Genomic DNA, 72,089 nt, shown 5'->3' on the forward strand with positions numbered 1-72,089 from the left:
TCTGCAGTATCAGACACACCACCTGCCAATGACACTCCTGCATCAAACCAATCCGCTGCAAAAGATCATGAGCTGAAACCTATGATGGAGAGTCAAAACTCTGAGAGTAAAAAGCCAGTTGAACCCCACAGTGCGATTGGAGCAATAGAAGGCGTATCTGAGATTCAGACGTTAGAAGAGCAGAAAGAGAATAAAAAGACTTCTTGGTCGTCGTCAGTTGCTCACGTGGATAATGCACCACATGGAGGAAAAAGGAATGAGGAGATTATTGCCAAGGTAACTAACTGGAGCACTGAAAAACAACATATGCCTTTGAAAGCCCTTTTGGGAGAAGCCACTGCTAGAAGTAGAGCAGAATCACCAATTCACACTCTCCAAAGTGATGAAACCTCAGTAGCAAACAATGGTAATTCAAAGTCAGAAAATGTGATTCTTAGTTCAGACAACCCCACTTCGGAGGCTTCCAAGGAAGAGATGGGAAAGGAATGGAATTCTCCAGCAAGGTATCCGGTGAACATCAAGACAGAGAAGAGGAAAGGCAAGAGCAAACCATACTGGGCGCCTTTTCTTTGCTGTTCATCCGTCAATGCTAGGTAGTAGTATAGCTGTTAAATGAAACAGAACGACTTGAAACACATTTGAGGAACAATTGAAGACTGGTTAGCTAAAGTTTATTTGATAATTAGAATGCTTGTTTAATGTGCACATGTTTAGGGGTTGTAAAAGATGTCTATATGTTGGACTTTAAAGCCTAAATACTCTTGGTTGGGGTATTTAGTTCAGAACTTCAGACCATTGTTACATAGTGAGGATTTGCAGAGCAGAATATTTGTTGTTTTGGCTGTGTTAAGAAACTGGAGCATTTGATGTATTTTCACCAGATTTGCAGAGCAGAACTCGTGAACTTTTAGTGTATTTCTACCAGATTTTCTCTAAATACCTTTCCCTATTACCTGTGCTGGTACAAACTAGTAACCAATGTTATAAAGTGTGCAGTTGGTTTAGGCATTCGAAGACGCTGCAAATGGAATCATATAACACTTGTTTTAAAATAGAGATACATTAATTTTAGCCTCCAGGAAATCCTTTATTAGAAGGTTTTGTGTACAATGGTGAACCATCTGTACCTGTGTCGTACTCAATAGCACATCTTTTCATCGAAATCACGCCTATAACACTGTACAATCCTAACACTTATAAAGCTTCATACTTGCATTACTATTCACACAATAGTGATATTACATATATGCCCTCAATTTTAGTGTATTTTTGTTTTTTTGTCTTATTCTTAATAATAGTGTGTATCTATTTTTACCCTTACTCCTCTCCTTGGCATGTGTTCATCAACTATGGACTTTTATCCTCACCTTTTTTTTTGCAGAAGGTCAGGGGTTCGAGCTCTAAGTCATGCATTTTTGCTTTTCTATAATTCTTTACAAGTATTCTTTGTGGAATTATTTTTGGAAAAATAAACTTTTCTTTTTAGGGAACTTATAAAAATTACGGAGTATCTATTTTAAAACCGTTTTTTATTTTCTTTATTATTTTTAGTTATATTATTTACGATTTACAAAAACGAATTAAATTGTTCGGCCCCCGTCAAGATGGGTTCCTGGCTTCGTCCCTGCCCGTCGCAAAACTCTTTTGCGACGGGGCTAACAACCAAACAAAGACGGGAACAACCGTCGCAAATGTCTTTTACAATGGGTTAATGATAGAATTTTTCATTAATGACGGCCCCCTTTTATGACGGGTTCACAACAAGAAATCCCGTCATTAATCAACGATTATTGACCTTAAGTGACGGAATTTCTCGTCGTTAATGGTACAATTTCTTGTAGTGATAATTGTAGTCTTATACTCCTACATACACCGTAAAATACATAATATTATAATCGTTGTACTTACTACTTTATGGAGTATGTAGACTTGTAGAGTGCATAGTATTGTAAAGAAAGAAAAAATTACAAAAGTTTACGTGAAGAAGTTGCATTATTTTCATGATAATTACTTTTGTGCAGTACTATCAATGAAAAAAATTCGATCCATCCTTAAAAGTAAATGTCATTATAACCCGTTGACCAATAATTTATTTTGGATAGGAGTACACTAAATTTAATTATTTTCTTTCCCTCAAAATAGTTATTCCATAAATATGAATAAATATATATTTCAACAAAATATTTATTGAATTTAACTTGTTTGACCACAAACGTCGAAATATATATAAAAAATCAACCAATTCAAAATGAATTTCCAAAGGAATATATATATATATATGCTTTTTCTAACAACCATTTTTCTGCTCATCTGAAATTCTAGATTAGCCTTGATGTGGCTGAGTTGGTTGTTCATGACTCCGTAGAAGATTGGGGAGATGGGGGAATTATGAATTGTCTAAAGGTAGAGATGAGCTCTCGTCCAGAATGCATACCTAGTTTTTTGGAGCTCCTGAAGATTCGGCCCGAGGTATACATATCCACATTGTTTATGTTTCCTCTTGTTGAGTTGTTGACTTGGGCTTCGTTCTTTCACTAGAAGACTTTCTTGTGATGATTTTACGGGGAACGGGAAGAATCAACATTAGTGATTGTAAAGGGGGAGCCTTCGGTTACAGATTAGGGGTATAAATGGGTCGAGTCGAGTATTATCATGTTCATGTTTAAGCCTATTCAATTTAGTTGTGTGTACAAGGCTTTAAGCCTGAGTTTGAGTTTCAGATTGATCTCTAAATCTCGCTTATCATGAGTGATTATAGGGGGGGGGGGGGGGGGGGGGGGAGGCTAGGTGTGTAAGCAAGTTGAGTCGAGTATATTATGTTCATGCGTAAACTTTTCTAGCGTGGTTATGTTTTTAAGTCTTTAAGCTCGAGATTGAGTTCCAAATCTTGCTGAAACTTAGCTCATTTTTTTATTTAGAATATTCCAGCTCAGTGTGTTTATCACTTGTATAACTTTACATATTAAAATGTTTTTATAGGTTGTAGGTTGGCATGAACGTGCATGATCTGTGCTCGTTTTGGTTTGTTATATTTGCATGATGTCCTATAGAAAATTTGCATATTACATTGTTGTAATATCAATTTTTTAATTGTTAATGATTTGCCGGTTCTCTAGTAAAGAATGCTTGCAGTTCAGGTGTTCACCTATTGGGTGTCATTCAGTAAAGCTCTATTATTGTAGTCCTGCATTTTTTAGAACTCTCTGATAATTACCTTTACTAATCAAGAGCCTTCATTTGAGCTATTTCCAAATGATCAGGTTGTGTATGTTTCTTATGTACTATTTTGATTCGTTTGGGTAAACGTGTTCAAATCCGGTAGGAATTTGGTATTGTAGCCTTGTAGTAGGTGTTTTTTTTAGCGATACAACCTTTAGCTAATATTTTTTTGGGGAGAGGTTCCATTTTCAATAATCCTGAAGCTAGGTTGCACCTAATTCCTAGGAATTTTTTATAACAATTAAAGACGATAATCCTGATTTTCCATTAAACTCTTCCTGTTTTATTTTGAAAATTAATCATGGAATGCTTTTATCTGTATATAATATATGATTAGTTTTTGTGCACTTCAATAGTATTTTGATTTGTGTTTTAGGGATCTGGAGTTTTTTTTAATTCAATTTAAGGATTTGTTTGTTTCTTTCTTTGTGTTTTAGGGAGCTTGAGTTTTTGTATTTAATTTAAGGATTTTTTTTTGTTTTCTTCCGACCTTAGTTGCTGCCATGCGCCTACAAATCCCAGTAGTAGTAGCTTGGTCACGAGATTCAACAACATCCAGATACATTCAAGTACTCTTCTTCGGGTTTAAGATTGAAGGACATTACCTTCTTTCCTCTAAGTATTCGAATAAGAAGACCCGTAGTGCCTTTATTGCTGCGATTTTTGCTATGTGAAGATATTATGCTCATTCTGCTGGCCACGGTCATGTCAGAGTGTCACGGTAGAGACACTTTACTAGACTTGAGTACTTATTGTGCTTCTGTCAGGATAAGGATTGTATCTTGTATTCCTATACTAGATTAGCTCCCGTACGATGCACGGTTTTAACCAAAATTCTTTGTTAAGATTTGTATAAGAAGATATATCATCTACATGCATCGTTAATTGTTAGTTGTTGATATTCTTATTGAAGTTAGATTAATCGAATGTTATAAATCCTCGATAAAAAAAATGTTTGGCATGATCTCTGTGATTATTTTATTTATTTAACCTATATGCTAATCTAACTTAAAGAAGAATAGTAGCAATTTATAAAACATATACTTCTTAGATGATAAAATGAAATTTGAATTAAGACATCATGTATGTGATCATTATTTGATCACAAATTTGAAACAAAGCTTTTGTCTAAAAATGCGAGTAACAAAAGTTATATTGTTAGAGTGGTAGTTAGAGAACGTATTACCTTATTGACACAAAGATCATAGGTACAAATTGATCTTAGCAATCATTAATTTTATCGTGTTCCTTAATATCGTTATCATTAGTTCATTACAATTAGACCATAAGACACAATGTTTATCTTGTTTCATCGGGCTAATTAACTTCAAAATTATAATTTTTACTGGGTTAAGTTGCACCCTCACATTAACCAAATTTGTACCAAGGCATTAGAAAATAGCCAAAAAAATCCTGTCATAAAATTTAGAGGCAGTCCAAGCTAAAGATTACAAAAGAAGAAAGGTCATAATGTCTCGTTATCGCTGTCAACATTATAACTATTCTTATCAAGATTTTTAAAGTCCAGCAACTCCATATCACCCTCAGAAAACCAAAAATTAAAAAGAAAATCCTAGCCGACAAAAATAACAAATTGAGAATTTGAGATAGAAATCTATAAATAATTCCCAAGAAAACTAAAAAAAACAGAAGTAAAAATTGAAATTAAGTAAAAGTTAAAACGAAACTCATTATTTTTTATAGGAACAAAACATCTTCTGTGTATTTCAAAACTAATACATTTAAATTAGAAAAAAAAATAGAGGAAATTTTCTCACAAAACCCAATCTTTTCCTAGAAAAATTATAGTCAAGAAATAATTGACCTTCAAGGATCCACGACCTGCGATATTCACCAAATTGAAGTTTAAACAAAATTTAGCAAAAATAATACCAAGAAACTGAAAAAAGGAAAAAAATATTCAAATAAGATCGTTGGAACTGTAGTCTCCGACGTAGCGAGATTGTGCCTGATCTATCCAGATGAAAAAAATCTCTGTTCATTCCCTAAATTGGATATTGTGCTTGAATTTGCAAAATAATTTGTAAAGTATTTAATTAAAAAATTAGAAAAGTTTGATGTGGTAAGATATGATACTATACTATAACTTGAATTTTCATGAGATATTTGAGGAAAAGGAAGCGAAAAGAATGGACATGGAGAATTGCAGAGGGAGAAGGGGAATGAGCGGTCACTTCAATTCCGAAAAGAAAGAAAGAAACAGATGTGTTATACTCCTTGAATATTGTCCAGTGAGAGCCAAATACTCCACAATCCATATAACACACGAAAAAGAAAAAAAAGAAGAAAACTCGGTAAAGATTAAGTTTAGGCGGGAAAATATTAAAGGAGAGAGTGACATGTGTACAGTTTGGAGGGAAGGATAATGTCAGCGGTATTTCTTTTAGTAATAGTTATAGATGCTGCAATCTTTTGGAGACAAAATGAAGCACTGGCAAACGCATGTTCAAATGCCTATAAATGTGGATTCGAATCCTAGGTTGGCTATCCAGAATGGGAAAAACCAAAAAAACAATGTAATCCGGTTTTTTTGTTTTAAGAATTACAATAAGATTTTATTGGATAATGTAATGTAAGTAGTACAAGGCATAATAGCATGAGTACACATGTAATCATTCCTATTATCAACTACGTGCAAATAAAACATCAGCATTGTTTTTAAAGAATTTATCATAAATTTGTAATGCTCGTTTATTACATAATACCTTTACAAAATAATTTTTTTATACCTTGGGGGATCGTGCGCGCTAGCGCACGATCCAACAACTAGTAGCATAAAAGTTATAAGGTTAATCCGTACATTACAATATATTCATAGCAAACTGGGGTTGCGTGAATGGTTAAGAGCCTTTTGCAGCTTGCTCCTTGTCTGTCGAGGTACCCGTGTAAACTCCACGCGAGAGATTACTCGTCGAAAGCAGTGGTCCTTGTAGTAGAAACAAAAAAAATAGCAAACTCAATATGGGCTGATTTGGAATAATTATATAATGAAGGTACCACCATACCAAACGGTCAAATTTAGAATCGAGCGTCGCACCAACTATTTGTTACTCCCTCTGTTTCTTTTTGTTTGTTACGTATTCCTTTTAGGGTGTTTCACAATGTTTGTTACGTGGGAGAATCTTTCCTTTTATAAACTTATTATACTATCATTTTTTGTGTCAGCTTTTAATTTTAATTTGTCCAATTTTTTCAACTCATTAAATTTCTTTACAATTTCCCAAGTAGGTTAAGTTAGCAATCTTTGTGTTTTTCCATTATTGGTTCATTTTGATAAATAAAACAATCTTATTGGTTGTTGTAATGATTAGTGGATTGAGGTTTTACTTGAGTTTATTTTTTTTAACAAAAAAGAAAAAGAATCTTTATTATATGTTAATAAACGTGTAAAAATCCAAACGTAACAAACAAAAAGAAACGGATGGAGTATTTATTTAAAATCCGTTTGACCATAAAAGAAAAAAAAAAGAAAAAAAAAGAAAAAATAATAATAATTCAAACACCACACTTGACACTCCTGCTTAAGATTGACCATGTGTTGTACTCCCTCCATTCCTTTTTTATCTTCGTGTTTCTATAAATGTCGTTCCTATTTGATCTCCCTGTTTCTATTTTCGGACATTACTTTTTACCATAAATTTCCCCACCATCCCTTATTTAATTCATTCACATTTCCCCATTCACCCACCCAATCCCACTTTTATGATTTTTTATTACTTTAAACAAAATATCTTCTCTCTCCTTCTTTTCTTTATTACTTTTCTTCATTTATTTATTATTTTCTCTTAGGGCCCGCCTGGAATGCCAACAATCATTAAGGGGTTGAATTTTAATGGGTTAGATTCTACTAGAGTATTAATTTAGAGAGTAAACTTTCATTTTCTAAGGTTTGGCAATACTCTAGGGGTACAACACAAACCCCCTTTCTCTCGTCTTCAACCTTTGTAGCAAGACTACAACTTTGCAGCCATCGACGACATCCACCATGACGATGGTGAAAATTGATACCACCATGAGCATCGCCTCACTTGAAGAATCAAAAGCCCTAAAGTTTTATTCAAGTGTCTTCTCAATTGATGGCTCAAATTCGAGATCTAGGGTTTTCAAAGGTAAATCACTTACTGACAAATAGGCCTGAATTGGTGGTGCTTCTGAACTCTGTCGACGGAAAGGGATGCTTTATGGGCGGCTTTAATGTGGCTTACTGGATTACTGCTTATGTTGGGCAGATATCTATGAAGGTATTGAAAAATCAGAGGAGAGAGATGAGAGAGTTTGGAAGAGGAGAGGGTTGTTTTACGAGAGTAATTATTACTCTAGGGGGGAGGTGGGTAACAATTAACCCCCATTTTAGGGGAATAGGTTACCCCACTAACTAATTATCCTAAATCCAAACTTAAAAAAAAAATCACAATTATTACTGCTTTATTTTTCCCCCAACCATTACTCCCATACCAGGCGGGCCCTTACATCCAATCATTACTCTTACACCCAATCATTACAAGATTCCATTTTCTTATTTTCCACCCCAAACACCAAACAGGAAGATAAAAAAGGAATGGAGGGAGTATAATTTAATACTAGCTGTATCATTTGTAGTGGGATCACTGTGATGAAGTTCTCTAAAGTGTTAATCCTCTACTTAAGATTGACCATGTGTTGTATTAATTTAAAGTTGGAATACCAGTGTGGTATACTAATTTAATGTTGGAATTTCTTTCCAGAATCTAGAAGATACAGAGCTGCAATAATTCGAATTCACAACCATGGAGGTGATGCTCTTGCTTCAGATCTGTAAGTGTATCCGATCCCTACATATATTTGAATGCAAACTGATATTTAAATTCACTTTGATCTTGCTATTTGGGTTCTTAGTTACCCCTAAGTATCACATCAGAAAACAGGGTGTGGTAACTGCAATTTCTAGTGAATGCATGCATAGTTGGTCTCATGGACGCAACTAGCTTTGCCTAAATCAAACTAAGTCGCAACTAACTTTGTCTAAATCAAACTAAATACCTAAACTAACCCCTAAAACAAGTAGAGTGGTAGGTGAGGGTCGATATCCACGAGGACTTGCTGGTTTTGTAGCTAATAATGCTTAACATAAACTAGTTTGAAGGAGGGTTGATTGTAGAAAAAAGGAGTGTAAAAACTAAATGACTAAAACGAGATGCAAAGATTTAAGGCACTAGGAAATTCGGTTCACCAAGGGGTACATGTAATAGGGGATTAAGGAATTACGAATAAATTAGACCTACAAAGACAAGATGAAAAGGGAATCGGTCTCTTAAACTACTCACAAGGCAATAAATCAATCATGCTCCCGCATCAATTCAAAGCTAGAGAGATAACGTACGCACATGGACTCACAATTCCTTGCCAATTCAATGCATTGCATTCCATTGACTAAGCAAGGTTACGTCTAACCGAGCAAACAACGGATAAAACCCCTAATTTATACATTTAATTGCAAGGGCTAGAAATTCTACCTTAAACCCCAAATCATGAAACTCCTAGGCTACACCCAAACCCCTAGATAAGGAACTACTCATACATATAGTTGGCTACAAATTTCAACATGATCGATGTAATCAATAGAAGCATGCATCTCCAAATAATCAAAGCAAACATCCCAAACCATATAGTCTAGACTAACTTCACCATAGTAATCAAATCTATGAACAAAACCATCACCAATAATACAATCAATATCACTAAATCTTGAGAGATTAGCCAAATAACTAATAAATCTAATCATAAAAGACTAAGAAGAATCTAAGTAAACAGGAAAAATGGAAATATAAAAATGCCTATTTTTAGGGTTTTTGGTTAATGAGAAAACATAGAGAACAATTCAAAGAAAATCAGAAATTAATGACAATAAATAAAAAGTAAGAGTTGAGAATTTTACAATGAAGCTTCAAAATCCAAGATAGGGAGAATACCAAGCATAAATGAACAATCAATGAAGTTTCTTACTTTTTCTCTCTAAAATAAATTCACACTATTTTTGTTCAAAACTAAGGTAAACTAAAAATTCCCTAAAAAGCTTCAAATAGCCCCGCAAAAAGAAGCCAGCGTTAGCAGCATGTTCGGCCAAACAAGGAAAGAGTTCAGCCGAACAACAAGTATAGGTTCGGCCGAACAAATGGCAGGTTCGGTCGAACACAACAAGGATCAGAATCACTTCAACACTTCAGTTCGCCCAAACCGGAGGGAATGTTCGCCCGGCAACAGGGTAGGTTCGACAGAACCAGTGGTAGGTTCAACCGAACACAACAGGGATCAGGAGTCCTCCGAAATTGAAGTTCGGCCGAACTATTAGGTGGGTTCGGCCGAACACGATGAACTTCTTAGTTTCAAGACTTTTTCTTTGCTTCGACTCTTTCTTGGGATGATGTTAGACTTCCGTTGACTTTCCCTTCCGCTTTACCTATTTTCCTACACGTTAACACACCATGAAAAGCAAAAGTTTGCCAAAAATGAGGAAAAAAACAAGGAAAGGGACGTTAAATGGGAGTAACCGATTCAACCAAACAAGGAAAAACGAGGAAGACTAAAACAAGCATAAAGGGTAAAAAAAAAAATGAAAACAAGAAGAAAAAGAAGCAAAATACTACCTTATAAGTGACATAAATGTCACTCATCAAACTCCCCCAACCTAGGCTTTTGCTTGCCCTCAAGCAAAACAAAGAGAAAGACGGGAGAGAGAATGAGGTCGTATTTAAACAAAACAAAAATAAAGAAAATCAAGGATGAGACCCCTTTTTGCTTCCCTCTACTTAAGACACGAACGATTACAAGCTAAGCGTGGGAGGCATCTACAATTTGACCTCTTATTGAAATTTTATTTGCTTTTCAATTCTCTCTCCCCTAGATATGATTGACCACCTTACACCACCGCTCCTAGACATGATTGACCATCTTACACCACCGCCTCAGGGCCCGATGTAGATGGTCAATATAATTTCAATCCGACCCGTCCGGTTATACTAGTTCATATGATCCCTCGGGCATCTATTATCCTTACCAACCTCCTTCACAAGCGGATGATGAGGACGATATGGATGATGCTTGAGCCCCTTTCCCCCATATTTATGCTTTGATTAGACTATGTTGCTCGGGGACGAGCAAAGGGTTAGCTTGGGGGAAGCTTTTAGCTCGCTTGGGGGAAGGTTGATTTGGGTGCATGTGGTGAGGTGGAAGGGGTAGCCGTTGTTGGTGTTGCTTGTTGTTGGTGCCTTATTGCCCATGTTGGTTGTTCGTGTTGCTTGTTGTTTCCGCTTGTTGTTTGGTTGTTGTGACTATGGTTGATGCATGCTTGTTGTGGTTGGTATTTGATTGATTATTATCCTTGGGTGATCGCTCCCGATTCTAAAAATCCAAATTGACTAACAAATTTCACCATTAGCTTCATTTTCTTAGTTTTTACTCTTATTTTTCTTACTTTTCCCTTTTTTTTATTTATTTTCCTTTTTCAAAAAAAAAATTAAAAATTACAAAAAGATTTTGTTTATTATTTTTGTTTATTTCTTTGTCTTTATTTAACTTTCGCACTTTTCATTTTCTAATTTTTTTTAAAAAAGTCTTTCATTATTGAATAAACGGTTAAATTGCCCATGACGCCCAATGATGAAATCTAATATAGTTTCCTTTCTAGACCTTGTGGGAAATAGTAGGAGTCTTACTCGGAAAAATGTATACTAGAGTTAAAGTGCTTTAGTAGTTGCTTAATCTCTATTGCTTCTTGTTCCACTAAAGTTAGCTTTCAAAAGTGCAATTGCTATCTAGCCTAAAAATTGTCTAATTCTCTCATAGTTGGATAAGAGTAATTCGATTTGTGGTCCCTTGTGCCCCTAAGTGTACTCATCATTCCCCCAAAGTGAAACTCTACAAGAGGCTTAAGTTCTATCTATGTTTCGTTCAATAAGTGGCACCATAAGCCATAAGTGCACTTTTCTTGTTCTTTGTTCAAATGAAGTTTCTTCTTGTAAAAGAGAAAGATTCTCATAATAAGGGAAAAAGAAAAGGCCAAAAACATTTAAAAAAGGCGTGAAGAAAAAGAAGAGAGAAAGATGAAAACCAAAAAGAATTTCAAAAACAGGTCAAATTGTAGATGTCTCTGATATTTTCATATTTTATAGTGTTTTTACCCCCCGTCCCTTAGTACTTTTTGATCTCAAATGAGCTATTCGGAGCGATTTTTAGTACTAATGTGCTCCTTGTAGTGTCTTTGTAGTTTCAGGTTCATCATTGTAGGAATTAGCATATTTTTGTGCATTTCCTACTCATTTGAATCAATACAAGAGATTTTGTACTTTCGAGAGCACAAACATTAAGTTGGAAGAGTTTTGAAGCAAAGCGAATAACGAAAGAAGTAGAAAAATGACTATAATCCACTATTTTAATCATAACTCAAGTTCTACAACTCCAAATGAAGTCATTCTAATTGAGTTGAATTTTAGGCTTCAATATCTTTCCAACAAGTGGTCACTCGCCTAATTCCGACGAATAACGAAGGAGATATGACGTTTTGAAGATAGAGAATCGTGCAGTTTCAACGCGCGCCCGATCAGGCGGGCTTCGCCCAATCCGGATCGGGCGGCCATTCTGGAAGTTATATGGAGCTTTTCTCATCCGCCCGATCGGGCCGAATTCCACCCGATCGGACGGAATTTCGCCGATCGACCTGTTTGTCGAGCAGAATGCCCGGTCAGGGGACGTCAACCTGATGCGGTTTTTCGCGTGCTTTGTTTCCGGTTTTGGGCTATATTTTGGGCAAACTATAAATACTAGCCCCTTTTATTTTTAGTGATATCTATTATTCTAGTATTGAACCCTTAGTTTATTTTCCTTAGTTTAGTTTTCTCTCTAAATTTGTTCTAAACACTTAGTTTTAATTGCAATCGAAATTCAAGCTTTGATATTTCATTGTTCTTCATTTAGGTATTGCTTCTTACTTCAATTTATTATTTGCTTTAATCATGTTTTCAATCATATTAAGTTGTTTTGTTCATTGGTAATTGTAGACACCTACTTTTGTCCCCATTCCCGAAAGGGAAGGTTCGATGATGAAAACATAAATCTCCACTTGACAACGCATCTCCTATAAAATAACGAATCTCAATCACCCTTTTCATTTCACCCAAAACCTGCTATTTATAGAAACCTGCTATTTATGGAAACCTTCTAAAAATAGTAACTTCCGTAATGGGTAGTTGTTAAAAGTGGCAAGTCATAAAAGATAGAAACCTGTCAGAATTAGGTGTTGCACTCCAACATAAATCCTAAATGAGATAGAAGTTGCGAGAGAATCCTATTCCTAATACGATTCGAAAACAAGAGTTACGTATTAAATTAAAATCCTAACGAGCCTAGAGTTCGTAACGGGCCCAGACGCATCCCGTCATAAAATTAATACGCCACTAAAAGACTCGATTAAGTCTCATACACTCCGGATTCTAAGAGTCCGAATCTGACAAAGAAACGACCCAGACCCTATTTTCAACGCCTGGCTCTGGGCGCCGAAAGCTTCGGCGCCCAGCCCTGGGCGCTGAAATTACCTGGGACGTGTTCTTTCCTAATTCTTCGTGGATTAGAGTTCTACAATTCTATCTTTCCACGAACTATTTTCTATAAATATAGCCCCAAGTTCGACGTGAAAGAAACACACAATTCATATTCTGAGTATTGACTCCAACCCCTAAGCCTAAGCCTCACGCTGCGAAATTGATCACGCGTTCTGTCGCAATCGATCCAAAAATCGAACAGAACGTATCCTGTACCGTAGTTTGAGATTCGTTAAATAAAAGGAGAAATAGCAAAGTCAAAGTGGTTAGTTTTCTGAGAACCGTGACGCACCTCTCAAGGGTGCGTCGTAATGTGCCCCTTCGCGTGATTTAATTGCTTTCCTCACCATTTATGAACTGTTAAACTAATTAAATCTGATTGTTCTATCACGCCTAATAAAGATAATATTTTGGGAAATTGGATTATCATGCTAGGTCCCTTGAAACAATCTAAATCAGATAATCGCGACCGATCTAGTATTATATGTTACATATTGTTAAAATCAACTCAGATTAGTTTAATAGTTAACGCATGTCCCTTCAATTATTTATGCTGAGCTAGTAAGGATATCCTGCCTCTGGAGTTATCGAAGAGCGAGTACTCCTCTCGGTAGTTACAGTCCCCCGAACCCTCATTCTCTACCTTGCGGGTGTATGTTGAGAGATCCCCACACCAGGGATCACAAGGGAACCTACGGCCGTCGTGGTCAAACAAAATTGCACTCCCTTTATGTCACGATAACCGGGTTTTGTCAGTTTTTCTCATTGTCGTTAAAAACTGAATGGCGACTCCTATATTACTAGTCAATTGGGTGTAAACTCACAGGAAATCCAATTACACTTGATTTGACAAAAAGAAACGTCACACCCACGAGGAACGAGGTCACGCATTAGCCTCGCGCTTTTTCGACCCCCTCACAGCGGCGACTCCACTGGGGATAGTGAAGGAAATACTCGTGCTTGTAGGTAATCAAAATAGCCGAAGGGTGAAACGATCCTACCCCGCGTTTATTTCCCCATCAAGTTGGGACGACCTGAAAATCAGCATATTAATGTGAACGGGCAGAACCGCATAACGAATCTTGGCTCCCTCAGGGAGTTGGGACTAAGGATACCCATCGCCAACCGGGGGGTGCATACGCTTCGAATGTTGTTCACTCGGCACTTTCGCTAGTAGTACACCCGTTCCAAACCCAATCGCTCGCCCATTAGGTCCCTCTCATTGGTGCATGCCCCCTTGGCTTACATCGTGATTGGCCTCTTGGGCGAAATTCGTCTGTTGAAGGCACTACCTCGACCGGGGCATGTGTTGGATCTGCGATAGAAGCGGTACCAAGCCAGGCGCAAATGCTACCCATAGAAGCCTATCATAAAACTACATGACATGTTATTATTGCCTCATGATGTAATGTTAGTTATGCATGTGTAGCGAAATATTTGATTGTGTGACAAACCATGCTAGAAAACCAACGACCTTAAAAAAATTGCCCAAACATTCATAAACCAATTGGCCAAAGAGTTATACCAAAATACGTGTTCCGCAAACCCGAACGATCGCCACAAAAATAAGCGACGCTCGGGATGGCCTGTAACGAATCTCACAAACGTTGCACAACGCGTAAAGGACGTTATATGGCAAGCACGCAAAATTAAAGTCGCAAAAACAAAAGTAGACGAAAACTGAAAACGAGAACCAGCCAGGGACGCATTTTCAACGCCCCTGGCTGGGCGCCAAAATTTCTCACGCCCTACGCTGGGCGCTGAAGTTGCTGCCTGGCCTTTTGGTCAGGCACAGCAGCCTCGGTGCCCGCGCATAAAAAAAATACGTAGCAAAAAAAACTTTTCGTGAAAATTGCTGCGAGGGCGTATGAAAAAGCACTCGATTCTAAAAGCGACTTATAAAAAAATAAATAACTCTTTGTGTCGTTGTTAGGCCTCCTATGACGACAATGTTCGGCACCAAAACCGAGCATGCTAATTTAAAAAACTTTGAATGTCACATGGGCAAAGTATTCAAAAATAATGTTCAAATGAAGTTTTCAAGGAAAAATAATGTTCGAATAAAAAAAAATATCCGAGTCTAGACTAGGCTATGCCGAAGTACAATCTAAATCCTAAGTCTTAGTTGTCTTATCCATAGAATCGGTCCTAATGCTTAGTATCGTTCTGCAAGTTAAAAGGTTAAATCATATTGAGTCTCCCTTCCTAACACTTAAATCAATAAGCACCCATATGTAATTGTCATCCCTTGCTAAGAATCTACGGCCTCAATACTCTCTCTCACCAATAAAAATAATATATTATAGTATTTGCAAAATGGAAACAGTCACATTTTGAAAATCATTCCCCCATAGTCGCACAACCCCCAAAGTGAACCTAAGGTATCAATACCATTGGAAAAAAAATTATTAATGGCCTCAAGGCTTATGATCACATTGGGTCACGACTATCATAGTCCTCTCGAGCCACTCGCTCCTTGAAATACTACTAAGTGCGGACTAAAAGATTTTTCATGAATGCAACATGACCAACCATGAAAATACCCAAATCGGCATACCATAAGGCTACCATTGGGGTAAAGCAATACACACTAAGAGAGAAGCCGCACTAATGATTCTAGTCTTGTAAAAATGAAATTCGATCTCCCCAATTAACTACCTTGCCAACATTAAGCAAAATGGCGCGTGACAAATGAACACCCAAGGGTTAAAATCTAAAGTGTCAACCAACGAAAGTTATGGTCCAATTAGCCTAAGTCTGAAAGTTACCTGGTCAAGTATTATAGGCTTACGCCACGTCGTTATTTTGAGTCTAGGCTACCTCCTTGTATTCATACACGGGTTATAATCAGAAAGATTAATGAAAGTTCGAGCCTAAATCACAACTTCCAATTAAATCCCAGAAATTGGAGTCTGAAAAGAAACAAAAAAAAAATTATTTTCGATGTAATTCTTTCGTTAAATTTCAATAAAGTAAAAACAACATTTTGAATCTACGCTATTTGCACATTTTAAGAAACGACTAAATACGCTTGCAAAGTAAGACAATTTAAAGGTCCACCCTAGACCTACTAAAGCTAACGGTCCACCCTAGGCCTACTAAAGTTAAAGGTCCACTATAGGCCTACCAAACGAGGCTCACACAGTCTCGCCTCGTGACTCAAAGACCACAACCATCTACCTTTTAGCCCAAATAAAAAAAAAATTGAAAGATTTATGTTGGGGAGAAATCCCAAGCAAAAAGAAAAAAGAGAAAGAGAAAAGGGAGAGCGAAAAGAGCCATGAAATACTTAAAGAGAAAGAGAAAAGGGAGAGCGAAAAGAGCGAGCCATGGAATACTTATCCCGTACCTCCAAAAGCGCGAAATTTACCCAAGTAATCGAAGGAAAAGAATTGAGTCAACCGATCCAAGTCATGCCACAAAAAACTACATAAAGTTCTACGATGTCCACCCTTTCCTGTCCTTATGTTCTTAGACGCCTTCGCTCTGGGGCCCCTGTTCAGCTCATTTAACCCATCCATGTTCTCATTGCCATAACCCAAGAAACCATTACCTCGACCCTTGTTCTTGAACTTGTTATCAACTGCAAAACACGTACGGCCATTGACACGTGCGTCATGCCCATTATTTCCAAAACCTGCTCTTACACCACCATTAGCATAATGACCATATAACTTGTTTGGATACATCTTGTTGATATACCCTTGAGCCGTCCCCATGCTACTCATTGACCTTGGCTGATGTAAACTCATGACACTAGCTTGAGGCTGCAAATTGTGAGTCCTAGCAGATATAATCCTCATGCTTGACCAATACCTATACAAATTATCCTATCTCATTCAACCCATCTTTCAAACCGTCTTGAGTCACGAATAAAAAAGGAAGACAAATGAAAAGTACAAAAAAATAATAAATAATAAAAAAGCAAACTTTGCAAAGCGCCTTTAAAAGTTCGTCTAAAAAGAAAAAGAAGCATTTAGCGCACCAAAAAAGATCCGCCCAGGAATCATTTTCAGCGCCCAAGGCTGGGCGCCGAAATCTTTAACGCCCCAGCCTGGACGCTGATTCTCTCTGCTTGCCAAATTTTGTCCAGAAGTGCTCGTCATTTTATCCGCACATGCACGGAAAAATAACGAACACTTGGAGGGGTACAACACGTATTCAGATATACGTACCAAAAAACACATGAAAAGATTTTTGTGCAAATACATGTACTTAAAAAACAAAACAAAATTTTGTCTTACGGCAAAGCGGCAGATTAAAATAATAATAAACTTCACTTATTTCACCATATTTCAAACATTACAATTACACTCGAACGTACTTGTTTAAAATCGGCATTCTAAGAAACCATTTTCTGGCTAAGAACTACGCAAGACCTGATTCCAAATCAAATCTATTTAAGGCGGATACGTAGGCAATCCATGATTCGGTCCAACCAATTTGCAAAGATGTTAGAGCCTATAGAATAACAAGAATAAGAAATAGAGTCCCTTATTGAAATTTAATTACTTGCAATCCAAGTCGAAAGAAAAAACTTAAGTCAAAAGAAGAATCCAAGTCATCAAGATGCCAAAACGAGCACACATCGAAAAATAATAAGGGCACGTACCCTTGCCAGAAGGAGCACTCACACTCCTAGGCACTTAGCCAAGACTCAAAAGATCGCTTTGCCTCAATTGAAAGGGGGCTAGCGCGAGCATTCATGACCTCTAAAAGTACTGGAGGTCATATGTGCCTCCCCCCCATGCTAGTTGGTATTGGAAGCAACTATGCAAGGTGAAAGACATGCTCAGAGATGGATACAGCAATGGCCAGTTGAACTGCAATAGGAAGAAATACACAGCTGCAGGTGGCTATGCTTGGCTGAGAGGGGAAAAACAAAGAGTACACTGGGCTGAGTGGGTTTGGAATAGGTTTAACATACCTAAATTCAGATTTATTGCTTGGCTTGCAGCTTGGAAAAGGCTCCAGTCAAGGGATAGGCTAAAGAAGTTTGGTGTGGTGGATGATGACCAGTGCCAGCTCTGCAGTGGAGGAGTGGAAAGCAATGATCATTTATTTTTCAGATGCCCTTATGCTAGGACATGTCTGGAAATGCTGGCAAGTCAGTTTCAGCTTGCATTAGGAGCTGTAGATCTGCATAATGTGGTTAGGGAGCTTTGTAATCAGGGCAGGAACAGGTTCAGAGCTAAGGTGATTCAGAGTTGCTTGGTTGGGTTGATATATGGAATTTGGAAGCAAAGGAATGATGCAGTATGGAATAGAGTTGTACTGCACCCAAAGGCCTTGATGAAACATGTATTTAGAACCTGTTATCTTAGAATTGTTAATGTAATCCCTAAGAAATGTAGTAATAATGATAAAGCATGGTTGGATAGACACTTAGGGGGCAGTTTTGTTTAGTTTAGATATGCTGCAAATGATTTCTTCTTCCCTCCTTGAACCCTTCCTAGAAGGTGGCAAGTTGGGAAGATCATGATGCTTTTGCATATCTAATTAGGATGTGTTAGATAGTTTGTTTCTTTGTTGCCTTTTGGCTGTTTGTTGTGTCTACCTATTTGGGTATTAATATAATCTTTTATTACTTTCTCAAAAAAAAAAGTACTCGACTTGACCCTCCCTAAAAAGCAAAGTAACTCACTTAAAGACCTTCTTTCACCACTAGACACAGTCATAATCGCCAACAAGTAGTAAAGGCAGTAAGCTTGCAATAAAGAGGATTGTTCTACGGCATCGCCCCATCGTTCCTTCGAACTTAGGGCACCCGTTCATGGTAATTCAAATGCTTGCGAATCTCCTTTGAAAAAAAAAATCAGACATTGTCAATAGGACTTGGCACTTAACCAAGGCCCACCCTACTCAGACATATGACACGGGCATCTAAAATCGAAATCTGAAAGCATCATTAATGGGAAGACATAATAGCAACTGGGGGCTAAAAAATTGAAATGAAAGAGCTAGGGAAAGAACTAAGTATACCTTGACCTTTTGTGCAGACATACACCAAGTAAATCTAAGTCAATTTGAAAACGGTTTATATTCCTGCAATTCTGGAAAAGATGGCCCTAAAAGCCCAAAGCATGTGCCACACGGGCACAAGTAAAATCTTGACGCCTGCACCCTGGCTTCCAGCCAATCCTTAGACAGCATTCCAAAAATCGTAACAGTATTTTGATTCACTCATGTAATCTTGTACGAACCCTTCTATAAGTCAACTTACTTAGGACACCTCGGATTGTACACAGTAGGACTCGGATTTCAAATGATTTTCAAAGACTTCTTCGAACATAATAAAGTGTCGTTGGTTTAAGCTAAGTATGCGTTTATCTCAATGTTGCAAGTGAGTCAAAATATTTCTAAATATGATTATGGGTAAAGAAAGGCACCTAGATTTTGGTCAAGGCACACTTCAACATGTGACCACCTTGACCATGGCAATGTCGCACAATACGACATTCACAAGAAAAGTAGCAAATTACTACTCGAACGTACCTCGCACTAAACGAGTCTGGTTCAAACTATTCATGATCCATGTCACCATGAATGCATAAAAACGTATGCAAAGTATTATAGCACCAAGCCAATCCCGTAGCTACAGTTGGAGGCTTGAGAAAAACACTCTAAAAATGCTCGAAATGATCATTTTATCGCAAATTCTCGACGCTAATGCTATACACACGTCATAGGGGCACAATCCTAAGGTCAATCGTGTAAAACGAACCTTAGAATGGCTACAACCCCTCTCAAATTCTAAAGCACTACTTAGAATATATAAAGTCACCCCACTATCAAGGGTAACTGAAAATCGTGAGTCACCAAAACTCCGATCAAACTACTGCACATAACGCTCGCCCTACAAGCGCCCGTTACACAGTCTAAGTCGTTCCAAAGCAAAAACGAAAGAAAAATCAAGGATATAAAAGAAAATAAAAAGAAAGAAACATCTATGAATCCTCGCATCGAACGAAGTAATAAGCCGTGCAAACCCACGCAAAAGGTGCTACACTTGTTCGAACACCTGAACGATGCGTGATGAAGTACTCCAATGCACAAATAATAATGATATCCCAACACCTGGAGGAATGTTCTAATACATGTTGTTAGGCCACACAAGCCTACGTCACACCATAAGTTCAACCATCCCACGGTACAAGTCTAAAAAAAATAGAGTAAGGCATATTGCACTAATGCGGGCACGACCAAAGAGCATGTGTAAAAGAGGCAAAGACTACTTATCGCCCAAATTCAAAATGCAAGCCACGCGACTTCTACATTAAGGATTAAAAGTAGCAAAACATTACCGATAGCTCGCACCTACACGAGCGGAACCCCAAGGCATATTTCTCGAAAGAACCTACAAAAATCGTACGCCAAAAGGAAGCATCCCAACATGCATACTTGGGGGCTCCAAGCTACGAAACGACCATAGCAAAATAAAAAAAAAATCTCGAAGCAAATGTTTGAACAATCGAAAGGGCACGATGTTTGAGCCCACCTCATGAATGGGCCTGAACCTTATCAAGCTTCTAAGCAAACTATTCAAAATTAGTCATTGCTCAAAAAAAATGATTCAAACAAACTGATTAATGGACCACACACAACGGCCATTCTATGAACGCTCGTTCGCACATACATATCATCTTTTCTAAGTATCGAACATTTACGAACGCGTTCAAAAGAAAAAAAAAGAAAACGAACGAACAAGAGGCCAACTGTGTCATCAAAAAACCTCGCCAGAAATTATTATCAGCGCCCAGCGCTGGGCGCCGAAATCTTTAACGCCCAGGCATGGGCGCTGAAAATGATCCCAGATCCAAAAAAACAGCTCTGACTTCTATAGGGCCCTGCAATATTCATTCGACTTGAAAATTGCCGATTTCTTTACTGAAAGTCGCACCTCACGGCTTTGTTAAGAGTAGCACACCACTACAAAGATCGCTCGCACTTACGAGCACAATTTCAAACACGATCAAGGACATTACAGAATGCGTATCCCCAATGAACCTCTTTGACAAGAAACGACCGTCAAGCACGAGTGCTTGGGGGCTCGAAGGAAAATATATATTATGCAAAGTTAAAACAATATTCCCAGACTACGCTGTACGAATTCCCATGTTTGGATAAGAACGGATTTCGACCTCAGAGAAAGGTCACCGTTGACACTTGTACATGGTCCTCTGATTAAAGACCAGGTGGTGGCAAAAATCGAGCCATAAAGACTAGCTCAAAACCACAAAAGAAGACGATCACAAAACAAAGGTCCGTCTAAACCCGTTGTCAACCCACATTCAGGTTACAACTAAGTCCGAGCATCCCTCGAAAGAATTCGCTCTTGCAAGAATGAATAAAAGAAATTCTCAAAAGAAATCACGATGAACAAAAAAAAAAGGAACTTGCCCATCTTCAGTTGGCAAGATCGCGTCACGAACCACGCGAGTTCCCAAATCGAAAAAAACGAATTTAGGGACGTCCACCCTCAGCGGACAGGGCTCGCCCACCCTCAGCGGGCGGGGTCTGCGTCACTAGCCGCGCAGGTCCTCAGTTTTCGAAAAAAGAATCTTCAAAAAAAAAAAAAACAAAATGAAACAGGCTCGCCATCTTCAGCCGGCGGGGTCTACGTCACAAACCACGTAGGTCCTTATTTCAAAGAGCACAAACAAACTTCAAAACAGATTCGTCCACTTCTTTCGGACGGGGCGTCCACCCTTAGCGGACAGGTTCACCATCTTTAGCCTGCGGGGTCTACGTCACAAGCCGCGTAGGTCCTTATTTTCAAATTTCAAAAACAGATTCGTCCACTTCTTTTGGACGGGGCGTCCACCCTTAGCGGACAGGTTCGCCATCTTTAGCCGGCGGGGTCTACGTCACAAGCCGTGTAGGTCCTTATTTTCAAATTTCAAAAACAGATTCGTCCACTTCTTTCGGACGGGGCGTCCACCCTTAGCGGACAGGTTCGCCATCTTTAGCCGGCGGGGTCTACGTCACAAGCCGCGTAGGTCCTTATTTTCAAATTTCAAAAACAGATTCGTCCACTTCTTTCGGATGGGGCGTCCACCCTTAGCGGACAGGCTCGCCATCTTTAGCCGGCGGGGTCTGCGCCACTAACCGCGCAGGTCCTTAGTCGCTGCAGCGATAACTTTTTCTGGTTTTCCCTTTTCCAAAAAATTAAAGGATTGGTTTTCCGTTTTTTTCCAAAAAAGAGCGATGTGCTGGATTTTCCTTCGTTTTACGTCCTATAAAAACAAGGGGGTTTTCTCGTTTAGTTAACCCTGAAAATGAGAATCTTTAAAAATATTTTTACCTCGTGATTGGGCTTGGCTAGGCCCAATTACACTTTATAGCTTTGATTTCGAAAACATCTGTAGCTACTCCGAATGACAAAGTGAGGGAGTTTCTACGCTTCTTTAGATACTTCCAATGATAAAGTGAGGGAGTTTCTATACTATCCGTTGACAAATCCCAATGACACGTGAGGGATATGTTGACACTTCAAGTGAGACCCTCGCGAAAAACAGATCGCCATGATTTGTGTGACGCACTCCGTCTAATACTTTGACCATCGTCTTACTCCAAGACTCAGTCAAAGTGGGGGCTAACTGTAGACACCTACTTTTGTCCCCATTCCCGAAAGGGAAGGTTCGATGATGAGAACATAAATCTCCACTTGACAACGCATCTCCAATAAAATAACGAATCTCAATCACCCTTTTCATTTCACCCGAAACCTGCTATTTATAAAAACCTGCTATTTATGGAAACCTTCTAAAAATAGTAACTACCGTAATGGGTAGTTGTTAAAAGTGGCAAGTCATAAAAGATAGAAACCTGTCAGAATTAGGTGTTGCACTCCAACATAAATCCTAAATCAGATAGAAGTTGCGAGAGAATCCTATTCCTAATACGATTCGAAAACAAGAGTTACGTATTAAATTAAAATCCTAACGAGCCTAGAGTTCGTAACGGGCCCAGACGCATCCCGTCATAAAATTAATACGCCACTAAAAGACTCGATTAAGTCTCATACACTCCGGATTCTAAGAGTCCGAATCTGACAAAGAAACGGCCCAGACCCTATTTTCAACGCTTGGCTCTGGGCGCCGAAATCTTCGGTGCCCAGCCCTGGGCGCTGAAATTACCTGGGACGTGTTCTTTCCTAATTCCTCGTGGATTAGAGTTCTACAATTCTATCTTTCCACGAACTCTTTTCTATAAATATAGCCCCAAGTTCGACGTGAAAGAAACACACAATTCATATTCTGAGTATTGACTCCAACCCCTAAGCCTAAGCCTCACGCTGCGAAATTGATCACGCGTTCTGTCGCAATCGATCCAAAAATCGAACAGAACGTATCCTGTCCCGTAGTTTGAGATTCGTTAAATAAAAGGAGAAATAGCAAAGTCAAAGTGGTTAGTTTTCTGAGAACCGTGACGCACCTCTCAAGGGTGCGTCGTAATGTGCCCCTTCGTGTGATTTAATTGCTTTCCTCACCTTTTATGAACTGTTAAACTAATTAAATTTTATTGTTTTATCACGCCTAATAAAGATAATATTTTGGGAAATTGGATTATCATGCTAGGTCCCTTGAAACAATCTAAATCAGATAATCGCGATCGATCTAGTATTATATGTTGCATATTGTTAAAATCAACTCAGATTAGTTTAATAGTTAACGCATGTCCCTTCAATTATTTATGCTGAGCTAGTAAGGATATCCTGCCTCTGGAGTTATCGAAGAGCGAGTACTCCTCTCGGTAGTTACAGTCCCCCGAACCCTCAATCTCTACCTTGCGGGTGTATGTTGAGAGATCCCCACACCAGGGATCACAAGGGAACCTACGGCCGTCGTGGTCAAACATAATTGCACTCCCTTTATGTCACGATAACCGGGTTTTGTCAGTTTTTCTCATTGTCGTTAAAAACTGAATGACGACTCCTATATTACTAGTCAATTGGGTGTAAACTCACAGGAAATCCAATTACACTTGATTTGACAAAAAGAAACGTCACACCCACGAGGGACGAGGTCACGCATTAGCCCCGCGCTTTTTCGACCCCCTCACAGTAATATGTGTGAGTAGTCTATTTTCTAGGGTTTGGGGATTCATGCATTGATATGAAGGGATGATTGAATATTGTTGATTGTTGGCATTGTGGTAAATTCCTATTGATTGGTTTCACTTACTATGCAATTAGATTTGCGCAGGTTTAATTGTGATAGTCAAGCAATATCAAGTTAAGATTAGAGAGATGCAATTTGATGTTTAGGCATGTGTCAATAGGTGGAATTAGGATTAATACGTAGCGAGAGCCCGTTAATTCTAAGTTTATGATTAGTATCGATTCAAGAGAGCATGCTAGTCTAATTAATTGCTTTATTGATTATTGTCGATTGTTTATCATCCTGGATTGTTATTCGTTGGTGAACTTATGCCCTAGATTTTTTAATATCTGAATTCTTATTTGTTTAATTATTGTCGTAGTCTTAGTACACAAATCAACCAAACTTTTGTTCCCAATAGTCTAGACTAGTTGATTAATAGTAGAAAGAACGCCTGTTTCCCTGTGGATATGATCCCTACTTCCCTTACTATTTTGTTAGTGGACTTAGGTTTATCTTTGATAAGGTGATACAACTTTAGCCTGTCAAATTTTGGCGCCGTTGCCGGGGAAACGGTTTAATTTTCTGCTATTAATTTTATGATCTAGATTATTTTCTTTAGTCTCAGAGAACTTTCGGTTCTTTGAGACCATGTATCTATTTTATTTACTTTAATGATATTTTTTTTTATTTATATTTTTTAATTTTTTTAATTTTTTTTTTAGTTTTTTTAATTTTTTTTTTGAAAAAAATGGATTATTATTCTTTCCCTCAATTTGTAAATGAGCCTTTTTGGGTGTATTTCGATAGACTAAATGATTTTATTGGTTACCACAATCTTAATCTTTGGTATTCTTGTGGTTTTGCTTATGGTGGTTTAAATGAGTATACAAAGAATGTGATAGAAATTAGATTTAATTGTGATTTTCGAGCCTTGTCTTTGGATGATATGTGGGATTACTATATGTGGTTTTCAAGGGATTCGTATGAGCGTGAAATGGCCATTCATGTTCCATGTGCTATTCCAAACTATGGGAATAATCTACATGTTTCTACCCCCTCTCCCTTGAATGCTTGTTATAATGAGGTGCATTCTAATGTTTATGATAATCATGCCTACTCTAATGACTTATCTAACCCTTACATGGATATCAACGTTTTGCCTCGTGATTCCACTATTGCTCCTCCCGTGTATTATTGTGAACCTTTGCCCAATCATGTTCAACCCGAATCAGAAAGCAGAGATAGCTTCTTAGAGGAAATAAGAAGATTAAACTCTGAGAATGAGATTCAGTAATGAGATTATTAAAGCTATCAAGGCTACTCTTGAGAGATTATTAAAGCTAGCAAGGCTACTTCCTTAGTCAATGTTTCAGCTTCCTAGCGCTTCTTTCCCTTCATTTTCAAAGATAGCCAACAAATCCTACATTAGCAATGTGTCTACAACATCTTATTCTAGTATTTGGTTATAGTGTCAATTAATCTTTCAGAAATAACTTTGAATCTTCACTCTGCGTGTATCTTCATTACTAAAAATGAAGCTTTACCTATTATTGCCTTTCTATTGATAAAACCAAAAACAGATCATAGATCAAACAACACTATTTTAGCGTTTCAACTAAAATAATCTACTTAGAAATCTCTACTATAAAAAGGACTCTTGGTCACACTAGAATTTTGCTACTGTTTTTCTGTTACGTATATCGTCATATTAACTGTAATCTGTCTTTTAACCCTTTATGATCCTCTTGATGTTTAAACTTTTATACAGCTAGTCATTTTGATTCTCATGAATGAAAAAAAATGTGAACTAGACCAGCAAATGCATCATATTGTACATTTACGTGAAAGGTCATGCCTAAATCTTTAATGCTTCAAAACCTTTTCAAGTACTCATTGGATATGTGTCTGCCAGGGAAACAATACTTAAACCATAACCGACTAGGCATAAAAAAATAGCATAGGCACACAAAAGCTAAAAAACCAGACCAGACACAAAAGCTAAAGAACCAGAACCAGTGAGTTCAACTTAAAGCTAAAGAACAAGATTAGATTCAATCTACAGAACCAGACTCGAAATTATTTTCTCAAATTGTCACAAGATAAAACTAGGCTAGCCTCTAGGAAAACACTCGAGTGAAACATCTTCTCGTATAATAGAAGCCAGGTTAACATAGTAAATTATCATTCAGGAACCACCTTGCATTTCATTGTGAATTATAGTAAATTATCATTCAGGATATTAATTTGGTTTTCTTCCTGCATTTCATTGTTGTCTGGTGAGATCAAGTTGGTTTTCTCGAATCTATAAATAGCTAATTGCTGATGAACATTGTGTCGCTATTAAACACCTAAAACGGAATAGCAAAGAAGATTAGAACTGAACTGAACAGCAAGCAGCATATCAGAACAGAACTGAATAACAAGCAGCATATTAGAGCAGAACTGAAAAGAAAAGCAGATCAGAAACGAACTGAACAACAAATCAGATAAGCCCTATAGCATAACGGACACAGACGAGAATATGAAGTGGCAGCATTACAACAGCTGAAAACCGGTCAGTCCAAAAGAACTTGCTGCAATACTGCCTGAACATAGGAACCACCTTGCAGAAACAGAGCAACTACAAATAACTCAAGTACAATTCACAAAAAGAACAGTTAATTATGGACTTACTGCCTAATTATATCATAACTTCACAATCATTTAACCCCATAATTCCATAATTATCAAACACCAAAAGCTCAGTCATCAAACACCGTAATTTTACAAGTATCAAACATCATAATTCTAAATGTATATATAACAAAATAAGTAAAGAAGCTTATAAAACATACTTATATGTAACCATGACCAATAAAGAGAGTTCTTCTTGACATTCTTCAATCTAATAATCTATAAAAATAAGTCATATAAGAAGTACTACGTTGTATGCACACATAATCAGATTCTTTGCATACATAAATGACGGAAAAAAGAATAGTGTATGAATATTGACAGAAACCAAAACTCCAAAAGATACAATTAAAATCTTCAAATTACTAGTATAAAGTTGATATCATGCAAAGGAAAGTAGCTACACTCTCCGATAAATCTTGTCAAATCGCCGAGAAATTCGAATTCACATTGAAATGGTATACTCACATGCTCAGACCCAACAAATACAAACCTGGAATACCCAATAACACTAGTGGAACCAAGGGCATTGCTAGAAATAGCAGCGCCAGAAACACTTCCTCCATCAAGGGCACCAGCACCGGCTCTTAAAGCGGCAAGCATAATGGACCCACTACTTCCTCCAGTTTCTAAGGTGGAGGAAAGTCCCGCAGCTCCTGAACCTGCAGATGCCAAAAAGAAGAGTGCAAGTGGAAGTGGGAGAAGAAGCAACACCAGTTTAGTTTATGTCTCTCCTTAGTGGCGGCACTTACTCTCAGCTTGATTCTAACAGTTCACTAACAACAGACTACTTTTGAAGGCTGGCTTTTGCCGAGATATTTTGTAAATGTTGTATACTCTAGTTTAAGATTGTAACCCAAAAAAAGAACAAATAATTCCCAGTCATCAGTGATAATCTCTCGGTCGGTAAACTTGATATCAGAAGTCTTGTTTTTGATGGACAAGTTACTTGGATGTGAAGTGGGAACATAAAATCTTCCATAGAACGAACAAGGGTCAAAACTATCTAGCAACCGAATGATTTTTGTACAATACAACCTCATATTATTCAAGGAAAATCACAATAGGACTACACCATTTTAAAAAAAATATAGTATCTGGAGAGCTACCTCATTTTATTTATATGGCAAGAAAACAAGTATATTAATCCAAAGAAAATAAGAAATACAACTTAGTTCACCTATTTACATACTTAACTACTGTATCTTTTTTTGAGGGGACTTAACTACTGTAGTACTGTATCTATATTCAATATAATCATTCCAAAACGAATTATTTCTATTCTGCTAAACCTTTATTGCTACCTTCAAATTCTGCCATAATTGGTAAATCAAATTGCCTGAAAATTTACAAATTTGAAGTTCGAGCTTACCTCCACCAATTGTATTGCTCCAGGTTCGCATCTACTCCAAGCGAAACTCTTCAAATCATACTCACAAACCCTAAATCCCAAAACTTTGGGTAAGTGGGAATAATATACACGATCATAAAAATCCCATACAAATTAAAAGGAAATCGCGACTAGAATTAAGAAATTCAAATACAAAGAAATTATAATTTGAGAATTAAGGGATCGGGGATTCAATGGTAATGAGATATGCGAATTTCAATTAACACTGAATCGATTACCTATAACCAGTAAATGAATCCAATTGCCGGTCGTGATTTTGATGATTAACCCTAATCAATTTCGATCTCTAATTCGCTTTCTTCTGAAGTTGTGAGAAGGAAACTGCTACTCAAAGAAGGAAACGAAGAAGGCTTAAGGCAAATTCATCTCTGGTTAGGGGTCCTTGTATTATAGATTAGTGACATTAGGAGGGATGGCCATTGGAACTTAAGCTGCATTTCCTTCACCCTACCCACTGACTTAATCCAATGGATTCAAGCCATTCTCATCCCTCAGTTTGGTGAGGATGCCCCCTTCTGCTCTCTATCAAAAGGGCTCCACTTTGACTCAAAAACAGCTTACAACACCATTTGGAACACCCACTTCCCTGACACAGACTCAAGTGATAAATGGAGTTGCATTTGGAAAGCTAGATGCCCCCCTAAACTGAAAATATTCCTTTGGCTTATTCTTTGGGGAAGACTCCCAACTGCATCCCACCTATCCAGCAGACAGATTATCCCTAATGGAAATTGCCAGTTTTGTCCTAATACCCAGGAAGACATGGTACACTTGTTTTTAAACTGCCCCAGAGCTACTGAATTTTGGAGTAATATTGAGTTTCAACCCAAGTATAACCATCTCCACTCTGATGTTGAAAATTGGTTCCTAGATAACTTGAATGATACTGGGCTATCCCAGGTTTTGAACACTACAAACCAAACAGTTTTCATCTTTTGCCTTTGGAGAATATGGAATAGAAGGAACTTATGGATTTTTCAAAAAGAAAACACAAGTATTCAGTCTTGGTGTCACCAAACTCTATGGTTAGCAAAAGAGCATGGAAATATAGAGAGTAAAGGAACACAACAGATTAAGCCAGTGCATTTGGACCCCCCTAGTCCCTCAAATTACTTTGTTAAATGCGATGCATCTTTCTGTTCCTCCACTCTCCTTGCCTCCTATGCAGCAATTTGCAGGAATGAAGATCACACATTCATGGCTGGAATAGCTGGAACCTTCACCAGTACCTCAGCTGCTGCTGCAGAAACTCAATCTATCCTTATAGCTAGCTCATGGGTCATCATCAAAGCATGGCAGAATGTGACTATATTTACAGATTGCAAATCAGCAGCAGAACACCTAAACAATGACAACCCTCCAATTTCTTGGCTGTCTAACCTATATGCTAAATGCAGGGAGTTGCAAAGAACCCACGGGAGCCTCTGGGTGAAATTCAGAAGAAGGGAGCACATCATGGAAGCAGACTACGTGGCAAGGAAGGCCAAGGACAGGCTGAGTCTGTTGGATCAAGGCAGTGATTTAGAACCCCCCCCTGTTTAACTACTGATATCTCATCAAACAATGACACTAATTTTTTGGGAGCATGTTTGCTTCAAAGTAATTGGGCGATATGTGCCTGTATTTTGACCTCCACACGGAGTGGAGTTAGCTGAAAACTTATTATGTATGTGCACTCTAATATTTAAGTAATCAAGTAACTCATTTTCACCAAAAAAAAAAAAAAGAAGGCTTAAGGGTTTGTGAACGAAAACGTGAATACAGAGGGGAAAAAGAATAAAAAATTTCACGAAAAAATGTAAATTAAATAATAATAATTCAATCATCCGATTTATTTACTCTATATTTTATTACTCCCTCTGTCCCAGATTAGTTGTTACACTTACCTTTGCACAGAGTTTTAGGTGATAAGTGGTTGTTTGGTTATCAATTGTTATTTTATTGAAAAAATATATGTGATAGGAGTTAGTGGGGTATTTTTTTTAATTGAATGAGAGAGGGTGTGGGGACCAAAAAGTTTTAGTGGGAAGAGAAAGACAATATAATAATTTCGGGTCATTCCTAATTTTGAAGTGTAACAACTAATCTGGGACGGGCGAAAAAGGAAAGTGTAACAACTAATCTGGGACGGGCGAAAAAGGAAAGTGTAACAACTAATCAGGCGCACTGGGACGGAGAAAGTGTAACAACTACCTCAATTCTCACAAGTTAAAAAAGTTCTTTCTCTCTCTAAAACGAGAGCAACTCCTCTCTAACAGAGAGTTAACTGGAGCTCTAAACTCCGTCACCGCCCATTGTAGCGGTACCCAAGGCAAAGTAGCAAGCTGGCCTATTCTAAACCCCTATCCCCTGCAACTCTATTGAATACATCTCTATCTCTTACACTGTTCCAACAACCAAATCCAAGCGAGAACATCCCTTTATAAACATTCTTTGCCCAGAAAGTACAATTATCTCAAAACATCCCTTTCAACTATTTCCAAACACATTCAAACCAAAGAAAGAATAGTCTTTTACAATATGGCCCTTGTCCCAAACCCTAAGTCCGGTGACCGTCATAGAGTCATACTAACAAGAAGAGGACCAAAGATGATTCCGCCCCTGAATTCCTTCAACCCAATAGACAACAGATACAATAATGCAGTCATGGGGGGTTTCAGGGACTCCAGAGAGTTCACAGAAGAAGAGATTCAAAATTGGGCTAATTTATGGGAGAAGAGAGATAACATAGTAGTGGAAAAAGTGGGGAAGAAACTCTTCCTGTTCTTCTGTGAGGATGCGGAAGATTGTATAGATCTACTTAACCACAACCAAATCAACTACAAAGGAGCTCTTATGGCTTTAAAACCATGGTTTTTTGGAGCTTCAGCAAGATCGGTACAAGCAGAGGAAACTGCCTTGTGGGTACGTTTTGAAGGTATTCCCTTCCTTTACGTGCAACCGGCGGTTGTTGCGAAGATGGCGGAGAAAATAGGGCACCCGTTACTGGTGGAAATGCCAGAAGAAGAAAGTAGGGCAAGACCACACCTCAAAGCTCGAATTAGGATCAACATCACCAAACCACTCGCTCCGGGATGCTATTTCGAGTACGAAGATGGTCATCTGGTCTGGGTAAGCTTCCGATATGAAAAAGTTTTCCGTTTCTGTAAAAAATGTGGGAAAATAGGTCACAAAACTATTGCATGCAAAACACCCATCGTTAAAGCGGAAAAAGATATCATGGAGGTAATGAGAAGAATGAATGAGGGGAATGATAACCTTATTTTTGATGATGAAAACATCCCTCTGTATACTAACAAAATCAAAGGCCTCCCTGGTTCACCAAAAAACACAACCTCGATTCTGAAACTTATTGGTACTCCAAAGAGCCCAGTAGGATCCTCAGGTGGCGAAGGTGGTGATGATGACATGGATGATACATCGGACGATTCGGGGAATTCAGGGGACTCGTCCAATTCGGATAACTCTTCTGGATCGGACCCTAGGCTGGAAAATACAAGACCCACAAATTATGGCGGATCAACCTTTAGGATGACAGCTCCATGTTAGGTTATGATACATATGACAATTCATAAATCATGCGGAAAAACCATAAAGCCAGGAAACATATTATTTACACATAATCATTTAGCATAGTTTAGATGCATACTCTTTGTTGCGTGCCTTCCCTAGCTGCGCCCGAACCGAACAAGAACAAGTCTTTAGGACTCCAAGTGTCGTCCCTCCGTAGATAGTCCACAGCACGTCCGGATCCGCCTTAAGATTGACCAACTAGAATCGCCCTTAAGGTTCTAATATTTTCGGTTAGGTAGGCAAGAATATTGGCTGATTTTTCTGCTTAAAAATCTTAGTTTTGAATACTTAAAACTTGTGTATAAATAATGACCCCTAGGCCTTTATTTATAGAGTTATGGAAAAGGAATCGTAATCCTAGTAGGATACGAATTAATTGAAATTAGAATCCTACATGAATTCTATTTAATTTAATTTATCCAATTAGGAATAGGAATTTAATCATACACTAACTCTTGTAGATTTAGGAATCACGCATGAGCACAAACTCACACACACACGGCAGCCACAAGGGCTGCCCATGCGCGTGCGAGCAGCAGCCCACGCAGCGCGGCCCACGCATCCGTGGCCTTGGCGCGCGCTGGGCCTGCCTTGCGGTAGGCCTGGGCGCTGCCTTGGCTGGGCTTGTGGCGCGCGTGCTTGCTGGGCGATGGCCCGGCTTCGTGCTGGGCCTTCGTCCGGCAGGCCTCGTCCGATGCTAATTCGTACGATACGCTTCCGATTAAATTTCCAGTTCCGGAATTTATTTCCGATACGAACAATATTTAATATTTCCGATTCCGGAATTAATTTCCGTTTCGAACAAATATTTAATATTTCCGTTTCCGGAATTATTTTCCGATTCCGGTAATATTTCCGATTCTGACAATATTTCCGTTTCCGGCAATATTTCCGATTCTGGTAATATTTCCATTTCCAATAATATTTTCCGATACGTACCATGTTTCCGTTTCCGGCAACATCTACGACTTGGATAATATTCATATTTCCGATACGATCCATATTTCCGTTTCCGGCAATATCATCGTTTCCGGAGTATTCATTTCTTGCCTGTGACGATCTTAGCTCCCACTGAAACCAAGATCCGTCGGTTCCGAATATTCATAGATGGAGTATTTAATGCCATTAAATACTTGATCCGTTTACGTACTATTTGTGTGACCCTACGGGTTCAGTCAAGAGTAAGCTGTGGATTAATATCATTAATTCCACTTGAACTGAAGCGGCCTCTAGCTAGGCATTCAGCTCACTTGATCTCACTGAATTATTAACTTGTTAATTAATACTGAACCGTATTTATTAGACTTAACATAGAATGCATACTTGGAGCAAGGGCATTATTTCCTTCACTCCATGCATGGACGACGTTAGTGGAAAAGGGCGATTTGGTAATTGCCAATTCTTGCAGTTACCAGAAGTCAATAAAGGTATGTCTGTCTTTAATGATAATCCAGTTCTAAATCAGGAAAGGGAAGAAATTGGCAATATAGCCTTTATGGATGTGGGGGCCTTGTCGGGAATATTTGTTCCAAAACAACTAAAGGAAGCTGTACCCCAATGCCAAATTCAATCTACTCCTCAAATGGGCCCAAACCAACCAGATTTCTCATTTCCAACCCCACCTTGTACCTCAATTGTCCACAACTCTCACCCCTTTGGGCTTCTGAATATAGAGTTCGATAACATGGGCCCATTAGGAGAGATTTTCAGCCACACACCAAAATCGGGCCATCAACCCAGCTACAACCAAATAAACCTTCCACAAAAATATCACACTGACATCAACCTAAACACAACCAACCAAAATACCTTTAATCCATATCCTACTACCATCAAAGCAGATTCGACCATATCCAAAGTTAAAACCCTCCAAAAAAATGCACCATTAACCAATTCAACTGTTCGCGAGCCAACCTCTTTGGACCACTTATGGGAAACTGAATTTCTAGCAGAATTTCCAATTAACCAAGCTGTATTCCTGGCTGACACAAATCTACTAGAAGAATGGGATTCTGCCCTCCCCCCGTTTGCTTTGGATTCCATTAACCTTCTCCAAACCGACAGGCTTTCCCCTTATAATCCAAATTTATTTGACCCTCTCATCCCATTTCAATACAACAGCCAAACCAACCACCAAGTTATTATCCACCCCCATTCCATTATTAACCCTACTTCCTCAAACCACCATTCCACCTTTGAGTCAGATTCATCCTCAAGCTCAGACAACTTCTTTGACATGTCGGTTTCTCCAAAATCTCCCCTTCAGCACAAAAAAAAAGAGGGATGTTCCGACTTCACCAACCCCATACCAATCAGAGGCTGACTCTGACCCAGAAACACAATCAGCTAATCACCAATTTATCCCCAAAGCCCACAAAACCACTCACCCATCATCCCCAAACCAATCCAAGCACACTAAACAGTACAAGAAAAGAAAGACCTGGTCACCAAAAGGGTATTTAGCTAGCATGATGCATAGCAGCGGTGAGGCATGGGGGAAAATTAATAACAAATGGAGGACAGACCAGGCGACATCAAGGAAATTAAATTCTCCATACACCAGTCAACAGAAGGTGAAAGATGAGCTACGCAGAACAGGCAGAAACAAAGCAAAATCAGCTATCACTGCTTCTGAACCAAGCATCATAGACCTCAATGAGGAACCAAGAGATTCAGGCATTGATACTTCCCTATCCCTTGGGGGATCTTGCTGCGAAGTTGTGAACAGAACCAAGAAACTATGCTTTGGAGTTGGTGTGGGTGCCGAAAAGGCCCACCCCAACCAGATATGAGAATGCTCTCATGGAACTGTAGAGGACTAAAATCGGAGACCAACTCTACAGTTCCCTTCCTTCAATGGATGGTCCGCAAGTTCAATCCTCAAATGCTTTTTCTTATGGAAACTAAATGTAATGTATCCAGCCTTAATTGGTTGCTTAATGGCTACGGCTTTAATAATGTAGTAGGTGTTGATGCTCTAGGCCTAAGTGGAGGATTAGCTCTCTTTAGCTCCTCCGCAGTAGATGTTTCAGTTTCAATGTCATGTTGTAATTTCATTTCCAGTAATATAGTAGATGTTTGGGGTTACCAGTGGTCCTTGATTTGCATTTATGGGGCTCCTGTAGTAGCTGACAGACAAGAAGTATGGATGAAAATCAACCAGGAACTACACAACCTCAAAGGAGAAATTCTCATTTTGGGAGACTTCAATCAAGTTGAAAAGTATGAAGATAAATTGGGTGGAAGGGACCATATAGCGGGGTGGACTGAGTTTATCCTATGGAAAATCGAAAATGGCCTTCTGGATGTCCCATACACAGGGGTTAACTATACATGGTGCAACAACCGGAAGGGTAATGACACAATCTACGAACGATTGGACAAAGGGTTATGTTCGGAGGCATGGTTGGACAAATTCCCAAATGCAACGATCCTTAACCTCCCTATCCTGATCTTCGATCATTCTCCAATCATTCTAGATATCGACCCCCAGATTCAGAAGAGGAAAAGGCCATACAAATTCGAATCATGGTGTCTCCAATTTGACGAACACCTTCTCGACCTCAAAAATCAATGGAATAAACCGAGCAGGGGGTCTCCAATGTACTCAGTCTCCAGGAAATTAGGCCAAATCAAATCGAATTCCTTCCATTGGTGTAGGGAGTACAAAAGAAATAAAGGCCTTGATTGGGAGGACATTACTGCAACTATGGAGAAGATGCAAAAGGAGTTCTGTGATTCCCAAAATAAAGGAAAATCAACCAGTATAGAAGAGGAGATTAGGAAAAGAAAAGATCAAGAGGAAGAGATCAAGCTAAAACTACAATTCTGGAAACAAAGGGCAAAACTAAATTGGAACTCATGGGGGGATTCTCCATCGAAACTCTTCTATCGTGTGTCCAAACAAAGATCAAAACAGAATGAAATTTTCCTAATCAAAGACAGCAATGAAGATTGGGTCTCAGACAAAATAGGTATTCAAAATCAATTTCAAGATTATTTCTCTAACCTATTTCAAGCAAATAATCACAGGGAAACCAACAGACAGTGTATAGATGAATTCTTTATCAATTGGGAGGAAATGAAACTTACAGAGAAGCATAAGAGGTACCTCAATAGACCCTTTTCAAACCAAGAGATCAAAGATGCTGCTTTCTCCATTGGAACGGGGAAATCACCTGGGCCAGACGGGATTTCAGGGGAAGTCATCCATAGAATGTGGGACACGATCGCTGGTGATATCTTTCAAGCAGTACATAGTTTTTTCTCCAATGGGAAGATTCTTAGGGAATGGAATCGTACTTTTATAACCTTGATCCCCAAAAACTCCAACCCAACGGTCGTCTCCGAGTTTAGACCCATAAGCCTATGCAATGTAATCTACAAGATAATCTCCAAATGCCTTACTATCCGAATCAGGGGTATCCTTCCAGACCTCATTGGGCCATACCAGAGTGCTTTCGTTCAAGGCAAACTTATGGGAGATGCGGGGCTGATTGCCCACGAAATGCTCACCCACATAAAGAAGAAAAGGAAAGGGAAGCAACCTCTTGCTACCATTAAAATAGACATGAATAAAGCCTATGATAGGCTTCAATGGGACTTCATAGAAAAGGTCATTCAAGGAATGGGTTTTCCCCCTATTTGGGTCACTTGGATCATGGAATGTGTCACTACTGTCAAGTATCAAGTACTAATAAATGGAGAACCCTCTCAAGAGATTACTCCAAATTGTGGGATCCGACAAGGAGACCCCTTATCTCCTTATCTGTTTATAATGTGTATGGAGGTCCTTTCACATCAAATGAGAGATTTGGAAAAAAATAAACTGGTGAAAGGAATTAAAGTTGCAAGAAGGGCACCCATAATTTCTCACATGTTTTTTGCAGACGATGCCCTCTTTTTCATTGAAGCAGATGAGGAAAAGTGTACCAACATGAACAAACTTCTTGCAAACTTCTGCGAGATCTCAGGAGAAATGGTGAACCCTTCCAAATCGTCGGTCATATTCAGCCCCAACATAACCGACGAAAACAGAAACACTCTCAAGCAACTCCTTGCCATGCCTATTAAAGATACAATGGGAATTTACCTTGGATCACCAGTCACCCTCTCCCGTGCTAAAACAAAAGATTTCAATTTCCTTTGTGACAAAATTTCTACAAAAGTCTCTGCGTGGGGATCTTCTTCTCTAACACAGGCAGGGAAACTTATTCTTATTAGTGGAGTGATTTCAGCAATGTGCAACCATGTTATGTCTATATTTCTTCTGCCAAAAAAAATCACCAAAACTATAGATTCCCTTGTAAAACGGTTCTTCTGGAAGTCTAAAGGCAAAGCAAATGGTATCCACTGGAGGAACAAACTCGTACTGGAAAACCCCAAAGGAATGGGAGGGCTTGGTATTCGTAACACCAGTATGTTTAACAAAGCACTACTCTACAAGTATGCTTGGAGATGTCAAAAAAATCAGGGCAGCTTACTATCACAAATATACAGAGCAAAGTACAAACATCTCCCCCTGGAAGCTGCCGATTCCAATCCCCCGAGACACAATTGGTCTTGGGGGTTTCGTGGTCTTACCAACACAGCAAAAGAGTTTAAAAAAGGAGTAGCTTGGAAACTGGGAAATGGGAATCACATCAAAGTAATGAGCGACATTTGGTTAAACAACAAGATTTTAACCTTAAGGTCGAATGTTCCAGAGGAAACCAAGATTTCGATCACAACAGTTGACAGCTTATTTCTTCAGCACACTAAGCAATGGAATCCAAATATAATTTGGAAATCATTTCCAGCAACTACTGCTCGAGAAATTCTCAATTCTCACATTCCTCTTTCACAAACAGAAGATACAAGAATATGGGCTTCTTCAATCTCAGGGGCTTACTCCGTCAAGTCGGGTTATGCTTTCCTCATTAACCAAAGCCATGATCACGTCCAAAACAAGGATAACAGTCTTCTATGGAAGAAATTCTGGGTGATCAACACACTTCACAAATGGAAAGTGTTCATCTGGAGATTATGTAATAAGGCAATTCCAACCAAAACAAATATCATTAAAAGAGGGATTCTTATGGATCCTGTCTGTGTTCTTTACAAAAAAGAACAAGAAACTTCGGAACACCTGTTCCGAGACTGTGAATGGGCCACAAAACTATGGGCTACTAGCCAACTGGGAATAAACTCCACTCAATGCTCAAATATTCCAATTCAGGACTGGATCAAATCCTGGACCAAGCTGTTGATCAAAGAAGATGGACCAAACTACTTGCGGACTAACATGTTTTTTGCAGGGACTTGGGCAATATGGAAACTAAGGAACGATGTCATTTTTAGAGGATCTCAGGCGACGCCGACGGTACTAATGGAACAAATGAACAAATGGACTGCTATAGCTCACCACACGGCAAATAACAGATTGGAAAGCAAGGAAAAGACCAATGCCCAGATAAGCACCAACCCCACTCACATCAACATGGTCTCAATAGGGCAAGAAATTGTTAGGGTTCCTCAGATACTACTTAAGACAGATGGGGCATGGAAGAAAGGTACGAAGAAAAACGGCAAAAATTATGCTGGCATCGGATGCCAAGTTGTTGATCAAATCGACAGCCGAACTATCCACACGATCAGCGAAACAATTAGAGCTCACTCCCCACTGGACTCAGAACTGAAAGCAATATGGCATGCTTTACGCTGGACTCAGGGCTCAACCTTCGACCGAGTCGAGATACACACGGACTGCCTCAACGCAATTCGCTATTTAGAGAATGAACTCAAGGCCCCATCAAATGTCCAAGGGCTGATACAGGACATCAGAAATTTAGGAATGAATCTCAACCTTTGTAATATTAAGTACCAAAGTAGGGAAGCAATTAAGGAGGCCCATGTTCTTGCCTCACAAGCAAGAATACATGGGCTCCAAAGTAGTATAATCTAACCCCCTTGTTTAGCGCCTGTCAAAAAAAAAAAAAAAAAAAAAAATGTTGCAATTATTTTTCTATTGCATCGCTTATTTAAAGTTAAAGTCTACAAAAAGAAATGAACTTTAAACTGTTGCAATAGCCTTATTTTAGAACCGGATGTAAAAATGTTGCAAAAAAAGTCGTTGCTATAACCCTTTTGGATCAAGTATTTAAGTGAATATATTATTCATCAAATACTCCATTTATGAACATTCGGAAACGATGGATCTCGGTTCCAGTGGGAGCTGAAATCGTCAAAAGGCAAAATAAAGAATTCTCCGGAAATGATGATATTCCCGGAAACGGAAATGTGGTTCATGACGGAAATATAAATATTATCCAAGTCGTAGATGTTGCCGGAAACGGAAACATGGTTCGTATCGGAAAATATTATCGGAAATAGAAATATTGCCGGAATCGGAAACATTACCGGAATCAGAAATATTGTCGGAAACAGAAATTATTTCCGGAATCGGAAATATTAATGGAAACGTAAATATTTGTTTGAAACGGAAATGAATTCCGGAATCGGAAAAAGAATCTGAAGCTCGACGAGCGACAAGCCGGCAAGCGAGCCGGCCCATCGCTCGACGAGCAAGGCAACACCGTGGGCCGCGCAAGGCTGCAAGCAAGGCAGCAGCTCATGGGCCGCGCCAAGCTACGAACAAGGCATCAACACATGGGCCGCTTCAAGTTGTGAAGCAAGGAAACAGATCATGGGCCGCGCCCAGCAAGCAACGACTGCAGGCCTGCCGAGGTGAGGGCCACAGCGCACTGGGCCGAGGCAGCACGCACACCAACGTGGCCCGTTGTGGCTGCGTTGGGATGTTTCATCTTGGGCTCCAAGAAATATCTGATTGCTTAATTCCCAAGTAACCTTGGATTAAGTATTCCTAGTCTTACTAGAATTCAAATAATTAAGAGTTTAATTAATGTTGCAATTCTAATTGAATAAGAATTCCAATCCTAGTAGGGTTGGTAATTCTATTCCTAGCAAGACTCAAATTCCTTAATTCCTACACTACAAATATGAGGCTAGACCCTCATAATTATACACATCAATTGAATTGAAAATTCATATTCTTTATTTCCCATTTTATTCAAGGGAGAACATAATACAAGCCTGCCCGAATACATAAAACCTTAAGTAAGATCCTAGTTGGTTGAGCCTAAGGCGGATCCGAACGTGCTGTAGACTTTCTACAGAGGAGCAACGTTTGGGGCTCTAAAGACTAGTTCTTGTTCGGTTCGGGAGCATCTAGGGAAGGCATGCATGACATTGTATGTCACCTAAATTATGCTAATTGACTATGTGGCAATTAATTTGGATTCTGGCTTTATGGTTTTTCCGCATGAATTATATTGTTGTATTATTCATAACCTAACAATGGTATCACGAGCCTCTAATTAATTCCATAATCCATTATAGTTAACATGGATTAAATTTTATAAATTTGCAATGAATTAAAGAGGTGATTAATTTCGTGGATGTAATTGATTGCAAATTTGTACGAATATTTGATTATATGTTCGCATGATTTTTCGACAGTTTTGTCATTAATGTTCGAAATCTTATGTTTTTATAGTGAATTTCGCATGTAAACGACATTTAAAATTTTTGACAAAAATTAGAGATTTGATGTCTAACCCAGAATTCCTAAATTCGAAGCCTAACTATGACTTTTCAGAGGTTTTAGTTTTTCGAATGCAAAATTTGTAATTTTTATGATGTTAAATTAAATATTTGCGAATCTTGTATGTAAATCTTGAATCTATGGTTGACCTACTGTATATGTTTAACAATTTTAAGGTCTAATTTTGTTAATTATACAACCTTATTTGTAATTATAATTAATTTGTTGAATTTCAAATAATTTAGAATTTGTTTTGATTTTCATAATTAATTGATAATTTAATTAGGATCCTATGATTAAAAACCACCATAAAATTTGTTAAAATTGAAAAGTTTTTATGACCTAGTTTTGATCCCTAAGAATATATGCAATCGAAAATTAATTTGAATAATAAATTTTTTATTTTTCGCCTAAATTTAGTGAAATTAATATGGATTATTAATTTGTCGTTAAATTTAAAATATAAAAGTTATTAATTTTTATAAAACGATCACACAAATCTTGCACGCACGAAGCAATGGAAGCTAAGTGTTGCCCTTAAGGGGTGTTGCATAGTGCGGGCATGCGACGACGAGCAAGGGAGCTCGTCGCCCATGCGGTACGAGGCAATGAGCAAGCACGAGCATGCGCGTGCGCGGGCCTGTGCGGTGTGTGTTGTGCGGGTAATCGAGCAAGGCGACGATGCATCGTAGCGCAAGGCAAGAGGCAAGGCAACAGCACAACGAGCAAGGGAGCTCGGGTGCCGCTGCTTCAAGCCCCCTGCCCAGTGCGCAGCAGCAAGCACAACAAGTGTTGGTGCGTTGCTTCCTGTGGTGCGTCACTCGGCCAGCAACAAAGCAGGCCATGGGCGCTGCAGCGTGGCTTGCTTGGGCGAGGCGTGGGCTTCGACCTACGGCCTTGCCTTGGCATGTTGGGTCGTTCGTTTAATTTTTGGGTTGAAAACGATATTAATTGAATTTAATTTCGTAATTTAATTTTTTCTCGGAATTTAATTTTGGTTAATTTTATTATTATAAATTAAATTTTTTTTTGCCAGGAAAATAAAGCTTATATTGATTGCACAAAACAGTATTACAACCTAGCTAGCAGCCCATCAGCTGAAGCCAACAGAGAGGCTAAGAACACCTAGCCAAAGAAACCAAACTAAGCTAACAAGCTTAGAAACAACTATTACAAACAGTGGAACCAATCAAGTGTTAGGTTATGATTCATATGACAAAACATAAATCATGCGGAAAAACCATAAAGCCAAGAAAGCATATTATTTACACATAATCATTTAGCATAGTTTAGATGCATACACTTTGTTGCGTGCCCTCCCTAGCTGCGCCCGAACCAAAAAAGAACAAGTCTTTAGGACTCCAAGTTTCGTCCCTTCGTAGATAGTCCACAGCACGTCCGGATCCGCCTTAAGCTTGACCAACTAGAATCGCCCTTAAGGTAGCTTAGGAATTTCGGCTATTAGGTGCAAGTGTATGGCTGATTTTTCTTCAAAATCTTACCTTTAGAATACTTCAATTGTGTCTATAAATTATGACCCTAGGCTCCTATTTATAGAGGTATGGAAAAGGAATTATAATCCTACTAGGATTTGGATTTATTAATTAGAATCCAACTTGAACTCTAAATAATAAACTTAATCTATTAGGATTAGGATTTAATCATGTATCGAATCCTGATAGATTTAGGATTCGTATAGCACGCACACGAGCATCGCACGAGCACCGCACACTCGCGCAGGCCTTGCGGCCCACGCTGAGCGCACAGCGCTCGGCCCATGCTCGCTGCCTGTGTTCGCGCGCGCGCCCAAGGCCTTGGCTAGGCCTGGCCTTGCGCTGGGCCTGGTCGAGGCTTGGCGTGTGATGGTTATGCGTGTGGCTTGCTGGGCGATGGCCTGGCTTCGTGCTGGGCCTTCGTCTAGCGAGCCTCGTCCGATGCTAATTCGTACGATACGCTTCCGATTAAATTCCCGATTCCGGAATTCATTTCCGATACGAACAATATTTAATATTTCCGATTCCGGAATTAATTTCCGTTTCGAACAAATATTTAATATTTCCTTTTCCGGAATTATTTTCCGATTCCGAAAACATTTCCGATTCTGATAATATTTCCGTTTCCGACAATATTTCCGATTCCGGTTATATTTCCATTTCCGATAATATTTTCCGACACGTACCATGTTTCCGTTTCCGGCAACATCTACGACTTGGATAATATTTATATTTCCGATACGATCCATATTTCCGTTAACGGAGTATTCATTTCTTGCTTGTGACGATCTTAGCTCCTACTGAAACCAAGATCTGTCGATTCCGAATATCCATAGATGGAGTATTTAATGCCATTAAATACTTGATCCGTTTACGTACTATTTGTGTGACCCTACGGGTTCAGTCAAGAGTAAGCTGTGGATTAATATCATTAATTCCACTTGAACTGAAGCGACCTCTAGCTAGGCATTCAGCTCACTTGATCTCACTGAATTATTAACTTGTTAATTAATACTGAACCGCATTTATTAGACTTAATATTATATGCATACTTGGACCAAGGGCACTATTTCCTTCAGTTTCCCACTTGTCCTTAGGGACAAGTGTGCATTACCTAATTCCTTTGTCGCTCGATACTTGCTCTTGAACATAAGGTAAGAGTTGTCATCCTTATTATGTCCAGATGTGTAATTGATCAAATAAATAGATAATCATAGCCTATGATTCATCCGAGCACAGCCATGCATTTTACAGTTTCTAGCTCTCCGAGTGGCCTTGTACAACTTTTAAGCATCTCATCCCGATTTATGGGAGGACAATCCCAATCTTGTGATCTTGAGATTAGACTTCGTTTGATAGGTGATTACCTGAGCGTTGCCTTTATAGCCTCCTTTTACGGTACGACGGTTGGTCAACGTCAAAGCAACCAGTTCTCAAACAAGTAATCTCAAATCACTCAGGTATTGAGGATTTAGTGTCTAATAATTTTAATGAAATTTACTTATGACAGATTTTCATCTCTTACAATAAAGTTTCATAGGTCTGTCCGATACCAGTCTTCCCAAAGTAAGTATCTATGAAAATGATTATGACATTGCCATGCCCACATAGTTCAAGAAACAGAACTACTAGTCATCTTGCATTCTAGTCGTCTAACGTTTTCTATGCGTCCAATTTTATAGAAAACTTCGACCAGGGACCATTTTCAACTTTTGACATTCAAGTTCACTTAGACATTTCTTACTCACAGGACTGGTCCTTACAGTCTATCTTGAATATTTCGTCAAATTGAAGGGACTCATCATCTAATAAACCACAAATTAAATGGAAAAATGAATTCTATTCATTTATTGTGAATGATTAACCAATAATGTTTTACAAAGAATTAAATTCTAAAACTTTAAAACATTAAATAAGGACATCAAAGCCATTCTCCAATATGCTTGATTCCCATAGCTGCAGTGTGCGAGTTGTGCTTCGCCTGCGACAGAGGTTTAGTCAATGGATCTGATATGTTGTCATCAGTTCCAATCTTTCTTATCTCGACTTCTTTTCTTTCAACGAACTCTCGTAGAAGGTGAAATCTACGAAGTACATGCTTGACCCTTTGGTGGTGTCTAGGCTCCTTTGCCTGTGCAATAGTTCCGTTATTATCACAATACAGGGCTATTGGTCCTTTAATGGAGGGGACTACACCAAGTTCACCTATGAAATTCCTTAGCCATATAGCTTCCTTTGCTGCTTCATGTGCAGCAATGTACTCCGCTTCAGTTGTAGAATCCGCAATGGTGCTTTGCTTAGCACTTTTCCAGCTTACTGCACCTCCGTTGAGGCAGAAGACAAACCCAGACTATGATCTAAAATCATCTTTGTCGGTTTGGAAACTTGCGTCCGTATAGCCTTTAACAATTAATTCATCATCTCCACCATAGACCAGGAAGTCATCTTTGTGCCTTTTCATGTACTTTAGAATATTCTTGGCAGCAGTCCAATGTGCCTCTCCTGGGTCTGACTGGTATCTGCTCGTAGCACTGAGTGCGTACGCAACATCCGGGCGTGTACATATCATAGCATACATTATTGAACCAATCAATGATGCATATGGAATCCCATTCATTCGTCTACGCTCATCAAGTGTTTTTGGGCACTGAGTCTTCCTTAGAGTCATTCCATGAGACATGGGTAGGTAGCCTCGCTTTGAGTGTGCCATCTTGAACCTATCAAGCACCTTATTGATATAAGTGCTTTGACTAAGTCCAATCATCTTTTTAGATCTATCTCTGTAAATCTTGATGCCCAATATGTACTGTGCTTCTCCTAGATCCTTCATCGAAAAACATTTCCCTAGCCAAATCTTGACAGAGATCAACATAGGAATGTCATTTCCGATAAGTAATATGTCATCGACATATAATACTAGGAAAGCAATTTTGCTCCCACTGACCTTCTTGTATACACAAGATTCGTCTGCGTTCTTGATGAAACCAAAGTCACTGACTGCTTCATCAAAACGTATATTCTAGCTCCTGGATGCCTGCTTCAATCCGTAGATTGATTTCTTTAGCTTGCATACCTTTTTAGCATTCTTTGGATCCTCATAAACACAGTTTCTGTTAAGCCGTTTAAGAAAGCGGTTTTGACATCCATCTGCCATATTTCGTAATCGTAATATGCAGCGATTGCTAACATTATCCGAATAGACTTTAGCATTGCAACTGGTGAAAAGGTTTCATCGTAATCCACACCGTGGACTTGCCTGTAACCTTTTGCAACCAATCTAGCTTTGAAAACTTCAAGTTTCCCATCCTTGTCCTTTTTCAGTTTGAAAACCCATTTGCTTCCAATGGCTTGGTAGCCATCTGGCAAATCGACCAAATGCCATACTTGGTTTTTAGACATGGAGTCTAATTCAGATTGCATGGCTTCATGCCATTGCTTGGAGCTAGGGCTCGTCATAGCTTGTTTGTAAGTCGAAGGTTCATCACTTTCAAGTAATAGAACATCATAGCTCTCGTTTGTCAAAATACCTAAGTACCTTTCCGGTTGAGATCTATATCTCTGCGATCTACGCGGGGTTACATCTCTAGATTGACCATGATTCTCACCAGATACTTCTAAAGATCTCTGAGTTTCATCTTGAATGTCATCTTGAGCATTCTCTAGAGTTTGTTGTTCGACTCGAATTTCTTCGAGGTCTACTTTTCTCCCACTTGTCATTTTGGAAATGTGATCCTTTTCCAAAAAGATACCATCTCGAGCAACAAACACCTTGTTCTCAGATGTATTGTAGAAGTAATACCCCTTTGTTTCCTTTGGATAGCCCACAAGGATACATTTGTCAGATTTAGGATGAAGTTTGTCTGAAATTAATCGTTTGACGTATACTTCACATCCCCAAATCTTAAGAAAAGACACTTTTGGAGGCTTTCCAAACCATAACTCATATGGAGTCTTTTCAACAGCTTTAGACGGAGCTCTATTTATAGTGAGTGCAGCTGTATTTAGTGCATGTCCCCAAAATTCTATTGGAAGTTCGGCCTGACCCATCATTGACCTAACCATCTAGCAAGGTTCTGTTCCTCCGTTCCGACACACCGTTCCATTGTGGTGTTCCAGGAGGAGTCAATTCTGATAGAATTCCACATTCTTTTAGATGGTCATCAAATTCATAGCTCAGATATTCACCGCCTCTATCAGACCGCAGTGCCTTAATCTTCTTGCCTAATTGATTCTCTACTTCACTCTGAAATTCCTTGAATTTGTCAAAGGATTCAGACTTATGCTTCATTAGGTAGACATAACCTCACTACTGAAGTCATCAGTGAAAGTGACAAAGTAGCTGAAACCACCTCTAACATTTGTACTCATTGGTCCACATACATCTGTATGGATTAAACCCAATAGTTCAGTTGCTCTTTCTCCAACTTTAGAGAAAGGTTGCTTTGTCATTTTGCCAAGTAAACATGATTCGCACTTCCCATAATCCGCTAAGTCAAATGGTTCTAGAATTCCTTCCTTTTGAAGTCTTTCCATGCGTTTAAAGTTAATATGGCCTAATCGACAATGCCACAGATAGGTGAGATCTGAATCATCCTTTTTGGCCTTTTTGGTATTTATGTTATAAACTTGTTTTTCGTCATCTAATAAATAAAGTCCATTGACTAATCTAGCAGATCCATAAAACATCTCTTTAAAATAAAACGAACAACTATTGTCTTTTATTAAAAAGGAAAATCCATTAGCATCTAAGCAAGAAACAGAAATGATGTTTTTAATAAGACTTGGAACATGGAAACACTCTTCCAGTTCCAAAACTAGCCCAGAGGGAAACGACAAATAATAAGTTCCTACAGCTAATGCAGCAATCCGTGCTCCATTTCCCACTCGTAGGTCGACTTAACCCTTGCTTAACTTTCTACTTCTTCTTAGTCCCTGTGAATTGGAACATAAGTGTGAGCCACAACCTGTATCTAATACCCAAGAAGTTGAATTAACAAGTGTACAGTCTATAACGAAAATACCTGAAGATGGAACGACTGTTCCGTTCTTCTGATCTTCCTTTAGCTTCAAGCAATCTCTCTTCCAATGCCCCTTCTTCTTGCAGTAGAAGCATTCGGATTCAGAAATGGGTTGACTGACCTTCCTCTTTTCAGACTTGGCGCCAGTTTGCTTAGTTGGGCTGGCCTTGTTTCCACCTTTCTTAGCATTCCTCTTCTTTCCAGATTTCTTGAACTTGCCCCCACGCACCATAAGCACATCTTGCTTTATCACTTTTGAGCGTCTTTTCAGCGGTCTTCAGCATACCGTGAAGCTCAGTGAGCGTTTTGTCCAGACTATTCATACTGTAGTTCAGCTTGAACTGATCATACCTGCTATGAAGAGAATGGAGGATGGTGTCTACAGTCATTTCCTGAGAGAATTGCTAATCCAGCCGACTCATATTCTCAATGAGTCCAATCATTTTGAGCACATGTGGACTTACGGGCTCGCCTTTCTTAAGCTTGATCTCAAGAATTTGCCTATGAGTCTCGAATCTTTCGACTCGAGCCAGATCTTGGAACATGTTCTTTAACTCACTGATGATCGTGAAAGCATCTGAGTTGATGAACGTTTTCTGCAGATCTGCACTCATGGTGGCGAGCATTAGACATTTCACATCCTTGTTGGCATCAATCCAATGATTGAGGGCTGCCTGAGTGACCCCTTCGCCTGCGGCTTCGGGCATCGCCTCTTCCAGGACATACTCCTTTTCTTCCTGCATAAGAACTATTTGCATGTTCCTTTGCCAGTCAAGGAAGTTTTTCCCGCTCAACTTCTCCTTTTCGAGAATTGATCGAATGTTGAATGAATTGTTGTTTGCCATAATTAAAACTACAATTGAAAACAATAAACAAATAAATAACCATTCACAGTTTCTCTTAATAAACTTAAATTCTAGCATACATGCATAATTCAATGTCCATTAAGCATTTTATTCAAGTTATGTGTTCCGACAGGTGTGAATAAAATGAGTCCAAGATCCTAAAAAGCATTGAAGAATTAAGCACTTAATGTATTTAGACTTAATTCTAAAATCTTTTAGGTAAGCAAAAGCCTTTTGCTAATAGTCTAGAAACTAGTCTTGGTTGATAGGTGCGTCTAAGAACTTATTAGGTAAACCTATCGATTTTGCCACGACATAAAAGGACTCCTTACTTATATCGTTGAGTTTCACCAAAACTAACATGTACTTACAATTATTTGTGTACCTTACCCCTTTAGTATCAATAAGTAACACCTCGCTATGGCGGAAAACTATTACCAAGATCGATGAAAAAAGGATATCCAAGTAAGTGTTATTTTGGCATGGCACCTTTTAACTCAATTTTTAAGTTTGGAACTTAAGGCTCTTACTATGTTGGTTAGATTTTAAGTGAACTAAAATCCTTAATCATGCAACATAATCAAGCTTTGATCTCATGCATATTTAAGACATATTTAAAAGCAATAAATAACTTAAAACATGCATAAGATAAATGTGATCTAGTATGGCCCGACTTCATCTTGAAGCTTCAACTTCAAAGTCCGTCTTGAAAATCTCCGTGGGAGGCGCCATTTTCTTCAAATAGGATAAGCTATAATTAAACTAATTACAACTATTTGATGGTACGCAGACCATATTTGAATTGAAAAACAAATTTGGTACTTTAGACCAATTACATTCAAATTAATGGTACGCAGACCATATTTTCTATCCTATTTGGGCCATACTAGTCACTTCATAACCTGCAAAACAGTACATATACAATATATATCATTCACCCATTCATTATAATGAATGGCCCACATAGCTGGTTAGTAAAACACGTTATGCATCACATAAATATTTGCAGCAATTAATTAAGGGCACCAATAATCTACCAATTATTCAGTCCTTATTAATTCTAATCAAGTTGTTTAACCTTAAAGGATTTGTAGACCTAATCAAGAGTTTAGGACTAAAAATGCTCCCACTTAAACCAATAAATTCATATGCTTTACTAATTTTAAACATAAAAATGTATTTCTAGTCTAACCGGAAACATACAAATTTAATTAAAATTTAAAGCTCATATAAATTTATAATTGAATCCACTTATTTAATTTATTTTCAGTCGAATTTAAATTAATTCAAGGTTTTTAATTTTAGTAAAATAATTAGAATAAATTAAAATTTATAATAATTATAATATTCAAAATTAAAATCCAAGAAAACAATTTAAAATATTAATTTTAAAAATAATTAAAATTACATGAACTGAAAATCTCAAATTAAAATTTAAAACTCGACAATCGTAACATGACGAGCACTTGGGCTTGCGCCCAAGCCCCGTCGTGCGCACGACCTATCGCTGGCCCATGGCACATCGCAGCAGCAGCCACGCGCAAACGCAGCAAGCCAAGCCACGCTTGCGCGCAGCCTGCTTGCTCGCATGCATCGCAGCAGCTACGATGGGAGCGCTCGCTCGCTCGCGCGCAAGCAAGCCCTCGAGGCCACGCGTGTTTGTGTGCGGAGCAGCGATCGCTGGGCGACCAGCTCTCGCCCTCGCGCGCGCGCGCCTCTCCTCGTGCCACGCCTTCGCCCTTCGCCCATCGCCACAGCACACAACACACACGCACAGGCTCCCTTGCCTCGTGCGCGCGCCATGCGCTAGGTTGCTCGCTGCATTCGTACCGCACGGGCGACGAGCTCCCTTGCTCGTCGTCGCGTGCCCGCACTATACAACACCCCTTAAGGGTAACACATAGCTTCCATTGCTTTGTGCGTGCAACATTAATGAGCGTTTTCATAAAAAGTTAAAATTTTTAATTCAAAATTAATGACAAGTTAATAAAACATATTAATTTCATAATTTTGGGGCGAAAAATCGAAAATTTATTAATCAATTAATTTCCGATTAACATGGATTCAAATCTAGGTCATAAGAATTTAAAATTTAACATAAATTAACAATTTTTATGGTGGATTTTAATCATGGATACCTAATTAAATTATTAATTAATCATGAAAATCAAATCAATTCTAAATTATTCGAATTTCAACAAATTAATCATAATTACAAATTAGGTTGTATAATTAACAAGTCTAGGCATTCATAATTGTTATACATATACAGTAGGTCAATCAAAAACTCAAGATTTATCAACAAGAATCGTAAATACTTAATTTAACATCTTAAATTTACAAACTTTTGCGTTCGAAAAACTAAAACCTCCGAAGAGTTCAATTGATCAAATAAACAGATAATCATAGCCTATGATTCATCCGAGCACGGCCATGCATTTTACAGTTTCTAGCTCTCCGAGTGGCCTTGTACAACTTTTAAGCATCTCATCCCGATTTATGGGAGGACAATCCCAATCTTGTGATCTTGAGATTAGACTTCGTTTGATAGGTGATTACCTGAGCGTTGCCTTTATAGCCTCCTTTTACGGTGCGACGGTTGGTCAACGTCAAAGCAACCAGTTCTCAAACAAGTAATCTCAAATCACTCAGGTATTGAGGATTTAGTGTCTAATAATTTTAATGAAATTTACTTATGACAGATTTTCATCTCTTACAATAAAGTTTCATAGGTCTGTCCGATACCAGTCTTCCCAAAGTAAGTATCTATGAAAATGATTATGACATTGCCATGCCCACATAGTTCAAGAAACAGAACTACTAGTCGTCTTGCATTCTAGTCGTCTAACGTTTTCTATGCGTCCAATTTTATAGAAAACTACGACCAGGGACCATTTTCAACTTTTTACATTCAAGTTCACTTAGACATTTCTTACTCACAGGACTGGTCCTTACAGTCTATCTTGAATATTTCGTCAAATTGAAGGGACTCATCATTTAATAAACCACAAATTAAATGGAAAAATGAATTCTATTCATTTATTGTGAATGATTAACCAATAATGTTTTACAAAGAATTAAACTCTAAAACTTTAAAACATTAAATAAGGACATCAAAGCCATTCTCCAATATGCTTGATTCCCATAGCTGCAGTGTGCGAGTTGTGCTTCGCCTACGGCATAGGTTTAGTCAATGGATCTGATATGTTGTCATCAATTCCAATCTTGCTTATCTCGATTTCTTTTCTTTCAACGAACTCTCGTAGAAGGTGAAATATACTAAGTACATGCTTGACCCTTTGGTGGTGTCTAGGCTCCTTTGCCTGTGCAATAGCTCCGTTATTATCACAATACAGGGCTATTGGTCCTTTAATGGAGGGGACTACACCAAGTTCACCTATGAACTTTCTTAGCCATATAGCTTCCTTTGCTGCTTCATGTGCAGCAATGTACTCCGCTTCAGTTGTAGAATCCGCAATGGTGCTTTGCTTAGCACTTTTCCAGCTTACTGCACCTCCGTTGAGGCAGAAGACAAACCCAGACTGTGATCTGAAATCATCTTTGTCGGTTTGGAGACTTGCGTCCGTATAGCCTTTAACAATCAATTCATCATCTCCACCATAGACCTGGAAGTCATCTTTGTGCCTTTTCAGGTACTTTAGAATATTCTTGGCAGCAGTCCAATGTGCCTCTCCTGGGTCTGACTGGTATCTGCTCGTAGCACTGAGTGCGTACGCAACATCCGGGCATGTACATATCATAGCATACATTATTGAACCAATCAATGATGCATATGGAATCCCATTCATTCGTCTACGCTCATCAAGTGTTTTTGGGCACTGAGTCTTGCTTAGAGTCATTCCATGAGACATGGGTAGGTAGCCTCACTTGGAGTCTGCCATCTTGAACCTATCAAGCGCCTTATTGATATAAGTGCTTTGACTAAGTCCAATCATCTTTTTATATCTATCTTTGTAAATCTTGATGCCCAATATGTACTGTGCTTCTCCTAGATCCTTCATCGAAAAACATTTCCCAAGCCAAATCTTGACAGAGTTCAACATAGGAATGTCATTTCCGATAAGTAATATGTCATCGACATATAATACTAGGAAAGCAATTTTGCTCCCACTGACCTTCTTGTATACAAAAGATTCGTCTGCGTTCTTGATGAAACCAAAGTCACTGACTGCTTCATCAAAACGTATATTCCAGCTCCTGGATGCCTGCTTCAATCCGTAGATTGATTTCTTTAGCTTGCATACCTTTTTAGCATTCTTTGGATCCTCAAAACCTTCAGGCTGTGTCATAAACACAGTTTCTGTTAAGCCGTTTAAGAAAGCGGTTTTGACATCCATCTGCCATATTTCGTAATCGTAATATGCAGCGATTGCTAACATTATCCGAATAGACTTTAGCATTGCAACTGGTGAAAAGGTTTCATCGTAATCCACACCGTGGACTTGCCTGTAACCTTTTGCAACCAATCTAGCTTTGAAAACTTCAAGTTTCCCATCCTTGTCCTTTTTCAGTTTGAAAACCCATTTGCTTCCAATGGCTTGGTAGCCATCTGGCAAATCGACCAAATCCCATACTTGGTTTTTAGACATGGAGTCTAATTCAGATTGCATGGCTTCATGCCATTGCTTGGAGCTAGGGCTCGTCATAGCTTGTTTGTAAGTCGCAGGTTCATCACTTTCAAGTAATAGAACATCATAGCTCTCGTTTGTCAAAATACCTAAGTACCTTTCCGGTTGAGATCTATATCTCTGCGATCTACGTGGGGTTACATCTCTAGATTGACCATGATTCTCACCAGATACTTCTAAAGATCTCTGAGTTTCATCTTGAATGTCATCTTGAGCATTCTCTAGAGTTTGTTGTTCGACTCGAATTTCTTCGAGGTCTACTTTTCTCCCACTTGACATTTTGGAAATGTGATCCTTTTCCAAAAAGTTACCATCTCGAGCAACAAACACCTTGTTCTCAGATGTATTGTAGAAGTAATACCCCTTTGTTTCCTTTGGATAGCCCACAAGGATACATTTGTCAGATTTTGGATGAAGTTTGTCTGAAATTAATCGTTTGACGTATACTTCACATCCCCAAATCTTAAGAAAAGACACTTTTGGAGGCTTTCCAAAACATAACTCATATGGAGTCTTTTCAACAGCTTTAGACGGAGCTCTATTTATAGTGAGTGCAGCTGTATTTAGTGCATGTCCCCAAAATTCTATTGGAAGTTTGGCCTGACCCATCATTGATCTAACCATGTCTAGCAAGGTTCTATTCCTCCGTTCCGAGACACCGTTCCATTGAGGTATACCGGGAGGAGTCAATTCTGATAGAATTCCACATTCATTCAGATGGTCATCAAATTCATAGCTCAGATATTCACCGCCTCTATCAGACCGCATTGCCTTAATCTTCTTGCCTAATTGATTCTCTACTTCACTCTGAAATTCCTTGAATTTGTCAAAGGATTCAGACTTATGCTTCATTAGGTAGACATAGCCTCAGTACTGAAGTCATCAGTGAAAGTGATAAAGTAGCTGAAACCACCTCTAGCATTTGTACTCATTGGTCCACATACATCTATATGGATTAAACCTAATAGTTCAGTTGCTCTTTCTCCAACTTTAGAGAAAGGTTGCTTTGTCATTTTTCCAAGTAAACATGATTCGCACTTCCCATAATCCTCTAAGTCAAATGGTTCTAGAATTCCTTCCTTTTGAAGTCTTTCCATGCGTTTCAAGTTAATATGGCCTAATCGACAATGCCGCAGATAGGTGAGGTCTTAATCATCCTTTTTGGCCTTTTTGGCCTTTTTGGTATTTATGTTATAAACTTTTTTGTCGTGATCTAATAAATAAAGTCCATTGACTAATCTAGCAGATCCATAAAACATCTCTTTAAAATAAAACGAACAACTATTGTGTTTTATTAAAAAGGAAAATCCATTAGCATCTACGCAAGAAACAGAAATGATGTTTTTAATAAGACTTGGAACATGGAAACACTCTTCCAGTTCCAAAACTAGCCCAGAGGGCAACGACAAATAATAAGTTCCTACAACTAATGCAGCAATCCGTGCTCCATTTCCCACTCGTAGGTCGACTTCACCCTTGCTTAACTTTCTACTTCTTCTTAGTCCCTGTGAATTGGAACATAAGTGTGAGCCACAACCTGTATCTAATACCCAAGAAGTTGAATTAACAAGTGTACAGTCTATAACGAAAATACCTGAAGATGGAACGACTGTTCCGTTCTTCTGATCTTCCTTTAGCTTCAAGAATCTCTCTTCCAATGCCCCTTCTTCTTGCAGTAGAAGCATTCGGATTCAGAAGTGGGTTGACTGACCTTCCTCTTTTCAGACTTGGCGCCAGTTTTCTTAGTTGGGCCGGCCTTGTTGCCACCTTTCTTAGCATTCCTCTTCTTTCCAGATTTCTTGAACTTACTCCCACGCACCATAAGCACATCTTGCTTATCACTTTTGAGCGTCTTTTCAGCGGTCTTCAGCATACCGTGAAGCTCAGTGAGCGTTTTGTCCAGACTATTCATACTGTAGTTCAGCTTGAACTGATCATACCCGCTATGAAGAGAATGGAGGATGGTGTCTACAGTCATTTCCTGAGAGAATTGCTAATCCAGCCGACTCATATTCTCAATGAGTCCAATAATTTTGAGAACATGTGGACTTACGGGCTCGCCTTTCTTAAGCTTGGTCTCAAGAATTTGCCTATGAGTCTCGAATATTTTGACTCGAGCCAGATCTTGGAACATGTTATTTAACTCACTGATGATCGTGAAAGCATCTGAGTTGATGAACGTTTTCTGCAGATCTGCACTCATGGTGGCGAGTATTAGACATTTCACATCCTTGTTGGCATCAATCCAACGATTGAGTGATGCCTGAGTGACCCCTTATCCTGCGGCTTCGGGCATCGCCTCTTCCAGGACATACTCCTTTTCTTCGTGCATAAGAAATATTTGCAAGTTCCTTTGCCAGTCAAGGAAGTTTTTCCCGCTCAACTTCTCCTTTTCGAGAATTGAGCGAATGTTGAATGAATTCTTGTTTGCCATAATTAAAACTACAATTGAAAATAATAAACAAATAAATAACCATTCACAGTTTCTCTTAATAAACTTAAATTCTAGCATACATGCATAATTCAATGTCCATTAGCATTTTATTCAAGTTATGTGTTCCGGCAGGTGTGAATAAAATGATTCCAAGATCCTAAAAAGCATTGAAGAATTAAGCACTTTATGTATTTAGACTTAATTCTAAAATCTTTTAGGTAAGCAAAAGTCTTTTGCTAATAGTCTAGAAACTACTCTTGGTTGATAGGTACGTCTAAGAACTTATTAGGTAAACCTATCGATTTTGCCACGACATAAAAGGACTCCTTACTTATATCGTTGAGTTTCACCAAAACTAACATGTACTCAGAATTATTTGTGTACCTTACCCCTTTAGTATCGATAAGTAACACCTCGCTATGGCGGAAAACTATTACTAAGATCGATGAAAAAAGGATATCCAAGTAAGTGTTATTTTGGCATGGCACCTTTTAACTCAATTTTTAAGTTTGGAACTTAAGGCTCTTACTATGTTGGTTAGATTTTAAGTGAAATAAAATCCTTAATCATGCAACATAATCAAGCTTTGATCTCATGCATATTTAAGACATATTTAAAAGAAATAAATAACTTAAAACATGCATAAGATAAATGTGATCTAGTATGGCCCGACTTCATCTTGAAGCTTCAACTTCAAAGTCCGTCTTGAAAATCTCCGTGGGAGGCGCCATTTTCTTCAAATAGGATAAGCTATAATTAAACTAATTACATCTATTTGATGGTACGCAGAACATATTTGAATTGAAAAACAAATTTGGTACTTTAGACCAATTACATTCAAATTAATGGTACGCAGACCATATTTTCTATCCTATTTGGGCCATACTAGTCACTTCATAACCTGCAAAACAGTACATATACAATATATATCATTCACCCATTCATTATAATGAATGGCCCACATAGCTGGTTAGTAAAACACGTTATGCATCACATAAATATTTGCAGCAATTAATTAAGGGCACCAATAATCTACCAATTATTCAGTCCTTATTAATTCTAATCAAGTTGTTTAACCTTAAAGGATTTGTAGACCTAATCAAGAGTTTAGGACTAAAAATGCTCCCACTTAAACCAATAAATTCATATGCTTTACTAATTTTAAACATAAAAATGTATTTCTAGTCTAACCGGAAACATACAAATTTAATTAAAATTTAAAGCTCATATAAATTTATAATTGAATCCACTTATTTAATTTATTTTCAGTCGAATTTAAATTAATTCAAGGTTTTTAATTTTAGTAAAATAATTAGAATAAATTAAAATTTATAATAATTATAATATTCAAAATTAAAATCCAAGAAAACAATTTAAAATATTAATTTTAAAAATAATTAAAATTACATGAACTGAAAATCTCAAATTAAAATTTTAAACTCGACAATCGTAACATGACGAGCACTTGGGCTTGCGCCCAAGCCCCGTCGTGCGCACGACCTATCGCTGCCCATGGCTCATCGCAGCAGCAGCCACGCGCAAACGCAGCAAACCAAGCCACGCTTGCGCGCAGCCTGCTTGCTCGCATGCATCGCAGCAGCTACGATGGGAGCGCTCGCTCGCAAGCAAGCCCTCGAGGCCACCCGTGTTGGTGCGCGGAGCAGCGATCGCTGGGCGACCAGCTCTCGCCGTCGCGCGCGCGCGCCTCTCCTCGTGCCACGCCTTCTCCCTTCGCCCATCGCCACAGCACACAGCACACACGCACAGGCTCCCTTTCCTCGTGCGCGCGCCATGCGCTAGGTTGCTCGCTGCATTCGTACCGCACGGGCGACGAGCTCCCATGCTCGTCGTCGCGTGCCCGCACTATACAACACCCCTTAAGGGTAACACGTAGCTTCCATTGCTTTGTGCGTGCAACATTAATGAACGTTTTCATAAAAATTTAAAATTTTTAATTCAAAATTAATGAAAAATTAATAAAACATATTAATCAATTAATTTCCGATTAACATGGATTCAAATCTAGGTCATAAAAATTAAAAATTTAACATAAATTAACAATTTTTATGGTGGATTTTAATCATGGATACCTAATTAAATTATTAATTAATCATGAAAATCAAATCAATTCTAAATTATTCGAATTTCAACAAATTAATCATTATTACAAATTAGGTTGTATAATTAACAAGTCTAGGCATTCATAATTGTTAAACATATACAGTAGGTCAATCAAAAACTCAAGATTTATCAACAAGAATCGTAAATACTTAATTTAACATCTTAAATTTACAAACTTTTGCGTTCGAAAAACTAAAACCTCCGAAAAGTCATAGTTAGGCTTCGAATTTGGGAATTCTGGATACGGCACAAAAATTTTAGAATGCCTTTTACATGCGGAATTGACACAAAAATCACTCGATTTGGATGAGTAACGAAGAAACTGCCGAAAAACCGCGTACATATAATTAAATAAACGCAATTTGCAATTAATTATCAATTAGGAAAATTAATCACCCCTTTTAATTCTTTGCAAATTTGTAACATTTAACCATGTTTATGCAATTTAGATTATGAAAATAATAAGAGGCTCGTGATACCACTGTTAGGTTATTATTCATATGACAAAACATAAATCATGCAGAAAAACCATAAAGCCGGCCAGGAAAGAATATTATTTACACATAATCATTTAGCATAGTTTAGATGCATACACTTTTTTGCGTGCCCTCCCTAGCTGCGCCCGAACCGAACAAGAACAAGTCTTTAGGACTCCAAGTGTCGTCCCTCCGTAGATAGTCCACAGCACGTCCGGATCTGCCTTAAGCTTGACCAACTAGAATCGCCCTTAAGGTAGCTTAGGAATTTCGGCTATTAGGTGCAAGTGTATGGCTGATTTTTCTTCAAAATCTTACCTTTAGAATACTTCAATTGTGTCTATAAATTATGACCCTAGGCTCCTATTTATAGAGGTATGGAAAAGGAATTATAATCCTACTAGGATTTGGATTTATTAATTAGAATCCAACTTGAACTCTAAATAATAAACTTAATCTATTAGGATTAGGATTTAATCATGTATCGAATCCTGATAGCTTTAGGATTCGTATAGCATGCACACGAGCATCGCACGAGCACCGCACACTCGCGCAGGCCTTGCGGCCCACGCTGAGCGCACAGCGCTCGGCCCATGCTCGCTGCCTGTGTCCGCGCGCGCGCCCAAGGCCTTGGCTGGGTCTGGCCTTGCGATGGGCCTGGTCGAGGTTTGGCGTGTGATGGTGATGCGTGTGGCTTGCTGGGCGATGGCCTGTCTTCGTGCTGGGCCTTCGTATAGCGAGCCTCGTCCGATGCTAGTTCGTACGATACGCTTCCGATTAAATTCCCGATTCCGGAATTCATTTCCGATACGAACAATATTTAATATTTCCGATTCCGGAATTAATTTCCGTTTCGAACAAATATTTAATATTTCCGTTTCCGGAATTATTTTCCGATTCCGATAACATTTCCGATTCTGACAATATTTCCGTTTCCGGCAATATTTTCGATTCCGGTAATATTTCCATTTCCGATAATATCTTCCGACACGTACCATGTTTCCGTTTCCGGCAACATCTACGACTTGGATAATATTTATATTTCCGATACGATCCATATTTCCGTTTCCGGCAATATCATCGTTTCCGGAGTATTCATTTCTTGCTTGTGACGATCTTAGCTCCCACTGAAACCAAGATCCGTCGATTCCGAATATCCATAGATGGAGTATTTAATGCCATTAAATACTTGATCCGTTTACGTACTATTTGTGTGACCCTACGGGTTCAGTCAAGAGTAAGCTGTGGATTAATATCATTAATTCCACTTAAACTGAAGCGGCCTCTAGCTAGGCATTCAGCTCACTTGATCTCACTGAATTATTAACTTGTTAATTAATACTGAACCGCATTTATTAGACTTAATATTATATGCATACTTGGACCAAGGGCACTATTTCCTTCATCAAGGTCCCTGGAACTAGTTTTGCTGCTTAACAAGTTCATCACCCTACCCTTCACTTCTGCTTGAATGGTTTTGACTATTGACTGGACAGTGGGGATATGCAAGGACCAAACAACATCATTCCTTGCCCTCCATATGTTGTACACTAGCCACTGCTGTGAAAATGATAAATCTCCTAAACTTGCTCCTGCTATACTTCTGTACTCCCCTAAGGAGACTGAACACAGTGACCCTTTTGAGCTGAACCCCTAACCAGGACTTCACCAGGAGTTTACATTGTCTGCTAAATTCACACTCAAAGAACAGATGTTCCACCTTTTCAGCTTGAGCACCACAGATGGGACAATTATCATCTATACTGATTCTCACCTTGAATAATCTTTCTTTTGTTTTTAATCTATCTAGCATAGCAAGCCACATAATGCATCCATGTTTTGGAATAGACAACCTGTTCCAGACATACTTTTGCCAAGGAACCTTAGTTCCCAAGCATCTTAGCTGAGTGTATGTCCCTTTTATAGAATATTTGGCACTGTGAAGCCACTGGTAAACAATCTGTTCACTGAAAGAATTTATCACCTTGCAAACAAACTTGACCACCCAACTAGCAGCAGTAGGGGCAATAAACTGATCCCAGGAGAGATCTTTGACATAAACAGCATGGATCCATTTAACCCACAGGTTGTCTTGCTTTTGAGCAATAGCCCAAGCCTGTTTGCCTAATGCAGCTTGATTTCAAAGAAGCAAGTTCCTAAAACCCAAACCTCCATGTGTTTTGGGTTGGCACAATTGATCCCATGCAACAGAACCAGGTTTGGCACAGTCAAAGGTGCCAAACCACAGAAAAGCTCTGCAAATGGCATTGATTCTCTTAAGGACAACTTTGGGGAAAAGGAACATTTGTGACCAGTAGACACAAATGCTCATCAAAACAGAATTGATGAGTTGAGCTCTTCCAGCAAAAGACAGATGTTTAGAACTCCATAATTTAATCCTAGCTGTTATCTTGTCTACCAATTGATCACGGTCACTAGCCTTGATCTTACAAGAGCTAACAGGAACACCCAATTATCTGAATGGAAGCACACCAAGTTTGAATCCTGTCAAAGTGGTGATCTCAGCCACCTTTTGGTCATTCATGCCACAACAGTAGATGGAGGACTTAGCAGAGTTAACAGCCAGACCAGTGGTCTTAGAAAATAAGAGAAATCCATCCATCATCAGATGCACCACATCCTTATCCCCTTTGCAGAACATGAGTAAATCATCAGCATAACACATGTGATTTAGCTTTAAGGTTCTACATCTAGAGTGAAACTTGAACCTTGGGTGATCACCAACAGTCTTCATTGATCTGGAAAATTATTCCATACAAAGAGTGAACAACAAGGGGGAGAGGGGATTACCTTGTCTCAGAGTGAACAACAAGGGGGAGTGGGGATCACCTTGTCTCATTCCTCTCTTTGGGTGGATAAGCTTAGAAGGCACCCCATTGATCATGATGGAGTACTGAGTTGTGGTCAGGCATGTCATGATGAGATTAATGAAAGTAGTAGGGAACCCTAGATACTGCATAACTTCTTTGATGAAATCCCATTCCACTGTGTCATAAGCTTTTTGGAGATCAAGTTTCAAAACACAATTGGGTTGCACTTGACTTTTTCTGTACATCTTAATAATGTTCTGGCATATGAGTACATTGTGAAGAATGGATCTCCCAGCCACAAAAGGTCCTTGATTCTGGGAGAAGATATCAGGTAACACAACTCCTAACTTTTCACACAATAACTTAGAAATGCACTTGTACAACACAGAACAACAGGCAATAGGTCTGCAATCCCCTACTGTGGCAGGTACACTCACCTTTTGCACCAGTGTGATAGAAGTAACATTTATTTCCTTTAACATCTTGCCTGTTCTGAAGAATTCAGCAACAGCAGCATGAACATCATGTTTAACAGTATCCCAAGCAGCCTTGAAGAAATGGCTATTAAAACCATCCAGACCTGGGGCTTTGTTACTAGGAATAGCATCCAGCACTCTTTTGACATCATCCACACTAAACTCACAGTGCATCAAAGTTCTATGATCATCAGTTAACTTGGCCCCCCTATCCATGATGATAGGATCAATACTGGTTCTGTTAGTCATTTGAGAGCAGAAAAGAGAGCTGTAGAAGGATAGGAAAGCATCCCGAACTTTATCTGGATTGGTAACTCATGCACCAGCAGCATTCTGGATAGAGTGAATAACATTGTGCTTCCTTCTCTGTTTGATGCTTTGATGGAACAGTTTAGAGTTTTCATCCCCTTTCTCCAACCAATGAACCTTGACTGTCTGGTGAAGGAAAGATAGGATGTTGTCATTAGTCATTCTGTAAGTCTCAGCAGAGCTTTTTTCTTCTGAAATGAGAGTAATATTAGTGGGGTCTGAGTGCAGCCTATTTTGCACCTCCAAAAGTTCCTTATGTCTGGCAACTTTCAGCATTTCAATATCATTGTACCCTTTTTTGTTCAAAGATTTGAGATCAGTTTTTATCCACTTAAGCTTCTGCACAACTCTGAACATACATCAACCATAAACAAACTTCTGCCAATGATTCTCAACAATAGGCACAAAACCAGCTGAGGAAGTCCACATGTTATAGAATCTGAATGGCTTTTTCTGAGCATTGTGAACTGTAGTATGCAAAATCATTGGGCTATGATCATAAGTTACTTCAGGAAAAAACATTGACTCTGCAGCAGGGTAGTTATCATCCCATTTGGAATTAGACAACACTCTGTCAATTCTAGTATACACCCTTGCTTCACCATCTTGCTTATTGTTCCAAGTAAAATTTCTACCAACTGTCTTGACCTCAGTAAGCTGACACAGGTCCATACAATGTTTCATAGGCTAAATGTCATTCAGTCTGACAGGAGAGCCAATTCTATTATCCATGTTCATGATGGCATTAAAGTCCCCCATGATTACCCAGGCTGCAGTACATCTGGTAGCAAAAGAAGTTAAGCTAGACCACAACTCTTCTCTCTCAGCAGGAGTGTTCAACCCATACACAAAGGAGCAAAAGAATCCAACACCTGTGTTCCTAGGAGTAATAAAACAATGAATGATCTGGCTTAACATGAAAATGATGTTCACTGTGAATAGGGAAGGGTCCCAGGCCAGAACAATCCTACCATTCCTGTGACAGTTGAGGTTAGAAGTGAAGCACCAATTAGGACAAACAGAAAGGTATAAGTTGCCCATCTTGGAAGCCTTCACCCTTGTTTCCAGGAGACTAAATAGACCAATATTGTGAGACTGAATCATCTATCTCACTTCTTTTTTCTTGTCTTGTCTATTTAGACCCCTTACATTCTAGCAGAGGATTTTATCCATTAGGCATAGGGGCTGTCACACCCCTGCCTAATGATGGAACACCCATTAACACACCCCCTTGCACCTCCTCTACATTTTCCCTTTCACACTCAGACTTGGACTGAAAAGAGTTAGTAGTGATCACTGGCCTTAGTTGTTGACCAACCACTTTGCTGAACTTAGTTGCTTGAGTGAATCTAGTAGGCTTCTGAACCTCCACAGTAGCCACTTGTGCAACAGATTGTGAAGGTTGTACATGCTTCCTCACCCACACCTTCTTTGTGTGGCCATTCTTATTTCTAGTGCAGCTGGATTTGTCATGACCCATCCCCACACAGTGAGCACAAGTAATAGGGATCCAATCATAGTTGACTTTTTGGTCAACTTCGGCACCTTTCTCATTTTGGAAGTGAATCATCGAAGGGAATTCTTGACCTACTTTGACCTTAATCATCACCCTTGCAAATATTAACTTGTCTCTATTCTTGGTTGCCTGGTCCACTTTCATCATTGTTCCCACTTGACTCACTATTTTGGATAAACTTTTATCCCCCCAATACTTCACATCCAACCCAGGCAATTGGATCCATATTGGAACAGTTTTGACAATTTCGTTGGTGAAATTCTCATCAGCTGACCATGGTTTCACTACAAGGGGCTTGGAATCAAAGAAATAAGGGCCACCATTCAAGAATTTTGAACAGTTTTCCATGGTGGTAAATCGAACCAGATAGATTCCCCTACCCACCTGTGACACCTTATCCACTCCAAGCTTTCCCCAAATTCGCCTCACATACCCTTCCATAACATTCTATGGGGGGGATTAGACCCTAACACATAACAGATTACAGCTGATTCCCAATACTCAACTTCTTCCCTAATATCATCAAAATCAATCGACACTAAAACAGGGGATGACTTTGACTGGCCAGCATTATTATTCAAAAATGGGGGTTCATCATTACTAATCACATCAGAATCATGTGAAAGCATAGAATTAGGCATAGAATCAGGCAAACCAGCATTGTTCGCGCCATATTTTGAATTTGATTGAAAATGGGTTCGAACATCCTTACCACTGTGGAGGGCACTCAACCAGGCATTGAAATCGCCTCGCACTTGTGATTGTTGTTGTAGACGGTGTAGACCAGCTTTGGGCATCATAATTTCGTTGAAACCGAATTCTAGAACATCTGGGTGTTCCTCTGAGTGCGACGAAAAATCGTCATCAATCGCCATTGCAGGGGATTTTTCAAGGTTTAACTGTGGCTTAGGATTGGTGTGGACCTTTGCATTCGACTGTGGAGTCTGGTTTTTACTCTTGCTTCCTCCATTAGAGGATTTCTTAGCTTTTGAACGTGTGTTTGCCATGGCGTCGAAGGAGGGAGAAGGAGATCACCTCTTCGAACCCACGCAAAAGGTTTCACTTATTATAAATTATTTTATACTAATTATTTTAATAAAATTAAAACCTTGATAAAATTTAATTAATTAATTTTAAACAACTGAAAATAATATTAAGAGATTTAAAAATTAATTTATATGAGCTTTAAATTTTAATTAAATTTGTATGTTTTCGGTTGGACTAGGAAATACAATTTTATGTTTAAAATTTGTGAAGCATGTAAATTCTTGGTTTTAGTGGGAGATTTTAGTCATTAAAATCTTGATTAGGTCTACATACCTTTAAGGTTAAAACAAATCGATTAGAACTAATAAGGTTGAATAATTTGTAGATTGTTGGAACCTTTGGTTAGTTGCTGCAAATGTTTATTGCGATGCATGATTTTTTCTACTAACTTGCTATGTGGGCCATTCATTGATAAATGAATGGGTGAATGGTATATTGTAAATGTACTGTTTTGAAGGTTATGGAAAGTGACTAGTATGGCCCAAATAGGATAGAAAATATGGTCTGCGTACCATTAATTTGAATGTAAAATTGGTCTTACGCACCAAAGTTTTTATTTTAAATATGGCACCATAGTTGTAATTAGTTTTAATTATAGCTTATCCTATTTGAAGAAAATTGCGCCTCCCATGGTGAAATTCAAGACGGAGTTTCCAATCCATTTTCATAGACGGAGTTTGAAGTTAAAGCTTCAAGATGAAGTCGGGCCATACTAGTTCACATTTAAATCTTATGCATGCTTTAAGTTATTTATTGCTTTAAATATGTCTTAATTATGCATGAGATTGTGGCTTGATTATGTTGCATGATTAAGGATTTTAGTTCACTTGAAATCTAACCAACATAGTAAGAGCCTTAAGTTCCAAACTTTAAAAATTGAGTTAAAAGGTGCCATGCCAAAATAACACTTACTTGGATAACCTTTACATCAATCTAAGTAATAGTTTTCTGCCATAGCGAGGTGTTACTTGTTGATTCTAAAGGGGTAAGGTACACAAATAATTGTGAGTACATATTAGTTTTGGTGAAAATCAACGATATAAGTAAGGAGTCCTTTTATGTCGTGGCAAATGGGATAGGTTTACCTAATAAGTTCTTAGACGTACCTATCAACCAAGAGTAGTTTCTAGACTATTAGCAAAGGATTTGCTTACCTAAAATATTTTAGAATTGAGTCAAAATACATAATGTGCTTAATTCTTCAATGATTTAACGATCTTGGATTCATTTTATTCACACCTGACGGAACACAAAAACTCGAATAAAATGCCAATGACTTGTTTAAATTTTATGATTGCTTTAATTATCAAATTATTACTCATGATAAATGTTTAGACTTTGCATGCTTCAATGTACGTTTTAATCATTGTTTATAATTAAATATCTTGCACTGCAGTAAATCCTTTTAGATAGGTAAAAGTAAATTTCCTCGATTGGTAGCGAATCCAAGAACGATTCACGGAAATGAGAGAAAATGAGCAATTCAAAATGTACATTTCTTATAGAGACTTTTATGGTTGTTTTCGAGTATCAAAGTCGAATGGAAAACCGATTGGTGCTTGTGAATTCAAAATACAATGTAGTTTTGAGATCATAAAGCATTGAGTTTAACACTCAGCTTTACTAATGGTTAACAACTTGATATATTTGTCCTTTTAATTCTCGAATGAGTCTAGTCCTTAGACATTCGAATAGATCGATGCTTAGAGAACTTTAGAAGCTTCTAGTAAGATCATCTAGTTGAAGAAAATTATTCAACATAAATAAAATGGTAAGAACTTTGTTGGAGTGACATTGGATATGTCTAACAAAGTACAAAAGTCAACACTAAAGAATTCAATTCTTAAGACTATAAGAGCGGGTACAAGAAATAGGAAAACAAGGATCAAGTGAAAGGAATTTACAATTCCGTTTCTACCTAAAAGTTAATGTTTAAAGAGAAGTGACCTAGCAATCAAACTTTCTTGGTATCATATAGCGCTTGAGGTTCTTACATCAGTAATAACTCAAACGATGGAAGCTAGGCTACACTAATGACCTACAAGTGGGAAATGAAGCATGGCATTGCTACATTAGTTGTAGGGTCATCTAGTTTGTTTTAAGTCCTTTCAAGGCTGGAACTTAATGGCTATTTTCTTCCATAATCAACATACCTAAATTTCTGCTTCAAATACAGAAAGACTCACATTCAAAGAAAACGAAAACAATGTTTGTTCGTTTGTTTGTTTGAATGATATGGTCATTTACGGGTTGAGTCATGTATGCTTGATTAAAAAAAACAACTCTTTAACAATAAAAACTTTACTAGGTTCAAATCAATCTCTTGATTTGAGTTCCACTAACCATTAGCATTGTTTCTTAGACCATATCAACAAGTTAACATTCAAAAGCTCTATTTTGATGGACTTTTGAAAGTTGATTGATTTCTAGATCATTCAAGACAAGTTAGTCTTACTTGTTGAAAGTAACAAAAGGTATGAACTATTGTTAGAACGCCTAGACAATATACTTCAAAGCTAAAGAAAGATTTTATGACTTTATTATTTCACATGGTTTTGAGTGAATATGGATTTATTTACTCAAAGTGATATATGTTTGAATCTGTTTGGCTAGTTCAAAGATTTATAGAAAAGTATAAAAAACGTCCACTTGGCAAGAAATCATAAAGATCTAGGTTAGATCATGTTGATGATTACTTATACCAAGAATGATCATCAATGATTGTGTGTTGTAATTTCACAATCTAGCTCCATAAAATATGGTTTATCTAAATTAGATTGATCAAAGTCAATTGGTACTTGATTCGATCAATGATGAATCATAAAGATTTTTCCTATAAATTCTAAACAAAATGCTCAACTACCACCAAACTAAACCAAATTCGTCAAAGCTATTGAAAAGTAATTTCAGAATAACTTTTCAGTAATATATATATCTAAAGAGTTGCTAAACTCAGTGGGAGCTTAGTATTTGTCATTTGACAAACTAAGGCCCAAGTATAGATATATGTTTCATTGTGATTTATTCAAATGAGACACAAGGGTATTTATTCTACCACGAACTTTTGAGAATATAATGTTTGTTTGCTCAAAATAATGTCGTTTTGGAGATTCGTTTCCAAAATGACAAGTGGGAGAAAATAGACCTCGAAAGGTCTTCGAGGCGAACAACAAACATAAACGGAGATTTCGGAGGCTTTTAACAGTTCTTTAGAAAATCCAAACGCTTATTCTTTAGAAGGACTTTAGAAGTGGGTTTAAAGAATAAACTTCGCTTATTCTTTAGAAGGACTTTAGAAGTGGCTTTAAAGAATAGACATCTCTTAGAAGACTTTACAAGTGGTTCAAGGAGAACAGAATATTCAAAGGACTTTCAAGTGTCTATTAATATTCTTTTGTTTGACGTTCTATACCCATGTAGGCATAGAATTCAGGTCATTGAAGCTATGAGATTCTTCTATTAGATAGTGAAGAAACCTACAACTTGCAGTCAAACTATTATCAAGAATGATAATGAGTTTGTGACTTGTAAGAAATCTATGACGAAACCCAGATTCCCTAAAATGGTTAGAGGCCATATATAGACTCAAATGTTTTAGATGGTTAAAGGCCATAAAACATAACCAATGTTTTTATGACAAAATTGAATTTTTGTTGATTTGCAAGAATGGTATACACCTATTGGTTGCAAATTGGTTTTAAGGATAAAAACCATTAAACATGGAATTGTGTTCACACACAAAGCTAGGTTAGTTGATAAAGGTTACAAGCAAATTCATGGCGTGGATTGTGTTGAAACCTCATGCATAATCGTAATGCTCAAGTCTATAAATAAAGCAATGATTGCATATTGGTATATATGGAAATTGGATGACAAAACGTATTCCTCAATCAAATGTTGGAATAAACTATGTACATGGTATGTCATTGGATTTGTGGATCCAAGTAATGCTTAAAATAAATGCTAGCGTGCTTATGAAATTCGGGTATGGATTTAAGCAAGCAATTGGGAATTGGAACTGAATTTTAGTGAAGCTAATAAGTATTTTAATTAGTTTCATAAAATGTACATGATTATTATAGATATATAAGAAGTTTAGTGGGAGTAAAAACTTAATTGGTCCTATGTGTATCACACATATATCTGTCTATTGTGAAATAACATTCAAATGCTAATGACTTAGATTTGAAATTATTCATCAATGATGGACCAAGGCGAAACTTTGTACATACTGGGTATTAAGATCTATTTACAAAGATCTTATAATATTGTTTTAGATTAAGTAATGGCATTTATTAAATCAAACACGAAAAACTCCATTGGAGATATTTGACCCATATGAATAAACCTAAGTAATGAATGTTTGAACTACGTATAAGCATTTACTAAGTTAAATATCAAAGAGTCTAAATGAGATACTTATCCTATATTATATGTCAAAGAATTTAGTTGGATTCAGTATCTACTGAAACTGGATAAGCTAAAGTTACATGAATAGAATTCAATTTGGAATTATTCTGCAAAAGAATTTATCATGTATGATATAATATGAGGATCGCCAAAATGTATTGTATGGCTTTAGGCATAACGAACATATACCGATCCCTATTGGTCTAAGTAAAGATCAACTAGATTGAGAACAAGAAAATCCTATGGCACTTGAAAAAGTACATAGGAATAGTTCTTGATTCAAGGAAATAAAGATATACTAATAGTGATGCTACACGCATAAACACTGGCAAAAGATCAAGCAAGATCTCTTTGGAGTTAACCATTGGCAAGGACGAGCTAAAGAGCATCGTGTTTTGAAATGGCAACATGGATTAAAGAACATGAGTTGTTGCGTGGGAAATTAAATATTAATTTCTATGTTCTAAGATACAGCTGGGAAGTCTTCCACATATCCGTGAACTGCTTGGACAAGTAAATCAAAACATAGCATCACTAGCAACCTAAACAGTTGAAGTAAAAGTAATTATTTCCTAAGAAGCAATAAAACAGAGTTGTTTATGTTAAAGAGTTCTTCACTGAACTTGGGTGAATCACATGTCTGCTGACTTGATGGTTCTTCATTACAAAATGCGTAGAACCACTATTGAAGTAAGAAAGACTAGATTACATAATAAACAAACTAAAAAGATCTTATCATCCTATCTCGAAAGACATTCGATGAAAAAGGATATTAAGATTGGCAAAGCATGATAACTAAACCTATGCAACAAGTGAAATACAACACTCACATTGTGGCACTGTAAGTCAAACATAGTTTTGAATTCTAATAATTTTTTTAAGATGGGTTCGAGGCCCATGGTTGTAAAACACTCGGGTTGAACATTTACCATATATGAAATATATTTTCATACTCCATTTAATCTTGGTTTAGTATTAAATGATGAGTCCTTTCAATTTGACAACATATTCAAGATAGACTGTCATGACCAGTCCTGTGACTAAGAAATGTCTATCAAGTGAACTTGAATGTCAAAAGTTGAAAATGGTCCCTGGTAGGAAGTTTTATATAAAGGTGTGTAGCAAATTAAAGTAAATAACGAAATGATGTTGCAACAATAAAATAATCAGGATGGACTTATCTGCAAGATGCGAACAATCTGATGAACATATAATGAACAATTGTTGCGCCGTGGGATACCACTGTCCTAAAAGACGATTCCGCACTACCTCCTTGTACAGTAGAACAAAAGCGGTCGTCCTCCAAGATTAACATAGCTCCGAATTTGTGTGCACCCACAAACCCGAATGGAGTCAAAACATATGCCCAAAATCGAGAGAAATTTGATAGAGAGAACACGTGTTTAAATTTTCTTGAACTGTGTATTGTGTCTACATTTTGGAAATGTACAAAGTTTGATTAAATAATCAAACTTTAGGAAAAGAAAGAGACCAAAAACGGGGAGAATAATAAAGTTTGTAACGGCCACCATTAAGGCTAATTAAACCAACGGTTACGAAATCATTACAGATTCCCGTAACAATGTTTTAACCAAAATGGCCCGGTATCAAAAAGAATATGTAAGGCCCACAAAACCCACCCCACGCATCGCATTCCCACGAGCCCAAGTACCATGGCCCGAGCCCGACCCAGCTGGCCGACTGACGCGCGTATGTGTTTTGTGTTCATCCATACAACTCTCACACTTTCTCAAAAAAGAGTTACACCAAACCCCAAAAAATAAACAAGGAGAATATGAAAAGTGTTTCCAATGCGAGATAAAAACTAATCTTATTATTTTACACTCTTTTCTTTGTGTTTCCCAACAAGAACTTCCAACAACCCCCACAGGTTCGAAGATGTGGAAAAGAAAGAAAGAAAGAAGAGAAGGATATTGGTTTTGGGCAAAACAAAACAATTGAATAGGTCTCAATGTCTTTCGACTTGAATTAACACTTAGTGACATTTGAGCTATGATCTCTTTCCTACCAAGTGACTTTCGTATTGAACTTGATAGGGAGTTAGAAACCCGTTACTCAAAGCACGCAACTGAATATGTATGACATTTTGACTCCGCGAATAAAAGTGACGCCTTGTACTGGCCATACGTCCGACCTGGATATGCTCATAGGTGCTATAGAGAATAGCCCATATCGCAATTCTCATAGGAAGCGGCCACACTTCCACACCCTACGTAGGTGAATTCCATCAAGTGTGAGCTACCTTCACACCACCAAAAATATGGATATGGGTTCATTAAGAGCCGTATGCTCAACCTCTTTCCGATTGTAGCAAGCACATAATAACATCTAGTTGATGGGCAAACATAAATTTTGTGCTTCCAAATTGTATCATAATGTCGTCCTTTGAACTCTGAGAGTAGGGTTTCATTACTTTACAATTCATCAAATGGGCCTCAAGCCCATCCCTTCCAATGTTTCCAAAACTAGTTTTCATTATAGGCCTTTTCGTTTACGGATCCGCTTTATTCATTTCAAACTTTACACAGTCTAAAGATTTTCTCAATAGACAACATATCTTTGACGGCTTTATACCTCAAACGAATGTGTCTTTCTTCCATTATAGGCATGGTTCTTTGCAACAACAATTACAACTTAAGGAGCTGGCTTCCCCCACAGTGGAATATCTGCAAACACATTCCTCAACCATTTTTCCTCGTAACCTGCCAACTCAATAGCAATAAATTCATATTCTATATTAGTCATAGCAGTCAGTACAAGATTGCTTGCAAGATTTCCAAGATACAGCTCCACCCCCTAGGGTGAAAAATAATAACTATTGGAGGGGACTTTATAATTATTAGATACCAAATAGGCATCACAAGATCCCTCCAATCACTTCCGAAAATTTGGAGTAGTACAAACTCCAATCCATAATACCCACACGGTACCAAAGCAATTACCTTATAGCATCCAAATAATCATTATTTGGGCTGTGATTATACCTGCTCAATCCACTCACAGAATAATCAATGTCAAGCGTAATGTAGTTCATATGAAACATAACACTACCAACAATCTTAGCATATTCAGATCGACAAACTATATCACTTTTATCTTTAAGTGGATGTTTGGATCAAAAGGAGTCATACCTTGTTCGACATTAAATGAGAACACCGTTTTAAGAAAATTCTCATCTTAGTGAGACAGACTAAGACAAATGCCATTTGGAGTCCCTATGAATTTTACTCCCAAACTCACACTTGCCTCATCCATGTCATTTATCATTTTAAAATTCATAAATTCTTTTAATCTCATTTATTATATCCAAGTTAGTGTTAAAAATATCATATCATCCATATAAAAACAAACGACCACACAACCAAGAGAATCATGCTTATGACATGAAAACCATTACCAGACATAGTCTTATCAAACTTGCCATGTCGATGTATAGAATCTTGCTTAAGTCCTTCAACGACTTAACCAGTTTCGCAAATTATGTTCTCTTGACATTTGAGATCCAATCCTATGAAATCAACTTCATAGTGTAAAATGCAATACTTCTTTGCAATTTCTCATAACACTATACTACCACCTGGTGAGTCATAAATTCACTAGTAGTGTTATGATTGTACCAACAAACGCTTTTTTCTGCAAAAAAAAAAAAATCAAGTCAAGAGTAAATGATCACCGCATTATACTTACAAACACATTAGCATATTATTTTTAGAGTACTTTCTCAAAAATTATCAATAATGGTATGCTAGAATCACAACAAGTGTATATTGTAATTGACAATTACCAAACATTCTCTATGCAACGAGAATAAGATTAAATGTGCATGTACCAACTCATTTGCCTTACCAATCCATCAAGTATCATATAATTGACCTCGAACCTTCATCTTGGCTTAAGGAATTAGAGACATTAGTCTCACCAACATCATTATAGCGTGTGAGAACCAACAACATATGATTACCTTAATCCATATCGGCACACTCAAAGCTAATAGTTTAGGCTACACACATGCAATAAGTCCCAAACATTACGAGCCAAGAAAAATAGTAGTATTTAATAAAACTTCTCATATCACTGGTACTTTTGTACTGAGGTGCTTGTAACGATCCTTTTGTGGCTTTACAAACATATATGAACTGACCATAACCAAGTTTGCAACTAACTTATTAGTGAGTTTCAAACACTAGTCCACCCCCACATTGCACAACTATTTACCAAAAAAAGATATTATGCATAAGAGGGGCACAAATAAAACATATATGAATAA

At 38.2% G+C, this 72,089-nt stretch overlaps 3 protein-coding genes across 5 annotated transcripts in view; 2 read left to right on the top strand and 1 right to left on the bottom strand.

Moving 5' to 3' along the window:
- Window positions 1-915, top strand: part of LOC110799730 (uncharacterized) — a 6,627-nt gene extending 5,712 nt beyond the window's left edge. The window contains exon 5 of the mRNA XM_022005007.2: window positions 1-915. This exon is cut by the window's left edge and continues 5 nt beyond it. Coding sequence (XP_021860699.2) covers window positions 1-597 — 597 coding nt within the window. The 3' untranslated portion in view covers window positions 598-915.
- A 25,001-nt stretch (window positions 916-25,916) lies between these two features.
- On the bottom strand, window positions 25,917-28,733 carry LOC130466254 (uncharacterized). 3 transcript variants are annotated; one of them, XM_056834999.1, is made up of 4 exons: window positions 28,220-28,733; window positions 27,963-28,032; window positions 27,084-27,252; window positions 25,917-26,265 (listed from the first exon to the last, which is right to left on the bottom strand). In XM_056834999.1, exons 2-4 carry the CDS (start codon window positions 27,991-27,993, stop codon window positions 26,220-26,222), a joined length of 246 nt encoding a protein of 81 aa, XP_056690977.1. In that variant the 5' UTR covers window positions 27,994-28,032; window positions 28,220-28,733; the 3' UTR covers window positions 25,917-26,219. The 3 variants fall into 3 exon arrangements, with proteins under 3 accessions (XP_056690977.1, XP_056690975.1, XP_056690976.1); XM_056834997.1 differs by lacking the exon at window positions 25,917-26,265 and having other exon boundaries at window positions 26,823-27,252; XM_056834998.1 differs by lacking the exon at window positions 25,917-26,265 and having other exon boundaries at window positions 26,823-27,252; window positions 27,963-28,045.
- A 30-nt stretch (window positions 28,734-28,763) lies between these two features.
- On the top strand, window positions 28,764-29,543 carry LOC130462700 (uncharacterized). Its single transcript, XM_056831497.1, has one exon. The coding sequence runs from the start codon at window positions 28,764-28,766 to the stop codon at window positions 29,541-29,543; it is 780 nt and encodes a 259-aa protein (XP_056687475.1).
- The last annotated feature ends 42,546 nt before the right edge of the window (window positions 29,544-72,089 follow it).

Source organism: Spinacia oleracea, chromosome 1 (genome assembly GCF_020520425.1).
Source record: "Spinacia oleracea cultivar Varoflay chromosome 1, BTI_SOV_V1, whole genome shotgun sequence".
Classification (NCBI taxonomy): Eukaryota; Viridiplantae; Streptophyta; class Magnoliopsida; order Caryophyllales; family Amaranthaceae; genus Spinacia; species Spinacia oleracea.

Coding starts and splice junctions, on each gene's coding strand:
- LOC130466254 (XM_056834997.1), bottom strand. CDS start 27,993: ATGCGAACCTGGAGCAATACAATTGGTGGAG. Junction 27,253..27,962: donor GAGCAATACAATTGGTGGAG/GTAAGCTCGAAC, acceptor TGGCATCTGCAG/GTTCAGGAGCTGCGGGACTT.
- LOC130462700 (XM_056831497.1), top strand. CDS start 28,764: ATGGTACACTTGTTTTTAAACTGCCCCAGAGCTACTGAATTTTGGAGT.